The 72,089-nt window shown below is 40.4% G+C and overlaps 2 protein-coding genes and 1 long non-coding RNA gene across 3 annotated transcripts; 2 read left to right on the top strand and 1 right to left on the bottom strand.

Annotated features, from left to right (window-relative positions):
• Window positions 1–2,479: 2,479 nt before the first annotated feature.
• On the top strand, window positions 2,480–3,969 carry LOC133023032 (uncharacterized). The gene is made up of 3 exons (XR_009683035.1): window positions 2,480–3,414; window positions 3,534–3,627; window positions 3,719–3,969. It is a non-coding gene; the product is annotated as an uncharacterized LOC133023032 (long non-coding RNA).
• A 25,782-nt stretch (window positions 3,970–29,751) lies between these two features.
• Window positions 29,752–62,200, top strand: LOC133023812 (protein TANC2-like). The gene is made up of 27 exons (XM_061090882.1): window positions 29,752–29,809; window positions 29,944–30,051; window positions 38,326–38,465; window positions 39,110–39,278; window positions 39,386–39,703; window positions 41,273–41,398; window positions 41,491–41,757; window positions 42,601–42,740; window positions 44,495–44,726; window positions 44,819–44,991; window positions 45,741–45,821; window positions 45,904–46,104; window positions 46,304–46,438; window positions 46,959–47,264; window positions 48,746–48,868; window positions 49,504–49,641; window positions 49,785–49,883; window positions 50,515–50,706; window positions 51,104–51,197; window positions 53,046–53,179; window positions 53,271–53,394; window positions 53,633–53,808; window positions 53,953–54,085; window positions 54,980–55,071; window positions 55,225–55,359; window positions 55,660–55,760; window positions 57,272–62,200. Exons 1-27 carry the CDS (start codon window positions 29,752–29,754, stop codon window positions 59,145–59,147), a joined length of 5,871 nt encoding a protein of 1,956 aa, XP_060946865.1. The 3' UTR covers window positions 59,148–62,200.
• Window positions 62,201–64,622: 2,422 nt separating this feature from the next.
• On the bottom strand, window positions 64,623–70,802 carry LOC133023813 (transmembrane ascorbate-dependent reductase CYB561). The gene is made up of 5 exons (XM_061090883.1): window positions 70,598–70,802; window positions 65,766–65,864; window positions 65,565–65,668; window positions 64,982–65,139; window positions 64,623–64,851 (listed from the first exon to the last, which is right to left on the bottom strand). The coding sequence occupies exons 1-5, from the start codon at window positions 70,800–70,802 to the stop codon at window positions 64,659–64,661; spliced, it is 759 nt and encodes a 252-aa protein (XP_060946866.1). The 3' UTR covers window positions 64,623–64,658.
• Window positions 70,803–72,089: the final 1,287 nt, after the last annotated feature.

Raw genomic sequence — 72,089 nt, 5'->3', positions numbered from 1 at the left:
TTATCGCGTAATCCTGCCAACCATAAACAAACAAAAACGGTGACGAAAACCTAAACTCCTTGGCTGAGGTTATAATAATAATAATAATAATAATAATAATAATAATAATAAACATATGTGTTGTTAAAATAGCATTATAACAACACAGTACTTTGTGTTGCATAACATTTAGAATATAGGACAGGTGGTAAATATCCCTTGTATGTTTGAAGGTCTTCTGCACAAATTAAGTGACCAACTACCAGTAGATGTTAGCAGGTGTTAGCGGCCCCCAGCAACAGGATGTAAGGATCTATCCTCAGTTGTGCAGCGTAGCGTCATCATGTGTTTTGGCCTTGTGATCAAAAATACAGGCTGAACCTGATGGTACGCTGAGGCTAAAGGTAAATCTGACAGATTACTGGCTTGTACGGCAGCACTTTGAAAGCCATGCGGCCAGCGCAGTAGATCAGTCAACATTACCTCTTTGCCAGATAACCCTAGTATACTATAGGAGTTCCATCTGGTTTCTGAAGCACAAGGTAATTAAATATTTCACATACATTAGTAGGAATCGAGAGACTCAGAGCCACATAGTTGTTTAGTAATAATAGCAAAAAATTTACTCTGAAACTCATTGCGAACCAGTGAAGAAAGCTATATAAATAGCTATAACTCTAAGGCACAGTATTTATAATTAGGCATACAGATAAACATGTTTAATTTACAACTTACAAATACACTGTATATCTGTGACAAACAATACAATAAAGAAGTTAAACTCATAATTGAACCTTTCTACCATGTTGCCTCATGATTGCATCGTTACTGAGCTCTGAAGACGACAAAAAAGGGCCTAAGAGGACCAAGGACTTTCCTGTTAGGATCTCTAAGGAAACAAACTCTCTGACAAGATCACAGTGCCTTGCTCCTTATCCTCTTGTGAATTGCTTTAAAAAACGTTTTTATACACTTTTATTGGACTTGAGGTCTTAAATTACTTTCATACGTTAATCACCTATGTAGCAGATCCCCCGAAAGATTGATGAGACTTAACTGATGTTCAGGTCGTTTATTGAACCGTCCTTGTCACCGTACACCTTAATAAAAACTTTAAACAACTTAGAAACACCGTAAGAAATTGTGCCTCTTCGAAGGTCGCTGAATAACAAAGCTTGTTATTATTCAGGCAAATGATTTGGCTTTTTGAGGGCTTTAACATGCTCAAATTCTTACCAAAATTTGCAGAAAGTTAGAAACTGGTAAAAATTTACGTATTCTGGAGGAATTTTCAATGGGCGATCTTCACAAAAATCGATACACAGGTGTATCATGACCAGACAAACAAAAAAGTACCAGGTGCAATTGGAAAAACGCCACAGGAAGCCTTCTATTTTGCATTTTTGGCCATTTTGGCCATATTCCACATTTAGTTTGATGTACTTGTACCAGGGCTTTCATCGGATCAACTTCAAATTGGAATGAGTGTCATCACAACAAGATGAAGATAATAACTGATTGAGGGATTGATTTTTCGTCACACGGTGTGACTGTGGCGTGGCGTCAAGTTTGATTAAACGCCATTAAAACACGATGTTCTGTAGCACGGACATAAATGGAAAATTAATCCTTTGATGCTGAGCCGCAAACAAACAACTCCACTCCTGCAGTGTCAGTCTTCCTAGATCAAACTTTAGGAGACGGTCCTGGCGCTTGCTGGACTTCCTCACTGCATGAAAAGAAGCGTTTGTGTCAATCTGTGTCGCAGAGAAGTGTTGGCACATCCTTCGGTTAACGACTTTCACACGTATCTGCAGGCAGCAAAGGAAACGCTCAGGGTTCCTGCAGTTGTCAAGCCTGTGAGCTGTTGAGATTTGACCCCCCCTGCTCCAACTCCTAGAGGACGCTTTCATATGCAAATGACAATGCTCTGAGCTTCACAAATGCAAATCAGTTTCCCTGAGAGCAGATAACACCAATGTGTAAGAGGCACCAACAAACTATCTGGCTGAGTAAACCAGGCTTAAAATAAATATTAAACCTGAAATTTTAAATTGTTCTTAAGTAAGTAAGTGTGCTATAATGAATTATATTGTATACCACGAACAAAGGTCAATGCAGTCAAAAGAAATGAAACAATGCACTTTATTTCAAATTTTTATTGTCATCCAAAACAATCCTAAATCTCAACAACTGTATAGAGTGGCATGATTACAGTCACTTTTTCAATTGTGCTGGTTAAATGCACAGAGGAAGTGTAAACCACACCTCTACCAGCAAATAAATGATGCTGGGTATGATCATCTGTGTCCTGTAAGCTCCAAACTTCTACTGGCTTTCCATAAAAATATCTGTCCTCCCAAAATACTGGCATCAAATTCACATGTCAATGGCAAACTAAGCTGTTCCATGAATTATAAATGGTACCTTTTCACCACTACTTTCAAAATTGCTATGAAACATTCATTGATTTAATGATTTATTTTTTCAGTGTAATATTTAATCCCCCATGGACTGCACAGTGACAAAACACAGCAGCCGGCTGTTTGGATACAACATACATCTCCACTCAGTTTGATTATTATTTTAAATATAAAGGAGACACAATATAGAGCTTAAATTCCTTCATAATTTGAACTTCAATTGTCTAATTGTTGTTATTAAACTTTCTCAGTATTCCATTAAAACAGTCAACACTTTTATCCAAAGCGACTTACAATAAGTGCATTCAACTATAAGGTTACGAACACAGAACAGCATGAGTGAATCATGTGTGTAAATTTACTAAACACCACAAAAAATAAACCTGGCCTCAGTCAAATACTTATCCCATGAAGTAACCGCTGCTCACGTCACCCGCTCGCGTCATCAGCTGATGGACTCGTCCAATCAGAGCCTCGTAAACGCCGTGCAGCAGCGTCGAGTGTCCCGCAGACAGGAAGCGGGTCGTGTTTAGCTTGTCCCGTACGAGTGACTCTGTCTTCGGGGTAAATAACTTGCTGAAGTCGACACGACGCTGTTCCCTGGAGGAGAAGATGAGTGCGTGTGGAGGCAGAGCCGCGGGCCCGGTGTGGACGAGTCGAGGCGGAGAAGACGGAAGCACAGTCCCTGAGTTACGGTGAGCTAGAGACGCCATGCTAACCACTAAGCTAACTGGTACATCTGAAAGCATGTCCGCCACTCTTTGGGATAGCGAGAAAGTTGCTAAAATACGAATACAGCATCGAGTGCTGGAGCAGATCTAGTGCATGTGTAAATATGTATGAATTACTTAGATGTAACAGTTTGTTCTCGTTAAGTTTTTTCATCAACGTGACTTTTTTCTGTATGTTTTCACAGCCTCAGCCCCCCCCCCCACACACAAACAAACAAAGAGGCGTTAGGCTGAGACGCTGAAAGTCCGGATTTAAAGTGCAGAAAATTAAGCCATTGAATGTAAGTAACTGTTTATGAATTGTTTTGGTGTTTTTTTGCTGTGGATCTTCCAACGGTGATGCAGCGCGGCTATTTCCGTTTATTAATAATAAAGTCATGTTACATGTGTTGTTTTCCAGCTGCCTGTCCATGACGTACAAAGACACACTATGAGCCAGTATGATCCGACCAGACCTTACATCAGCATTGAGGAGTTGTCGGAGAAGAAAGAGGGTAAGGTTATATTCATTAAATAATTTTCCAGTTACATGTAAAGGTGTATGTTGTCATTGAACTGTGCTAATTTTACTGAATGTGTTTACAGCTGATTGAAGCGGGACAGATGACATGGATCCATCCTTCCACAGCCAGGAGTGCACCGACCTGTGTCCCACACTTCATATAAGACTGGAAGCTACACTGGATCTCACAGCTACACACCACAGACGTCTACACACTGGAGAAGAGTCCCACAAAGAAGTCATGACCCAGAGGCTGCAGAGAAACATTTCAAGCCTCACCTGAGATTTTGTACAATATTTTTGCTGTATGTAAATAAAGCTTTCACTCCACATATACCTTGTTCACATTTGTTCCCTGTACAATATGTTCACCTATAGCATCAAGCATCACATGAATGTTTAGTTTTAATTAACTGCAGTGCTTTTGGTAAAGGCTTACTTATAAATAATAATAAATATTAATATATACATTTTTATTATAAATATTGTGTGGGAGGGGCTTACCCCACGTGCGGAATGCTGTGACCCCACGTGTGCACTGCAATGACCCATAAGGTGACCAATAGCAACACTTCTACCAGCCAATCACGAGTGACATTAGTTTCAAGGGTCTGTGGTTTCCTCCAATGGTGAGTAGAGAGAGGTTCTAGCCAGCGGCTGGACTCCGATTCATATGCTAATTAGATCACACGTCGCGATCGGTCCGCGCAGCGGCGCGAGCCCCCCCGCGGCTCTCTCCTTTGTTCTCCAAATCCCCCTTAAGGTCCGCAAACGCCGATAGACCCACCTTGTCTTCACTGGCGAACGCCGAGGTAACATCATGGAAACAGTTGGTTACAGCAGGGGATTAGGCCTGTCCGTAGAGGTTCACTGTGACAATAATACTGCTTTTCGTCTAGTGCCTTGGGCGCCCTGAAGCCTTTTTCACAACAATTTAACCTCTCTCCATGAAGTTCTTGATGATCCGATAAATGGTCAATTTAGCTGCAATCTTACTGGCAGCAATATCCTGGCCTCTGAAGCCCTTTTTGTGCAAACCAATGATGACTGCATGTGTTTCCTGGCAGGTAACCATGGTTAACAGAGGAAGAACAATGATTTCAAGCACCACCCTCCTTTTAAAGCTTCTAGTCTGCTATTCTGTCTAAATCAGCATGACAGAGTGATCTCCAGTCTTGTCCCTGTCAACACTCTCCCCTTTGTTAACAAGAGAATAACTGACATGATGTCAGCTGGTCCTTCTTTGGCAGGGCTTAAATGCAGTGGAAATGTTTTTTTGGGGATATAGTTAATTTTCGTGGCTATGAGGGACTTTGCAATTAATTGCAATTCATCTGATCACTCTTCATAACATTCTTGAGTATATACCATTATAAAAACTGAGGCAGCAGACTTTGTGAAAATGTATATTTGTGTCATTCTCAAAACTTTTGGCCACGGCTGTACATGTGCACCAATAATCACAAGATACAGATAATTGAATTACAAAAGGATTTATTAAAAGGGGAAATAAGGTTAATGTTATTCAATGATTCTTCATTTAACAAACTCCAATATTTCAAAGATAACAACAGCAGCAGCACTTTATTATTATTATTACTGTTATTATCAATAATATATATATATATTTTTCTACAGCCTTTCTGAAGCCCAAGATCTCCATGAATCCTCCTGGTGTAGTGACCTGGGGTCAGGACATCGGCATCACCTGTTTGATCGCAGCTAACCATAAAGGGGGAAGGTTCCTCTTCACACACACACTCAGTCGGATCGCAAAATTCAACTCAATATCAAATTCTTCCTCTGCTACCTTTAATATGGCTAAAGTGACCTTCGGTGACGAGGGAGTGTACCAGTGCCAATTTCAAAAAGAGGCTTCGGGTCAACTCTTCAAGTCCCTCTTCAGTGATCGTGTCAATCTCTCTGTCACTGGTAAAGAAAATTATAGTTTTTGATCTCTTTAATTTTGTTGAAATTATCATTTTAAGTTCAAATGTAGAGATTTACATTAAGTTCATCTCAATGGTACTATCTACTGTTCTTTTGCAGTGAGCCTCCCAAAACCCAGCATCTTCATGCATCCCCCTCTTGAGGTCACCTGGGGTCAGGATGTTGTCATCACCTGTTCGATCACAACTCAGCATTTAGGTGGAACGTTCACTCTGCAGCAGACGTCAGGCTCAGGCAGTCCCCAGAGAAAAAGCTCAAGTCCTAACTCCGCTACCTTCAGCCTCCATCAAGTGAGCTTTGATGAAGCGGGATTATACCAATGTCAGTATCAGACAAGGGTATCAAGTCGACATGTCAACTCTCCCCCAAGTGATTCTGTCAACCTCTCTGTTACCGGTAATTAAATCTACTGATCCTAGTTTTTAATTTAATATAAATGTTCAAAGTAAACATTTTACAAAGAGAGTACAAATACAAATATGCTAGAAAGAATGCAAAAAGTGAATATTTTTGCTTTTGGTTTATTTATATATTTGTTATATGGGGAAGAAAAAATCCCATCAAAATCTGAAAGCTTATTGTCTGGCGGTGGCTGAGGTTTGCCACTCTAGTCTATCAAGCAATTCAAAAGATCAATTTGATGTTTTTGATATCTGATCCACTGTTTTAAGCCAAAAACAGACCACTACATATCCACATGATATTGTATTCTTTCAAAACCGAGGCAGATAATATTAGGGGGAAAACGTATCTGACTCCTCTCGCTCCACCTTCAGCTTTTACTGCAATTTAGAAGAACCCAAAACTCTCATTTCTAATCCACCAATCAGTACCAAAAGATTGAGTGTCACTCATCGCTCGTACACAGCAATGTTTTATTTGAAAGTTGTGAAGTGGGTCGATGTTGTCCTGACGTCTGTGTAAGTCTGTGCTTGCACAGTGACAGCTATGTGTCGCAGTGTTGGTTTCGCATTACCACAAGTTGGCTTCGCAGGCCCAGCTTGCAGCATTCATATTATTGTAGTGAAGTGGGCTATGCTTTAGCTTCATGAAAGTCTCTCTGTTTTTTTTCTGGTTGCTTTGGTTACTATCCTGTGAAGGTACTGCAGCAGGGAGGGGCTTTGCAGACAGTTTTAGAGTCTCGCCTCTAATTTAAAATACTACTGACTGCAGCAATAACTCAGATGGAAAGTTTTGCGCTGTGTTCCTATTTTCAGTCTTTTTCAGAAAATAGAAAAAAGATTTATACACATTTGTGCTGTATGCATCGTTAGCATTACTGATTTATAAATTGAAGAAAAATTAATTGTGACATTGTGTTGTTCCTTTTGTAACTAGTGCCACTGCTGCAGCCCACCATCTACCTGATATCTGCTGATCGGGGACTGCACTTGAGTCCTGAAGCTGCAGAGGTCACAAAGGGTTACAGCTTTGTCATCAGCTGCTCGATATCCTCCCACCTCCCTGAAGGTGTTTTCTCTCTCTTCTTCTGTGGCTCAAACACCACTGACATCAAGCCTGCAGTCAACCACTCATCCTCCTTTGAGTTCCCTGTAGCTAAGTATGAACACCAGGGCAACTACAGCTGTGTGTATGAGGTCACACTGTCCTCCAGGACATTTTCTGCAGAGACCACATCGATTAGCGTCATCGTTAAATGTAAGTCGGCTCAAATAAAGCAAACAATTGATGCATCTATTTTCTGCAGGTTTTTTGCACAGGTTTGTGTCTTCCTCTTGGATTTAAAAGAATCCAGTTTAATATATGATTTATTTATACTGCATGTAAAATGTATTTAACAAACATTGCAGCTAATCAATAGTTAACTTTACATTTTACTCATATTCAACTAATAGTTCAAAATAAAATATAAACGATACCATATTTACTAGCCATAATTCATGGCTACTAAACTTTATTGAACAAAACTCCTGAACACTGTGTAGTGATGTATTTAACTGCATCATTTTGGTGCTAGATCTTCTTCAGGCATATCTTCTACCAAACAACCATGTGTTAAAGGATACTAAAATGATCATAGTCCATTGTAACAATACACTACCAATTATTGTTATTAATAAAAATAATGGTAGTATATTAATAATAATTAATAATATCAATATAAATATTATTGTTGTTGTTATTACCAATAAACATCAAATTCAAAAGTCAGGTAAGAATTCCAATGCAAGTGTCATGATCACAACCAACAAGACATTTAATTTGTTGTCCCATGCTCTCTGGTCAGGAAGCAAGTATTTGTATGTGTGTGTGTGTGTGTGTGTGTATCATCAGTTCCTGATGGGACCCATGCCATCGCGAGGCCACTCCAAAGACACACTTGTAAACTTGAAATTCCCTGTTGGTTTCTTTTCAAATCACATTGCTCACAGCACAGACATCCCTTTAGACACATTGCTGCCGAGGTCACTCTCTGAACCCCAGGAAGAGGCTACTGTAAAATGCATCCAAAGCTTGTTAGCAGCTTGCACCAAAGAAGCCAACACTCTTGAGCCTTTAGAGAACTTTCTTACATTCAAGTGAAAAACAGGTTCTATTGTCAACTCGTCTTTGCTTTTGAGTATCTTGAAAATGCTATAATTGTGCCATGCCTTTTGGTTTATCTCATGGTCTAATTGTCTTCCTGCCTCTTTTGAATTAAATCTTTCTAGATATCTTTTACAATTTTGATTTAGTGTCACTGCATGAGACTGATCAGGTGCTATGCTTGTTCCTCATGAACCAACTGTCTGTAAAAGCACACACTCTTACACCCATTATCATCCTTCCAGATCCTACTGAGCAGTTTGTTGTCAAGGTTGATGCTTCTTATGAAGAGCTAGGGACAATGTTCCCCCCAGTGCTCTGCAATCCACCAAAAGTCCACACATGTACATTCTTCCCTGCAACATACAATATCTCTAACAGCATGCAGCTATTGCATTTGCAACCAGGTACTGCTTGCTAGTTGGCAGTGCTTGAGTGCACTTTATTTGTAATAGACTATACGTACAATGACAAAGTCACTTCTGTCTGCCTTCGATTCAACCAAGGTTTCCTGTCTAAAACAACATTTCACCTTCTAAGAAAGGATGTTTTAAATGAATATGTAGGAAAAATTTAACCATCTACTACTTGCAGGTAACAAAAAAAGAAATGATTTTATATTAAAACAGATAAGCAAAAAACAGGACTGTTGTCACTTTTGAGTGTCCCCTAGAAAAACTAACATTGTGTTGTGAGTATTTGCAGTGCAGCTTCCTTTTTCCGAGCACTTGTTGTCAAATTGATGAAAATGTTTTCTCCGTTGGCATGTGTTGTGTCTATTTGCATGTGCAGTACATCAAAAAAAAGCTTGCAGGACTGAATCTTCAATAGGGAAAATAAATATACAGAAAAAGATACGTCACAGTCAATATTTTCTCTCCTAGTGTCTTTGTTGCTGCTGGTCTCCTCAGTAGCTGCTGGGAGCCTGGTGCTGCTCCTGCTGGTCCAGGTGGTGATCTGTCTGGTCTGCAAAAGAAGATCGCAAGCGATGCCGCCTGGAGTCCCTCAATGTATGTGCTCACCAGGATACACTTCACATTATGTGAAACTGTGTAATTTATTTAGCCTACTTTCAAGTCACACTTAAATATCTCAGTATCTGTGTTCCTGACTGTACAAATAACTATGTGATTTCTAGTTGGCGCTCATATTCATAGCAGATCCTCTTTCCCTGCTCATGTTCCAGTGGCTGTCAGGAATCACTTTGAAGACTCTGAGGATGAGGTGGAGCAGCTCTATGAGAACTTTGAACGAGTGGAGTTCAAGAAGAAGCAGTTGAAGCAAGCCAGCGGAGGCAGTTTGAGCAAGCCAGTGGATGCAGAGAGTGAATATCTTTGCTTTCGGTTGATTTATGTATTTGTTATATGGGGAAGACAAATTCCAAGAGAGCAGATCAAAATCGGGAAGAACGGGAGATTGGGCACAAGAAATGTGTCCAAGCAGAAAATATCTGAGTGCAATTGCACAGTTTGAGCACAAGCAGGGGCTATTTGAGGGCAACTTTAGGGTTTTGTGTGTAAGCATTATTAAATCTAAATCAATAAGTCCTGCTCTCAAATTAATCGGACACTCGTGAATAAGTAAAGGAATTATTTTTCTCATTTTTATGAGGCTGAGTTGAAAGAAGGCGCGATTTGGATTTCAAGGTTGTTTTGACAAGGTTGCCTGTCTGTTTGTTGGTTTAATGTCATATGCCAAAACTACTACACCTATTTCCACCAAACTTGCAGGATGGATGGGACCCCGGAAGAGCCAATGACATCCAGTTTATGATTATTCTTTTATATTTCTTCTATAAGAACTAAACAATCATGGTATTGTTTTGTTGTGGCAGAGGTATGCGCTCTACCGTGTGTCATTCTAGTCTATCAAGCAATTCAAAAGATCAATTTGCTGTTTTTGATACCTGATCCAGTGTTTTTAGCCAAAATCAGACCACTACTAATCCACATCATATTTTATTATTTGGATCTGCCAACACACATATTGGACACACTTAAATATATATTTATCTGTGTTCTTGACTGTGCAAATAACTATGTGATATCTAGTAGGCTCTCATATTCATGGCAGATCCTCTTTCCCTGCTCATCTTCCAGTCGCTGTCAGGAATCACTATGAAGACTCTGAGGATGAGGTGGAGCAACTCTATGAGAACTTTGAACAAGTGGAGTACAAGAAGAAGCAGTTGGAGCAAGCCAGCGGACTGGTGGATGAAGATCATGATGACTATGAGAGAGAGAAGAACAATACAGGCCGTGGTTGTGTACAAAGCCAGGTGACCAGTGCTACTGACCACTATAATACTGTTAATCAGCCCATTGTTGAAGACTGGCTGGACATTTATGGAGAAGCAGAAGTGGAGGTAGAAGATGTTTATCAAAACTTTTAGTTTTCTACTGCTAAACCAATGCACAGGTATTAATCGACCCATTATGTATTTCAAAATAATGCAATGTGCTAGTCCTGAGCAGGTTTAAGTAAGATTTTTGAAAAACAAGGATAGAATGTTTACATAAGCATTTCTTTTTTCATTTCTCTTTGTAAGGTTTAATCGGTAACTGTGGATTATCCAGCATTGCATTGCGTGTGTTTTTGTTTGTGTGTGTGTTTTCTCAGCTACTCTCAAATTTGTTCAGAGTATTTATACAAGAAGGTTATGTAGTGGAAATTTATCTCGAGATGTGAAATAAAGAGTCTCTCAGAACGGAGTTGTCTTTGAGTTTGAAATTATTAGATCTGCGGAGGGTTACACAGTCAACAACAAGGCTTCAGAGTGCAGTTTTGAGTGTGCCGTTCTCTCTCGTTCCACAGTTGCACCACCGGCTGGATGATATGCAGTGTGTTCGCACATCCATACCTAGATGAGAATCAAGTTGTTTGACGTCATCGTCAACCGTTGTCACTGGATATTTTGCTAGGAATTCCCCATAGTGGAATAATGTCACTTAACCATACTTTGGTGACCACACTTTCAGTTTGTTTTGAGGCAGGAAAGGCTTCAACCCATTTTGACCACATGTAGACCATCACTAAACATTGAGATTTACCTTCTGATGGTGATAGCTCTATGAAGTCCATTTTCAGATGTTCAAAAGGTCGTAAAGGCGGTGGGTGTGCTGCATAGCTGGTTACAGCCTCTGGCTACATTGTGTGTGGGGCAGATTACGCATGCCTGACAGTATTATTGAGCATAGGTGGAGAAACCTTTCGTAAACCAATGTTCTGTGATCATAGATAACATCCACATTTTAGATGTATGATCTTTGCCGTAAGCTGACTTTGCATAATGAGGAAAGAAATGTTTTGGCAAACTGTGTTTGTTGTCAGGAGCATACCACACACCAGTTCGGAACATAGCACCAGAGGTCTTCCATTGGGAGATCTCAGGAGGAGTGACAGTAGACTGTACTGCAGATAGAGAGGAGGACATATCAGAAATTATAAATACTGTTTGTTTATGAAAAAAAGGAAGTGACATGTCAGTTATGAGTGTGAAAGCCTGTTATTTGAAAGAGGAAGTGGTAGGTGAGGCGCAGCTTTAGCAGTAGCATCAGCCTTGGCATTACCCTGAGACACCACATCGGTAGCACGTGTATGTGCAGTACATGTGCATACAGCAACAGTCTTTGGGAGCAAAATGGCAGACAGAAGATCTGTGATGAGACTGTGATGTGCTATCTTTTTACTAGAAGACGTGAGGAAGTTTCTGTGTTGCCAAAGAGCGCCAAAATCACGAGTTACACCGAATGCATATCTGGAGTCAGTGTAGACTGTGAGTGTTTTACCAGTAGTCAATTTGCATGCTTCCGTGAGTGCAATAAGCTCTGCTGCCTTGGCTGAGAAGTTGAGAGGATAATATCATCATCTGAACCATCAGAGAAACTAACACAGTTAGTACCAGGCACAGGGTCACGTGAGAAGGACCAATCTAAATACAGAGTAAAGTCAGAGTTAGAAAGAGGTCCGACAGAAAGGTCAGGTCGTGGAGAACACTGGACTTGAAGTTCAGCAATACAGTTGTTTTCTTCCCCCTCGTCCGGAAGCGAAAAAAAAACATTGGAAAAGTCTACAGCCAAAAACCAAGATGTGACAAGCGAAATTTGGGAAAGCAGCGTACGGGTTGGCAACAATAAGCGATCGAGCAATAACAGGGTCAGTCACAGCCTTCAAGCACAAATCCCCCCTCAGTAGGTTGACCTTTGTCTCTGATTTTCTTAACTGGAAACAGTGGAGTGCGGACAGGCGAATCTGAAAGTAAACGAGAAACATCAGAAGGGCTGGACAACATGGCATAAGAATTAGCGTGTGGCTAGAGAACAGAATGTTGGAGAAACTTTTTGATCAAATGCACTCAGACTGGGGGAATACACTACATCAGGCATGGTTGTGGGTTGCCAATCAACGGCAGCCTGGCATGATCTGACAAATGGGCCTAAGTCGCGCCACTGGTCATCAAGAGACTTGGAAAGCAAGATGTGAGGGCTGGAAATCGAGACGCGAAACAGTGCCATCTGCTGGTCAGTGAGTGAACCCACAGCAGCACTTCTGGAAACAGACCAACAAATATTGGTCACATTCAGAGAATCATCGGGAAAAGGCAAAAACAGAGATTCATAAACGATATCTGAATGAGTGTGCATAAAATCAGAAAAAGGGATGACAGGAGAGTGTGACATGGAGAGCAGATCAGTTGAGGTATTTATAGGAAGATGCTACTGATATACAAACAGCTGCTCATGTGTTGTTTGTGACATGAGGAAAGGAGGTGAAGAGGACTCATGCATAACCGTCATGAGGGGAGGACACCAAATTGAGGCCTAACGCAATCATCAAATCTCTTCCTAATAGATTAATTTGGCAACAGGGAGACAACAGAAAATCATGTTCAAACCTTATGGGATGTTTTTCAAATTGAACCGTGCACGGGAGAGGTTTTGTGAAAATTTCCTTTGCTTTTGCGCCACTTGCACCTTGAGAGAAAATAAAGCGACCACTCATTTCAGGAGATGTGGGAAAATATTATTCTGCTCCTCTGTGGGAAGGCAAGTCATCTTCTCTCCGCCTGCTCCTCCCTTACTTCCTGTATTTCAGTAAGCAGTGAAATTTCTTGCGACTGACTCTTCGTTGGTTGGTGGAGTCTGCTCTTGTCACTGCATCATGTTGAGGGGGGGTTTTGTCGTTGGGGAGGAGGAAAGCTGAAACGCTGTTTAACCCTGATACTCCTAAAGTGTTTGTAAACTCAAACACTTCAGCCACCCCTCCATCGGCATAGTGGTGAGAAGATAGTGAGGGAATTTTATTTTTAGTGAACTATCCCCTTAACCAACCTTTCTCCCAGTGTATGACTTCACTCTTACCATGAGTCAATGTGATTTGATTTCTTTAATCTTCAGTGGGTTCACTTGTGGCCTCTGAGCTGTGACCCTGGCTGTGGAGAGCACCGGTGCACGTTAGCCTTTGACCACTAGATGTCCTCCTCCTCATCATGACAGCTGCTGGCTCAACTGTAGCCGGGGATCCTGTTGTTGTCTGTCGCGCGCGCACACACGTACAAGCACACTGCGCTTCCTGGCCACGCCCCTCTCGTGAATAATTCATCAGCTACCGGAGGAGGAGGCTCGTGCCCCCGGAGCTGCTCAGCTCGTGTGACGGTTAATAATGGTCACAACATCAGCAGAGACACAGACCCACAGAGACACGGGTGAACGGTACTGAATGGAGAATCCGCCTCACGAACAACGACCCCGCTGGTTTGCACCGGAGATTTACAGAGGAGCGACCGAGGGTTTGATATTAACCCGACCCCAACCTATTATCTGCCGGCCTCACATTATCCTCACCGCCGCGGGTCTGCGGGGAAACAAACGCTCACGGTAAGCTCAGTGCGTGTCCGTGGTTTGTGTGCGTGTGTCCATGTGTCCCTGTGAGCGAAGGAAGTGCAGATATATATTGTAGTAAAATGGCTGGTGTGTGCGTGTGCGTGCGTGTGTGTGTGTGTGCGTTTGCGTGTGTGTGTGTGTGTGTCCTCACATTTCCCACCAGTGCAGCCATTATTAAAAAAATCAACAACCTAATATTAATAATGATTTAATTATGATAAATAATAACAATTTCACTCATTATCATTGTTGTTGTTTAGTAGTGGTTGTAGCATGGCCCCTGGTAATGGATGAAATCATGTAATAATCTACTGGACTCTGAGGTACTGCAGAGATGTTGTAATAACAGTGTAAATCCTGCTTCACTAGCACAGAAGCACATTTACATTGTGCTATGATGATGTTACAACCTCTACAATGTAAAACACAAACTCTGGCTTACCAGTTAGACACCAGGACAATGCTGTGGCTGTAATGGAGGAGCAGAGAAACGTCCAAAGGAACAATTTTAAGATGGGAAAGTCCCGGGACATATCAACTGTGTGAATGTGTGCGTTAATTATTTTACATTGTCCCGTTGTCATTTCTCCTCCATGTTCGACATGATTCAATTTCCAGTTGGTTGTACTGTGATTGGTGTGTGTTTGAGCCAGCTGGTAGAGAACAGTAGTTGAAACAGAAATGATTTAATTAACATAGTTTTTTTTCTGGCCGATAAATCTTTGGTGATGGTATTACCTACTTACCTATACCTACTTACCCCCGTACCTACATACCTACCTACCTATACCTACTTACCTACCTACCTATACCTACTAACCTACCTACCTATACCTACTTACCTACCTACCTGCATCCTTACATCCATCTATCCAACTGGATCTTGTGGGTCTAGGAGACGAGGAGGTGGAGCTTGGCGTTAAGTGAACATTTGAGGAGGTCTGCTGAGGGTGGGAGTTTGAATAATGAGACACTGTTTGGACATTTGTTCGGTTTAGGTGTTTTAGATAATGCCCCCAAAATGCTAAATGTTGCTCCTTTTAGAGTTTGTTCAAAGCATTTGCATATAAAGGGAGGCAATGTGGTTCAGGACCCTTAAGGCCATAGGCTGCTGCTGATGTTGAAGGCTCATGATATGATATATCGAGAATTTTGAGAATTAAATCAATTCAGATAAAAATTATGCTTTACCATCCTGTAGCTAACAGAGGATGGAATAAGTAGTTGATAGCCTTGATCGGACAGGCTTTTCAGGAATGGTATGCGACCAGGGGTAGGCAGTCGAGGCTAGGAGCACTTGTTTTTTGTGAATGGGATGGAGGGTGCCAGAAAAGATCGAGCAGCAATAGGAAGTAGATGGGCAGAAGGTCTCAGGGTGAGGGGTAACAGTGGATAGAACCCAGATGGCATGACCCCATTTATTATCCTAGATTCTCACAGGCGACCTCCAATATGTTCTCATATAATTGTAGGGCTTAAGCACCACAGCAAAAATACAGACGCACTATTCAGCAATGGAAGCATCCCTCAAACACAATGTAAGCATACCTTCTCATATCGAAGTCACTTTAATATCGCAACTAGTTCAGATGTATTTAAGTCCTCTCAAATACATCTGAAATTATAAATGAAATCCACTTAACTGGTGCCTATAACCAAAAACACACTTTCTGTGAAATTACAGGAAGTCACATCAGATTGGATGAAAGCAACTCTGCACATTAGCAGCCAATAGTAGCAGACTCAGAAAGCATCTACATAGCTACATAGCTCTTTAGTTGTTGAGCTATAATATATTATTGTATCTAGCAAGCTACTTCTGTATCTTGCTATAGCAGCTATTCTGTATAATAAGATGATCAAAATGACACCACAAAAGTTAAGCCAAAATACACAACTCTGCAGACTGTGGCTCCAAACAATGTCTTCAGAGGACAATAGTAGCACCCATATTCAGCGTTCATTTTATTTAGAAACTGATGAAGTGGAGACACGTCATCCTTACATACAGTCATGGCTTTCCATTGCTTCATAAAGGCCTAGACTATATGATTGCAGTTGAAGTAATCTCCTACTTTTTAAATCAAATCTCTGGACATGTTTATACCGAATGCAGAAACATTGCTCTGACCAAGATGCATCTCTCTGGCTTCTTTTTCTAGACAGTGGTGGTGCAATTGGGTGTAATCTCATGTTAATCTGCCTAACCCTGTAGTTCGTAGTCTGGGTTTAACACTGCCCACCATGTCAGTCATTAGTTTAATGTGATCACTCATACTGCATCATTAGTGCTAATTAAAAGTGTACAAAGCGTTGCCAGGAACTGTAATGTGCATTTTCCCTGTAGTTTTTTTAATGTTTTATCAATTCCATAATGACTCCAGCACATTCTTGCCAAAATCTTCTAAATATTTTCTGAAACCTGCCTGGCAGACTTCCTCTGGTCTCATCTTAAACCCACTACACAAAATTTGAGTTTATAAGCAGGATATCTATTGAAAACTAGTGATAACTATTAGAAAATTATCCATGATACCAGTGTGCAGTGCCTTTGTATGTGCACAATTTATCACTTGGGCTTCCCGTGGTCTTGGAAATGGAAAGCACATGATTTAGTGTACTGGTATCATATTCCATATGGCAAGGACGAGTGAGTGTGGACAACCTGGCCGGTGTCCTTGATGTTCTTTTGATCTTTCAATAGTGTGAATAATTTGTGTGTGAATAATTTTTGAACCTGTCCTTTAGCAGTTTGCACTCCCAAGCAGTTTAGTTGCTCTCTTTGTGGTAGTGAAGGTTACAAACACAAGTGGAAATATATATACTATAATCTGTAAGCATCAGTCAGATGCTAACTTTGTTGGACTTTCAAGTTTAAAAAAACTAGGTTTTGATGTTTTTGATGATTATTTTTGTGACTGTATAATCTGCTAATTGCCAATTACATTGATAATGTCAAGCAATAAACAATAAAAAACAATAGTTGGATTTGCTGAGATGTATTTTTGATAAGAATCTTAGGACAATCAGAGGTAAGAAGCAGATAGTCCAGTAAATACGTTCAATTACATGAGGATTATATGAGGTTTGTCATATGTAAATTTTACATTAGTAAAGACGGTGGACAATCTGTCATTGTCAGCTCAGGTATAAACACAGACAAGGTACCAGTAGCTGGATGCCAGGCTGGTCACATAAGACAAGCTTTAAATGACTTCAAAAAGTGTATAAGTGATAATCGTTTACAGAAAGAGGAAAGGGGAAAAGGTAAGCATGTCAGTTAGCCCTTTGTTTGTTTATCTCCAGGAAGTTCTTTTTTGTTTTTGAGGCTACGAACACACACACAAGCTTGGGCACACACTCACACACTCCCTTCCTGTATGAAGGCAAACTGAGGGAGACCTGAGCGATTGCAGGAAGTCAGGATTGACTTCTCTGGGGAAGAAAGATTAGAGTGTGTGTGTGTGTGTGTGTGTGTGTGTGTGTGTGTGTGTGTGTGTGTGTGCGTGTGCGTGTGTGTGTGTTTGTGTGTGTGTGTGTCCACTATTGCTAACACACAACCAAACCTAGCGTAGCAAAATGATTCTGGGCAATTGCTCTGTGTTTAGTGTGTGCGTAGGTGAGGTGTGCTTCAGAATAAATTGTGTGAATGAGGCTGTTGATTTCCTCGACTTAGCGGAAGCTGCACTCACCTGTGTGGTTGTTTAAAACGGAAATCCCTCTGAGGTGTTGAAGAAGGGGGCAAACAGTCAGTGCAAATGCTAGGTTGACCCAAAGTAGAGGCAGCATGAAGGGCGAAGCATGCCTTGGATCATCAGAAGAAACTAATGAAGTTGTTTGAGAAATGAAAAAAAACACACATAGACAAACATAAAATATTACCAGGGAACAGGTAGAACAGGTTGGATCATTTTAATTGATTTTGCATCAGCATAGGTCACTTGCATTCTTGAAGAACGTGTATGCGGATGTTCGTTCTGAACCGTTTTCCTAATCCTCTGCTGGAGTAAACTCAGTTAACAACCAAATCAACTTGGAGCAATCCCCTTGTGCACCATGAACATCACTAAATTACATTTGAATCCATTCAAGGGTTGTTGAGACATTTTACAAAAAGTCCAAACTGTCAACCTGATTACGCAATCCATATATTAGTGATGTTAATCAACTATTTTCTTCCTTAGTTTTGGCCTATATTGAGGCAAATTGTTTTGTGCCACAAATCTGATAAATATGTAATGGGCTGGTACAAATTTCCTTTACACAACACATAACTACTACAGTGTATGACAAATATATTTACAGTGTAAAAATGTTCTCATCAATAGTCTCTGGTAGCCAAGCTATCGAATGGTGACACACACATCTGTGGCATTTCTGTGATTCAGTTTCTTTTAATATTTCATCTGGAATATAAGCAGATATGAATATGCTGCATCTGCAATAATATATGTATATATATCAGCTTGGTTGATTTAGCGCTAGGTCTTGACACTGCAGGGGTCAAACTGTTCTTGCAAAACAAAATAAAAATGTTTTATAGTAAACTTAAAAATATGTTGATTAGTTTGTTTTTTGCAATAATTGCAATAGTGAAAATATGTTTTTTAATGTAACATTAGCGGTGAAGTGTAGGAGGAGAATTTGGAAATGTAACTGAATACATTCAAAACAAGTTAAATTTGTATATGTTTGTAGCCTGATTGGTTAGAATGTCAGTAAGTAATACTTAAATAGTGTGTGGATTTACAATTGGGCTACTTTTCTCTCTGTAGATATGCTAGCATGATCATGACCTCCAATTGGCAACACTTCTTAATAATGACTGCACTGTATGGGGTTTAACCATTTTACTTTGTCAATGCCACACAAGTATAGGGATACAGAATTATTCCCTGGTTGATTTGTCTGTCTGGAATTAACAACCAGTTAAGGTCATCAAATCCAGTTTTCAACATGACTGTTGTAAACTTGATGTTCTACTGGGCAGATGTGTGAACTGTTTGGTAGTAGGTGCTTTTAGAATTGGTGACTGGAAAAGAAACAGCATGTTATTTTTTAATATGAGGAATTTGTTTTTAGCATTCAGTTGCTCTGCTAACACTAGCATCAAGCTAAGCGCTACATTTATGGTTATACAAACTTGTTGTTCTGTGTTACTTGTGTCAGTATCAAACAAAACGTTTGTGTGCTTGAGACAGGAAAAGTTGGAGGAGGTCAGATGGAGACATAACTGACAACAGATGGTGTTTGTGTGTGTGTGTGTGTGTGTGTGAGAGAGAGAGAGAGGGAGAGAGACATGCAAACACCACACTTATCTCTTGTTCTCTTTCACACATATGGACACACACTCAAATGAATGAGCTTCTCACCACGTCGCCCCTGAGTTACATTTACTGGCATCAGAGTGACTCAGATCACATTTCCACATCTCCCTTTCTTTTTCTATGTATTTTTCCTTTTTTTTGTACAAGAACACATAACTTAAATAGCTAAACTGTACCTTTGACATACAGTATTACAATTACAGTATTATATATACATATATATGTGTGTGTGTGTGTGTGTGTGTGTGTGTGTGTGTGTGTGTGTGTGTGTGTGTGTGTGCGAGCCTCCATGCAAAATACACTTTGGGAATAACAATTAAGTTGATATGGTTTATCTTTTAAAAGTATCACATTATTGTGAAGATTAACTAGGCAAAGTTATCTTAATCTACCAACTCTGAACTCTCCAAAATATAATCCAACGTCACTTATAGATGTCACATGTCACCAGCAAACATCACACAAATGTTTTGGTCTTGTCCTCGCTTACAGGATTACTGGTCACCCATTTTCAAACACTTCACCGAAGCTTTCAACATAGTGCTAACACCATGTGCTGAAATTTACATCTTTTTTTAAACATGACCAGGTTATCATTTAATCGGGAGGACAACAAAGAATATTATAGCATTTGTATCTTTGCTAGCACACCAAATAATACTGTTGGAGAGGAAGTATTTTTGCCCTTTAAGCATCTCTACCGTTTAAGAACCTCATGATGTTCCGAAATGTAGGGACTGTTAAGTACAACTTGAGGGGATCACCTGAAAAATGTAGTCTATTTGTGGACCCATGATTAGTAACATAGTTAAATTAAAGACTACAGGACAAATTAACACCCATTACTGATATACACTGATCATTTTAATTCAGAATTTTGCCTGTTCTTTTGCTTTATTACTGACTCAGTTATCATGTTAAAATTCAACCTATTTATTTATTATGTATTCTATTTTGATCTCAAACCTTGTACTGTAACCTGTACTGGGTCCTAAATGTTCATTGTATTTCTTTGTACCTGTTCAATGAATAATCACAATTATGGTGAAAACAATTAAGTAACATTACACACAATAATGCAAAAATTTGCTACATTATTATGGAAAAGAAAAGACAAAACAAAGTAATGGATACTACAATAACATCAGTAATGAAGTATGTCATTCATGAAATAACTACATGTTAGGTATATGCCATAAGATATAATACATTCAGTCTGTTATAGTTTTATTAACCATTTTACCAATGCATCAATCAAAAAGTTGTAATATGATTATGCATCAATGCAGTTAGACAGAAAAAAAGATTCATGAATGAAGTGTCCCACAACCGGTCAGTGGTCTATACCGTCTCTACTATCTTTAATTGGATTTATACTAAACACTTTAATATTTTGTTTATCTTCATATAACAATTGATTTAAGGTGCATATTTAACCAATTGAACAACATACTATTTATTTCTATTAAATGTGTATTGTTTAATTTTGGGCATTTTAATTTTATATTATTCTGCTTTATTTTGTATTTAATGTAATTGTTTTGCGTATTAATATAGATTTTCAACAACATTTCTCTCTCTCTCTCTCTCCTCTATTTTTCTCCTTTCTTTTCACAGACAGATTTATACTTAATTTTTTCAGCCACTGTCAAATGTGTCCAGTGCATTTAAAAAAAAAAACTGTCACTATTTATAGTGAGTGTGTGTGTATGTGTGCGTGTGTGTGACTGGATGCTTGTCATCAAAGATTAGCACATTGACACACATTACACACATGCAAATCTAAGCTATCTACTGCTGTGTGTACATAACATCTACGAAATAACACGACATCTGGCTGCTGCAGCCAGAAGCTTTTGTGTGGCTCTTTCTCAGACAAGGATTATGCTTATTCCTGACTAGCCATGCAGATACTTCAAGTCATTCTTACTCTGAGTTAGAGACATCTGCTGCTGAGTCTGGTTGAAGTATGAAATTATTGTTGTTTTTTTTTAATGGAAAATTATTCTATGTTTTTCTACGAGAAGTAGTTTAAACACTTAATGAAGTGTTGTTTACTGTCAACAGTGGCTTATCTGACACACAAACACACACACACACACACACACAAACACACACAGGAAATGTAGGGAACAATGATGATTATTAAAATGGATAAACCTACATTGAGGAAAGAGGATAAAGTAAGAAAATAAAAACACTGCTATAAAATATTAATTATAAAAAACATACAAAGGCAAATGTAAACTAAGTAAAAAGTAATGTATGAGTTAGGACTTCAGAAAATTACAGGCAAAACACAAAAACACACATTTAACACTGACCACTTGTGTGATCTAATACCAGGTTTGAAAAAGACCACAGTGAGTCTGAGTCTCTTTCTTCCCAACAGGGACTCTGTTGGCTATCAAACACTGAGGAGAGTGGGAGATGTTCATAATGGAGAGTTGAAAACATCTTCCTCTTCTGTGACTACATGCAGAGTTAAGCTAAGATGAGATAAGACTTTATAAATCCAGAGGGAAAGTCTTGGGCCAGCTTGCTCCAAGATTACAGTACAGAACAAGATAAAGTAGAGTGTATTGTAAATAAAATAAAAAAACTAGGTGTATACAGAGAAATGCATAACCAGTGCCTATTTGTAGATATCAATAGAAATGAGAATAATATAAGCATGAGCAAAATTCCATTAGAAAGAGAAACTATTCCTTAATTAAAGTGGCAGTAAGTAGAAATTATATAAGAGTTGTTGGAAGAATAGAATTAAATGTCTTAGAGACGTGACCGCCTATCATTTAATAAATTCTATTCACATGAGCAAAGAGGTCTGTCATATGATAAATGGGTCAGGTTCTGAGACCAACCTACTATATAAAAGAAAGGTGACAAAGCAATAACATTGTTGCATATAATTTTATTCTTTCAACATCCTCTTTTGCAACTAGTGAATTTTGTTCTGTTAAGATGAAAACAATTGCATTATCCTCAACAGACTATGGGATATTGTACATTATATTGAAATATATAAATATAAAATATAATTGAAATATATTCAGTCATAACATAGTCTTTTAAATCTGTGTAGGTGCTGGCGTAGAAAATGGTAACTTCAGATTCATAAAAAGTGGCCTTTCCTGTAGGGAGCTTTACAGTTCCTGGTCCAGTCCAGTTTACTATAGACACCCAGGTATTTATACTCCCACACAATCTCCACCAGCTCGCCTGTGATGGAGAGAGACAAAAGGAGAAGTCCTGGTTCCCGAGGAGTCCTGCACCAGCTCATTTGTTTTCTGATCAGTTTATACTCGTCCACAAACTGTCTATCACCCTCTGTCCTCCCCACAAATATAGAAATACCAATATTTGTGTCTGTGTTGGTGTACGAGGAAACCAAAGTCTCTGTGAGATTGAGGGGGAGTGAGTGTACTTCATACCGGCCTGGATGTCCTTAGCAACCAGTCTGATTGCTGCTCTCACTGAATCTGGCTCATGATGTGCTGATATTCTCTGCACAGTCTGTAGCCTGCGTTCCTCCACCTTAACAGAGAGTGTCCTGCGTGATGGGCATCTCCGAGAGTGTTCATGCTTTGTTCTTGCAATGGTTAGAGTATGGAGTGTCTAAGGAAGGAGAACCAGAGCTCTGTAAAGTTTGAGAAAAGAAATGCGATCCCTCTGGTCAGGATGCTCTCAGCCTCAAGTCCTCTGTAGGCCTGTCGAGGGGCTGACAGCTCAGTACCACCTTTTTTCAACTGTCCTGATGAAATGAAGCTGCTGCTGAGCTCTTTTGTCCGTGATCATGGTGTTAGGTGACCAGCTCAGATTCAAGGATATATGTAAGGCCACAGACCTAAGGTCATCCACTAGGGCTGGATGAAAACAAAAAGAATCAGCAGCAATATAACAAATTCAATAGGTTAATAATTGCTTTTCTAGTCTCGATGACCACTCAAGGTGCTTTTTTACCATTCACACACACACCCCCACACCCCCCCACACACACACACACATTCATAAAGTGCAACTGTGCAGCCATCAGGGGCAATTTGAGGATCAGGATCTTACCCAAGATGTGGAATGGGGAAGACTGGGATCGAACCACCAACCTTCTCGTTAGAGGACGAGCTGGTCTACCCCCTAAGCTACAACTTCCCCAATATATTTATTTAATGCCCAAGAATTGTGTAAAGCACTGCAAGCACATGATCAGCTTCAGATCTGTAAAGTGTTTTGCTGTTTATCCAGTCTTGGTCTTTCTCAGCCCATATAAAATAGTTTATAACAACAACCTTGAATTAGGACCAAAGTTTAGTCTTTAAATTTGAAAAAAGTAATAATGTGACCTTTATTTAGATAATTATCAATATCAATTGATATGAATAATCATATATCAATATCTTGATACATTTTTTGGCCGTATCGTCCAGCCATACTATCCACCCACAACACCTTACTCCTATTGATGGTTATGGGCTGAAAACAGGGAGCCCATTTCCTTGAGTGTAGACGAGCTGCTTAAGGCCGGCGCTTGCTTCTGCGTTGTCAGGGGCCCGCTTGCACGCAGCTGTAACGCAGGACTCGTTGTCATTCATGGTTTTCCAACCGTTGCGCGGGTTGCCATGCAATTCCCCGCCAGAACACTAGGCGGAGTAATGTTTTTTGTCGAATCTTCTTTGCGTGTGGCACGAAGAAGAGCGATATATTTACATCGCCACGGCGGCTCCTCAGAGTCTTTTTCTCGCGGAAAAATCCGCCGGTTAGTGACGGGTTATACTAGTGGTCCTAGTTTCGGATCTCTTCTGCCAAGTGCTCTTCTATTTGGTCCATATTTGTTCTTCTAAATCTTCCGTGGTTTCCGGGCATGAACCGGAAATGCGACTCCGGAAATGATGTAGTTAGCAGACCAATCACAGCCCTTGCAGGCGGGTGACGCTTGCGGGGCTTTGCCGTCTAGTTAGAAAAATTTGCTGACACACGTAAGGACGTAGGAAGGGGCATGAGGGGCCCGGCGGGGCTCTTGCGTCTCCGGGCCCGTGAAAACGCAGAAGCATGCGCCGGCCTTTAGTTTTATCAGTTACATCATTCTTCACACAGACTGAGCTGTCTGTGTGAAGAATGATGTAGCTGTCGGTATGTGATAATGATCTCGCTGTCGGTATGTGGCCTCATTATAGTTGTCAATAAGTCTCAGGATGTTGTGTCATTTGCAAACTGGAATATGAGCTTGTGGTTAGGGATGGGTATCGTTTGGTTTTTATCCGATACCGGTTCCTAACCGATACTTTTAAAACGATACCGGTGCCTAAACGGTGCCTGAACCGATACTTTTTTCAAAAAAGTGCACAAAACGATACTTGACTAAGAAAGGCTTTTTTATTGCCAAATATATTAACTGTATAAAGTAGATTATAAATATGAATAAATACAAAACCCTTTTGAACTTAAAACTATGAATAACATACGAACTGTTAACAAAAGTTTACACTATACTTAAATAAATAAAAATAAATACAAAACACACACACTCTGACTCGTGACTCTGACTTCGGTGCCTGAGCCAAATGAAGACTGAGGGTCCCGGAGCCGGTCCCGGAGCCGGTCCCGGAGCCGGTCCCGGAGCCGGTCCCGGAGCCGGTCCCGGAGCCGGTCCCGGAGCCGGTCCCGGAGCACCTCCAAGAAGGAAATGCGCCGGGGGCTCGGCTGCCGGTGGACAGACTCCTGACAGGACAGGCTCCCGTGCAGGTGGGGGGGGGGGGATTTCCTCGTGAGACCTCTCCCCGGCGCTGGCTGCCCCCCACCTGCACGGGAGCCTGTCCTGTCAGGAGTCTGTCCACCGGCAGCCGTGGCTGCGGGGGCCCGGCCGCCGCTTCCCGTGAAGGAAGGAGCGGAAGCGTGAGGAGGCGGGACGAGCGGAGACCTCAGTCTTCCATTGGCCCAGGCACCGAAATGAGGCACCAAAATCTCCGTTGCATTTCGGTCCGGGTAGGTACCGGTTGTATTGGAACCGGTTCCATATTGGAACCGGTTCTCAGTACCCAACCCTACTTGTGGTCCAGGGTAGATGTGTAGTAATGTCTGTACAGTTTAGTTATCAGACACCAATGTTGGGGGCTCCTGTGCTTGGCATGTGTTCAGCTGACATCCTGTTACCCAGCCTCACCACCTGTGGTCTGTCTGTTAGAAAGCCTATAGTATCCAGTCACAGATCGATGTGGGAATATAGAGGTCGGCCAGTTTCTCATAAAGCTTTGGAGGTTGGATTGTGTTGAAGGCCAAGCTATAGTCCACCAAGAGCATTGCTGTGTCCAAAATCACTCACTCATATCACTAACCACTATATAGTGACTTCTATATAGAGAACTATATAGTGAGCTTATCAGGAAAAGAAGAAAAAAATGCTTTAGGATACTACTCTGTGCATTTTGTCTGCAAGATTTTGACGTATAACAACAACTTCTGATGTTGGAAAATCCCAAAATAATTTTTTAATGTTCATTTTACACATAGAATTGATATTTTTAAGTAATACGCTTGTTAAATTACCATTTTTGAATGCAGAAATAAACTTGTTTGTCTGTTCGTGATGTGCACACTAATCATTCGCACAGCACCTGAAAATGGCAAACTCACTAGTGGTCTATATAATGATGAGTGGGTAATATCAGACACAGCCTATGCCAGGCTGGTGGGTTGTCAGGGGTCTGTGGTCAGTGTAAATGTTACAGTCATTTATCTGAATTCCACAGGGTGGAAGTAATTCATGCAGGTGTTTAGCTTTTTGGGAACTGGGATAGTGTTTCCCCTTATTTGCTCTACATCCACACATGTTTTTTGCTTTAATACCGCAGAGGTGCTGTGGAGGGCATGTGCAGACTCATACAGAAATAATAACCATGATGCTGTAATTAGCAATGGTCGACAGAGGGCGACAGAGGTCAGGGTTTGCTTGGGCAGCTTTAAATGCGAACACCTGGTGGGATTTAATTGGCAGTGCAATTACATATTACATATTTTGGAATTTGGTTCTCAGATTCGAATGAGGAAAAATTTTGTTCGATGTTCAATTTTTAATTTCTTCAATTATTTGCATTTATGTTTCTTTTAAGGTATAATATGTAATGATTCTTCATTGAAATTTCTCAAATCAACTAGATCTATATTATATTTTGTGTTGATTTGTGTACTTACATAAAAATATTTCCAATGTTCAAACCCAGTGAAATCACCAATTTTATTCAAGAAAACAGGATGTTTTATATCCACTTTGCTTTTGGTAATAGGTGCGTTCGAGGTGGACTTGGTCTGACTATGTCTAACCTGATCTGCCGATGTGATTCGCCCGTGGCTGCAGGGGGGGGGGCTAAAAAAATTCTGGCAGACACTTTTGACTTTTCATAGCGTCAGTGAACCAACGGCGATCTCAAGTCATTTCACATATTAGTTAAATCAAAATAATGTTTCATGAATACATACATGATGATGAGTTCAGGGATAAAAACACCACCCACAAGAACATCACTTATTTTACATATAATCTCATCCTCTTTTGAGACAAATAAACAGCAGATAATGAATCTCAATTTCTTAGAATAAAAAAAAAAAGATACGTCATATATGTCATTGAAGCCTTTAGCAAATCAATTTTATTCGTCACAGAGGTTTCAAGGTGCTGCAGCTGAAGTACAACAACTGCACGGTCTGACTGCAATCACCTCACTACAGCAATGTTTTAAGGTCAAGTGACATGATAAAGTTTAGCAGGGCTGGCAAAAGTCAAACAAAATTTCTTACCAGCATAATTATACCATGATTATACATTTGTGACACATTATTTGCAGTCCACCATTTCCTAAAACTTTATTTTAACTTAGTATTTATTATCTTGTACAGCTGAGTGTAGATTTCACACTTAACACACTCCTAGAAACATTATTTTAGCTGTTGTATGGAATTTGTCCTTTACTGTTGGTTTTATTTATGTCAATTATAGAAAAATGGAAACCTCACAATGTGAAATTTTAGCTGGTTAAATAAAGCTCCAAGAAAAAAAGGCAGGTGATGGAAGTGACACTGCTTTTTGCTCCTGGACCAGAGTCTGAGCTCTTGGCTGTGAGGGCAGGTAAGGTAGGAGTAAGATTTTGCTTGTCTGCAGCTCAAATATTTGGGTCAAAGCTACTCAAGTTGAATTTGACTCAAAACAGAGAGAGAGTCCATTCAAATTAATCCGTTTTCCTGTGAGATTTACCTGTTTTACAGTTTAAATGTTATTGTGTCCAGGCCTTTACAGTTGTATAAGCAGAGGGGTCATTAGGGCCCGAGCACCTCCGGTGGGAGGCCCTATTGAAATTGAAATGATTCTTATTATTATTCTCCGCCAAGTTAAATTGGCTTTTTGAGGGCTTTCCCATGCTCAAAAAGTTTCTAAACTTTGCAGTAAATTAGAAATGTGTGAAAATGGCCATATTCTGTAGTATTTGGAAATAGGCGTGGCAAAATAGCTCAATAGCGCCACCTACGGATAAGCCCCTCATTTAGCATTCACCGATCCTCACAAAAAAAATACCCAGTTGTGTATCGTGACCAGACGCACAAAAAAGTCTCTCGGTGCGTTATGAAAAAAGCAACAGGAAGTCCGCCATTTTGGATTTAGTGGCCATTTTGGCCATATTCAACGTTTTTACTTTGATGTACTTGTCGTTGGGCTTTCCTCGGATCAACGTAAAATTTAGACGAGTGTCATCACAACAATATGGAGATCTAAAGTTATCAAAAAAATCAACTTTTCGTCAGAGCCTGTGACCGTGGCGTGGCGTCAAAGTTTGATTAAACGCCATCAAAACACGGGCGGCTGTATCTCGGACATATTTGTTCCAATCAAGTCCAAACTAGACACATAAGACAAGAGTCGCGACCCGAAGACAACAACACAGAAATCGTGACTTAAAATCACAGCGCCCCCTGGTGGCAGCAGGAAATGTCTTGTTTTTGGTACGTCTCACACTTGGAAGTATTTCTCCTCATCCCCTTTGCACAACCATGTGAAACTATGTCAAATGGGTCTCAAGACATTGATAATGAAGATATAAGATTACTGTGACTTTTCGTCAAACGCCATATTAATGGCGTGGCATCAAAGTTCATCAATTCGCCATGACACACGAAATTGCTATAACTTCGGTGTTCAAGGTTCAATCTCCCTCAAACTACATGTGTGTGTCAACAGCCCCCCCCCTGAAAGCTGTCAGACGGGTTTAAGGAATGGGCGTGGCAAAATAACTGACTAGCGCCCCCTAAAGGGCAGCCCCGGCACTACGATTGGCCTACAGCTACGAAAATCGACGGGGACATGTGTCTTTTCATGACAAAGAAATAAGTCTCTTGGATAGATATGCTAGAGTAAACAGGAAGCCCGCCATTTTGGATTTGGTGGCCATTTTGGCCATATTCTGCATATTTACTTTGATATACTTGTCGTAGGGCTTTCATCAGATCAACTGAAAATTTATATGAGTCTAATCACAACAAGATGGAGATTCAAAGTTATCAAAATTTTATTTTTTCGTCAGAGCCTCTGACCATGGCGTGGCGTCAAAATGGTGGCTACAGGAAGTGAAGCGTTTATCCTTGCCGCAGTGCCGAACGCATGCAACGCGGAGACGAGCGCTTGCTCATCCAACGTTCTCTCTTCCCCGACCGCAACAGACTTGGAACGCGCGTGTGCTCGGGCCCGTTAGTGCTACAACGTAGCCCTAGTTTGAATTTGTTATTGGTTATGCTTGCACTCTTCACAAATGTTGTGACTTTTGATCTGAAAGTCTCCATATCCCACCCTCACAAGCTCTCAGTTTCTAACAGAGAAAAATGAATGCCGTTAAAATAATTCTTCATATAAAATCCAACCTCTAAAGCTCACTGATCAATAAGTTATATCTATTTTGGTTCGTCAAGTTTGAGAATTTGTGTCATCCCTTGTGTCACCAGTTAACATAGTACTTTGGGGGCCCCAGACAAAAGGGACATGTGGGGCATACACCAAACCAGTCTCTGGTACATAACCTATCATAACATTTCAGGGGTTTCTTTCAAAAATGTATGTTGGTTTGTTGGCAGCAGGTTTAGACAAGGAGCAAGAATAATATATACAAGGGTATAAAATCAATTCAGATTTCCAACATTTTATTGTTGATGTTTGAACAATACTAAAACATAGTTGGAACGAGGAAAATGACTAATGTGCTGGAGTGAACTACAGCAGCAAAGAGAATTGGTACTGTTAATCATCGGAGTAATAATTAGGAGAGTCAGGGTTATAATGACTGTATGTGTATGTATGTATATCACTTACCCTCTCCCTCTCTTTTTCCAGGGAGACGTGACAAGAAATCTGTGTGTGACCTGTTGTTGTGAGCAGTCATGTTCCGAAACAGCCTTAAGATGCTGCTGGGAGGCAAAATCCGCAAGAACAACAATGGTCAGTACTTCTACGTCATTGTATATATTGTGTACACTTGCTGCATGTTCTTTTTGATATCTACTCGTTGCTGATATGTTGTTCTAGTGCTTTCCATTATTTGATACAATCTATTTTTCTCTTGTCTTCAACAGGGGCCAGCAGCATTGAGTCAGAGGGGTCAGAGATCAGGATGATTGAGGGGTTCACTCGTTCTCTTCCCTCCTCCCCCCTCCTCAACCTCCGGCTGGGCAAAAGAAGTGGTAGGGAATATTTGTGTACTGTACCTATGAAGATATTCCATGTGATTCAGTCACATACACTATAATGACACCTGTCCTAAGTCAAATACAGGAATATACTGGAAAGTACATTCAAACAACACAAACACAACAAAATATTTAACATTTAAATTCACTAGATCCAGATTTTTAATCTGATCTGCAACAAATTACACACACTCAAAAATATCAGTCCCTTCTTTTTTTCATCAAGGTTATGATGAATTATCATATCACAAAAATTATGGAAAACGCCCTATCTCGGATTGTTAAAGAAAGTGAAAATAAATTCCTGGATCTATCCAGTAGTTTCTGAATATTCCTAACAGACAAACAACGATGAAAATATAACCTCCTTGGCGTAGGTAATCATTTTTAATGTCATTTCCTGAATTAAAGATGCTTATTAATATTGTTATTTGCACAATAATGTGATAAGTTTTATTGTCTGAACATCATAAATGTATTAAGAAAGTAGCAAGTAATTAACAAGTAGCAACTTCTTCGTGCTTGCCATCAGTTTTTTTCTAATTCTCCTATTCTAGTTATTTATTTGACAAATTGCCTTGTTGACAAACACTCCTGTCATCATATTTGTGTGTTCGGTATACTTATATCTGTATCCCATAGCACTTTTCTTGTCTTAATTACAATTATAAGTGCATCGCAGTACAGGTTTTTGCCATTCACACACACATTCAATATACACAGGGTCTGAATTATTTCATGAAACTTGCTTTTACCAATACCCTGGGATACCTAATTATCTTATTTTTACTTATATTATCTTACATTAAGATGTAGCACTGATAACACAGCATGAAGTGAAAACTGTGCAATCAATGGGTTTCTTTTCGGTCTGTGCAGGGTCATGTTAAAATATCTTATTAACTTTTGAAAAATCTGAGTGGACATAAGCGTATAATTGTTTCCCTTTGTTCAGACACCTTAAACCAAACAGAGAAAAGGGTATATGGCTTTATTTGTATGGTTCTTTTCTCTTCCTGTCAACCACTCAAAGCACTTCAAGCCACATTCACCCATTCACACACACATATACAGCAGCATTATATGCTGCGCTTTTTACTTCCACACACCATTCATACATTGCCAGCATAGCTGTAGGATTTTTGCAACAACCCACACAGCCTTAAAAGTGCTCCACAGTCACTATGCTACGTTTCACGAATGAAATAGAACTAACTGTGGAGTAAACAGACCTCAAACACACTTGTACAGATGTGTAACAGTTTGAACCTCAAAGAATATATTTATTTGATATAGTGGTCACAATAAGAAAAGTTTAAGAGATACAGTCTGTAAAGATTCTTTGTTGGTTGTGGCGTCATTGTTTAATGTGCTAGTTGTGCCAAAAGCCTCACAAGAATATCCACCCAATGGAGTCTAGGTTCTGGTTGAAAGGGAGGACAGAACCAAGAAGAAACCATAACAAACATTCAAATAGTTTCTCATTTTCTCTCTCCCTTTACCACACACACAAACACACACACACACAGCTGTGACCTGTTACACTGTGTCTGGCACCAGTGAGGGGGTTGACCTATGACCCTACATTTGATCATCCCTAGGTGCCTTAGTGAGAGAGAAAATGCAGAAATGTAACCCAACCTCCTGCAAAGCTCTCTTCTCCTGCTCCTCCTTTTTCTCCTCCTCTTCCTCTTCCTCGGGGCTGATTTGACACACTTTGTCTAAACATTACCATGTGGAGCCTCCTGACTCTTTTTTATTTTCTGTGCTTTCTGTCAAAACAACAAAACAAAAAAAAACAAGGCAGCTTATTAAAGTCAGTATTACAACATTTTTATTACACAAGCTCTAATTTCAATTCCAAACACATATTTGAGCAAAATTGATTGATGACATCTGGTTCATGTAAACTATTATGTCATAGTAATGTATATTTATTTTAAAACAGCTTTCACATGTACTCACTGAAAAATAAGCTATAACTGTAAAAGTGCAGTAACTGCAGGCCACTCAGTACTAATCGGTAAAGCTGGTGAGATAGCTTTAGCTACACTAAAGCTAAATCTACTAGATCCACCATTACCTGTGATTTAAAAATATCTACTTTTAATGAACTGACTTCATGATGAAGAAAAACAACCTGAACTCCTTTTCAAGGTAAGACTAGCATATCTTAGCTTATGGGGATTTTGCTAGTAAAGGCATTTACGGAGGTTCATTAGCAAAACATTAATCTCACTCAAACTTTTAGCTTTGTGTTTGGTCTCCACCAATCCTGGGTATCTGGCCGTGTAACTGCATTGTTCTTCAGCTATAGCAGCAAAATTGTGCCTATGATTGTACATTGTTGCATTTTCATGGTAATTTGAAGTTTTTATATTGATATAAATATTAATATCAATAGTGGTTTGACAAACAGCGGAGTCATGTTAGCTCGCTTCTAGCTGCTGTTACATCCAGAGGTGCAAAACAGAGATATATTAATTCCTCAGACTTAGGAAAGGAATGTAAGAAAGATATTTGGTTATCTTCAAATCAATTGGAGGATAGCCCTCTCTACATTTAATAATCATCTAAACATCTAAAAATGTACTGATGTTCAATTCAAAATCTTCTATCTATGATCTCTTTCTACATTTTTCACATTTCTGGGGCTAAAGTGGATTATGATAGTCCATGACTGTGTTCAGACACTGTTTTGTTCTTCCAAAACTGCAGTCTCACTTTGGCTGCAGTGTTTCTTTCTTATCTGAATCTTCCCTCAGTCTTTCTCTTTTTGGCCGTGCTTTTTTTCTGTTACAAGACAGAAGATCGAGTTGTGTTTTTTAACTTAGCCCACATTTCTTGACATGGACTCTCTCCACTCGGCTCCTCCTGCAGTCCCTCTATTTCACTCTGAGTGTGTGTGTGTGTGTGTGTTGGTTGGAGGAGGGAGGAGGTTCAGACGGGGGAGGTCGCCTTTCCGAGCAGATATGGAGGCTCCGCAGTTGAAAGAAAAACACTTCTAACGAATGGAAACCTTACTTGTTGCTTTCCTTACCGAAGAGGACGTCCTCTCTTCTTCTTTCTACTTCATGCTTCAATTGTTCTTCTGGTTCTTAGCTCTAGTTTGGAGGAGGCGCTACCTGTGAATGAAAAGGAATGCTTTTTTGGGGGCTGAAAAGGATAGCAGCCAGTGAAATACATTGTCCAGATCTGCTGTGTGAGTTGCTGTAAAGTTGAAGAGCATGTGCTTTCCAGTTTTACTGGAAGTTACATCAGCACATTCACTGTTGATATGAAGAGTTTGGCTTTTACCACTTTTCATATGTTTTACGCTTCTGTTTTTTTAAAAACCACAGTCATTCTGCTTCAGAAGTTGGCGTTAGAGTGGACTTGAGTGTTTTTTCTTTTCCTGGAGAGTCTCTCCCCCCTCTTATCTCTCCATACCTACCTCCCTCATCTTTCTGTCCCTCTCTCTTTTGTGTACTCTGGAGAAGGAGGAGCTCAGGACCAAAGGGAAGAGGACTAGGCAGTGATGTTTCAATGTGCATCCAGTACAAGCAGTGCCACGGAAATTAACTCAGTTGACTCTGCCCTCTCCATGGAAGCACTGTGAACCAATCAAACCCTGCTGCCAGCTAGCTATGGACTGCACAGCTGCTATTTTGAAACCATGTGCCTGCTCTAGAACAAAGTGGTGTCGGCATGAGCGGTCCTCCAACCACCGTCGCCCATGGAGGCTGCTGCATGGCTGCATTTGTGGCAGAGGTGTCATGGAAGCGGATGTCGTCTACCACGCCTCCTCCCTCCTGCGGCGTTTGCTGTTATATGTTTGCTGTTGTCTGTCCAGTGAGGACAGCCCTGAGCTGCGACAAGATTGGGTGGCTCCTCCCATCAATGGAGCACAGAGGGGAGGACGAAGAGAGGAGGAAGGTGAGAGTGAAGTTATCAGCAGGCAAAACAGAGTTCTACCTGGAGAAGAATTAACTGTCTTTGTGTCTGTATAAGGGGGCTGGTGTGTTTCAGTAAAACGAATTAGCTCTGGCCTACACATTTTCCAGATTCAATGACTTAGTTTTTTTTTCTCATTTTTATAAAGTGAGGGGACTTAAAAATTGCATATTTTAAAAGGATTGTCAAAACCAATGCAGCAGATTCCAAAATATCCTGAATCAAAATTCCCAATTCCCTTAATAATATTTTAATTGGGCTCCACCCCTTTATTGGCCCCTCCTATCAAGGGTCACACCTAAAGTTTGTGAGGACTACATTTAGCTAAAATACTGAAGTTGATAAAGAACTGTTAAGGTTTGATGGAGTGCCACTTTGAGAACATAAAGCCATTATAATTAAATTAGCCATTGTAATCAGGAACACAATATTGCAATTCTTCTGCTGTTGGTGAATTATGCCAGATTTTAGCGACTGCACAACTGACACAGACCCAGCTGGGAGGTGTAGAATCAATAATATTATTTATGAGCTTTCAGCAGTAATTTTAAGTGTTATATAAATTATCACACACCCCAGGCCTGTCCTTTTTTAACTAAATAGTGAATCTAATGTTCTCAACTATAGACCTACCATAGCATTTTTCTAATAAGTAATTTGTCTGATGTTATCAGTAGTAGATTTGATTTCAGGTTAAGCATCCAGCCTGTGCCGTACAGTATCGCAGATAAAGCAGTATTCTTCAGATAGAGGAACACTGAAAGAAAAGTTTTCAGAAACAACAAAATAAGTAAGGAAGAAAACAATTAAATGAGACTGGGCGCAGGAGAATAAAGAAGTTGTAAAGTCAGAAAGAAGGAATGAATTGAAATAGGAAGGAATAAAGACAGGAACAAGGGACTGACAGAAGCTTTAGTAGTTAATGATAGAAATGGAAAAAGTCTGTTTTATGTATCTGATCTTTCCATTTCTTTTCTTCTAAAAACAACTCACAAACCCTGTCATTGACTGACCACACACATATGCATGTATGAGCGTGAGCGTATGCTCACATACAGACACATCCACACACACAGTGTATTTCCAGTTAGCTTTGTGTTTGCTTGGTTTTATTTTCAGTCTGCGATGCTCCTCTAGTATTTAGTCCACAATTTATAGCCATAATTACAGACTGTCAGAGAAAGACACAGAGTATGAGCTTTCAGGCTGTGGCTTACATTCTTGTGTGTGTGTGTGTGTGTGTGTGTGTGTGTGTGTGTGTGTGTGTGTGTGTGTGTGTGTGTGTGTGTGTGTGTGTGTGTGTGTGTGTATGCTTGTTTTGATCCCTCTTTAGGACATTTTATATATTGTCAGGACCTCATGGGGACCAGTCCGTCTGAAGCAAAACTTAATTTCTGAGCTTCTGGTTAATGTAAGGGGTAAGATGTGAATTGTGGTTAGGTTAGAGTTGGGCATGAATTCATCGTTGCAAAGTCCTCTTGGCATATTTAGGTCACGCTAGTGAATATATTATATATAAATATATATATATTAATATACTGTTTTACACACTTGCACATGCTTGTGCACACACACATACACAGTGAGTCTTTCAAGTGTGCTTTGTGTTGTAGCTACTAGGGTTGCAAAATTCCGGGAATATTCAAAGTTGGAAACTTTCCATGGGAATTAACGGGAATTAACGGGAATATACGAGAATTAACGGGAATAAACGGGAATATACGGGAATTAACGGGAATAAACTGGAATAAACTGGAAATGTTGTGGGTAATTTATACTAACTGTATATACAGACATAAATATAAACATTTTGTTTTTTCATAGGCTGATTTGAGCCCTGAGGAAACTTTGGGCAATTGACTATACGCTTCTGCATCGTTGTGTCATTCTTAACATAGGTCTTTGCACAGTATTTGCAAATGTACACAGCCTTTCCTTCTACATTGGATGGGGTGAAATGTCTCCACACATGAGATAGTGCACGTGGCATTGTTCTGAAAAATAAGATGAGAAAAAGTTTGTAAAAAAACGCTAATGCAATGCCAGAGATATAAATAGTTAGCCAAACAATTGGAATCGTCTGTAAACATATTTTACAATTGATGGATAAATGAATGGAAATAGGCTAGATGAACAGATGAACAATCCTCAATCAGCATGCTAATATATTTTCCCCAGTAATATCATCGAAACTTACCTGACTAGTCCTGCACACTACAGCAGGCCTCAATAGCCCTGCTGTAGAGTGAAGGATGCTGGGAATTATCTGTGCATGTGATGGAAGAATGCACAGTGGAGGGTTGAAATGCAACGTGCAGTGTGTGCTGCATTGCATACATCTTTAAAATAGAGTTTTGAATTATGTTTTTATTGCTCACAGTTTAATTTCCGTTTTTTTTTTTTTTTTTCAAAATAACCGAGCTAAACTTCCCATGGAAAGTTTCCGGAAATTTACCGGAAACTTTCCGCCCCTTTGCAACCCTAGTAGCTACTAGCTCATGATCTTTATATGAATGCATTTTTACTTCTCTTGTGATGTGTTTGTTCTTTTTTCCATAATCTGCTCTGATAGGACAGCTTTATTTCCCATTTCCTGACTGGACTAATCCAGTTTCATGGTGTGTGTGTGGAGGAGGGGCTCCAGGTCACCAGGACAATGTAACGTAGACCGAGACAGCAGTAACTGCTGGATGACTTGGATTACTTCCTAGGTTGGTCAATAGGTAATTTATGTGGCTCAGTTTGTGTTTGACCTTACTGTAACTTGACTGCGAGGCTTTACTGGAGAGTCATATACTGGCAAAGATCATATTAAAGGGATATTTAGCTTATTTGCTTTTGCTGGTCAGTGGGCCACCAGCACTTCTTACGGTTACAGATGTTAAGTTTTGTCAGTCTCATGGAAGTTAAAAACCACAGATTGTCGTTTAATGTCCCGTACACCATGGTTTTATGATATTACGTGTTGTGCTGGTGTCTGTGACTTTTCCAACACATCCATGTGAACACAGTGGGAGACGCTGTCAACTTGCACCAGAGGAACCTTATGAAATCCGATACAATTTTGATGTGCCTCGCTGCACAAACCTGAAACCTCTGTTAGCATTCCTGATAACAAACCACTGGCACTGTGAGTATGTGTGCTCTGGTGTCATGGAGATCATATGGTAATCCTTTTGTTACACTTCAGACTTTTAAACAAGTCAATACTAACATGCTGATATATGTACTCGACTGAGGCGGATATAAGTGTCTTTAGTAAAGTGATCACCAAACACTACCGGGCACCAAACAGCAGCCAGACACAGTTAGTGAAGAGCTGATGAACATAGTGGAGCATTCAGCAGCTACAGAGACAGATCTTTCCCTCAGGAGTTGTGGAGTGGATATTAAGATCAAATCAAGTGGACAACAAAACTAGTGAAGGCAATTGTTGTTCTTCATCTCCTTGCAATCTTTTACACTTAAAAGGGGCTTTTGTCATTGTTGTAATCACAGTTTGTTTCTGTTTCACTGAGTGGTTGGTGGATACACAATTATTATTGTAAGTTTAAGAGACCAAATTTGTAGTTGCTATCAACAACAGACATTGCTGTATAGACAAGTAAAAAATATGTTTAAGGTATGTAATAAATAGTGTCTGTTTTGCACAGTATGAGGAGTGTTTCATTTAAAACTTTATTCAGGAAAAAAAGTGGCATTTGATATTTTTGGCTTCTTGTGCACATGAATACCATGGAAAATTTGATAATGCACAGTCACGATGGAAGTGTTTGTGACTTTCAATAACAACTATTGCTTTTGTATTGACTGTGTGTGCAAAATGTCTCTTTTGGTCCAATGTCTGTCGCATGACCTGCAGCCACCATATAAGAATCACCTCATGGGATCGCCCACTGCTCCTGGGCTGTTTCTTTGTGCAAGCACAAAACAGAATGAAACAGTTTTTGGTTCAGACAAGCGGCACGATGGTGGAGCACTGTCGCCCTCACAGCAAGAACCCTGGTCCGACCAGGGACTTTTCCGTGTGGAGTTTCTGTTCTCCATGTGTCTGTGTGCTTTCTTAGGGCACTCAGGTCTCCTCCCTCAGTCTTGCAGATTGGGGTTAGGTTATTTGGAGACGTTGTTTTAAATGTAAGTGTGAATAGTTGTTTATCTCTGTATGTGTGCCCAGTGATACACTGGTGACCTGTCCAGGGTGTGCTCCGCTTCTCGCTCAATGGCAGCTGGGATTAGATCCAGCCCCTCCGTGACCCTCAAGGATAAATTGTAAGGTGCGATTATTGGATTGATGAATACAAAATGTTATCTTTTGGCTTTTGTTTCACTATCCAGGTGAGGACGAGGAGTTGGGACCTCCTCCCTCAGTGGACGAGGCGGCTGACGCTCTGATGACCAGGTTGGGCTTCCTGCTGGGGGACAAGATAATCAGTGGAGAGCCGGGGTCCCCTTACCATGCCCAGGACGATGCACAGGTGAACTCACTCACAAACTCACACAGGCAGACTTTCATAGATATAGATTTTTCAGTATAGTTACTAGTATATGTTGTACTATTTTGTACAAGTAAACTATTTCTGATATTTGTTTCTCCCCTAACATATTGTGTACTTTTTATAAATATACAGCGCAACATTCTTGGATAACACAAAGAACAATAAAGTGTCTTTTATTATTTGTAAATACAAATCTAATTGTTGGGGTGACAGAGATACTTTAGTCAATACGCATTTTTTAGTTTTGCCCACTCCCACATTTTCCCGTCAGTCAGTTAAACAAACGTCATCAAAGCACCTACTCACTTGCGGTGAATCCTGCAGAGGATATATTGCTGTGTTCTCACATCAGCTCCTCCGGATATTCTACAAACTTTTTCCCGGGGGCTGGCCAGAGAAAGTCAGGAGAAAATAGCATCTACACCTACTGCCCCTCTGGATAATGTCTGCAGGATCTCTGGGGTTTAGTGCATGTCTGAAAGCAGCTGAACACCTACCTTTAAACTTTTACTATATTTTTTGAATAAATGTTTTGTATATTTGATATGTTTTTTATTGTCGCTTTCCATTTTCATTTCATAAACATGAGAAATTTAGGATACATTCTGGTGTCTCTCCCACAGAGGACCTCTCCTTCCTCCAGTCTGGCCAGTAGCAGCACCTCCCCCTGCTCTACACTGCAGCCCCCTGCTGGAGGAGAAGGCAACAGCGACAACAAGCATGTCTCCTCCAACAATGCCTCTGTCACCTCCCCCACCTCAACACTGGAAAGCAGGGACAGTGGCATCATAGGTGAGACACTGTGTACACACTTTTTATTTTTTAAGTTAGATAGAGTTAGTAGTTTATACTTTTAAACGATTCACTTTTTTCTGTCTTCCCCTACCTCTTTCTTACAGCCACGCTAACCAGCTATTCTGCAGAGTCAGCAGCAGAGCAGTACAACAGCACAAAATACCCGGGAGATGGTTACCATGGGAGCAGCCTCCACCTCTGGCCGGCAGGTGGCCGGCCGGTGGTCTCCACCTCCTCGTCCTGTATGGTGGCAGTGGGAAGCGTTAACGACCGCTTTCTATACAGGGTGGACGACAACATTGCCGCCTCCACTTACAGCCTCAACAAACTCCACCCAGACCATGGCTCTGTCGCTGCACGGTCTTTGGGCTCCACCCACTCCATACCTGTCTACCTCATGCCCCGCCCCAATTCAGTTGCTGGTAAAATGTTAAATTTGATAATGGGTTTTAGCATGTTTTGATGTGTGCTATGATATCTTCCATAAAAATTATGTTTCCGCTCTGGGTTTAAAACAGGACGGTTCACACATTAGTTACACAATATGTGTGCTCAACTTTCATTCAATCTTCTTCCTAATTATTATTGTGTCTGTCTTGATGGCTTACATTCTTTTTCCACCACTGCAGTTCAGGATAACACCATAACAACTTTATGACCATATAAATACCATACATTGTGATAATACATAATTTGTGTTCAAAGCTAGTTTCTGCCATCATTTCAGTGTAGGTTAATCAGAGTCATCAGACAATAAGATTTATCCTTAACTTAAATTCATAATGTGGTTAGCGTGGGGCGAAATAAAACACAAAATTCTACCAACAGCACTAAAGCTCACTAAGTAGCAGGTGTTTAATCTGTATACAAACCCTCTCTCCATATCTGCTGTTTGACATGAGTAGATACAACGCAGCTATTCGCATCACATCCTCCCTTCTTTCCTTCCCTTTCCTCTGTGCCTCATAAAATTGAAAATCATGGGCACTTTTGTAAAGGAAGGATGTGACGTTTCTCAAAACACACGCATACAGCACATACACACAGGATATGAGGCACAGCCAACACTGACATGTTCTGTGGTGTTAGAGGTCGGTAAATGGATTGACTGGATCAGGCTCTCGGTAGGTTTCCATCTTGTTTTGTGTGAAGTCGAGACAGCTCCATTCATCGTTGCTTTGTTTGCTTTCAAATCCGCTTTGTAGCAGTGGGAGTGATAGTTAGACACTGCAGTAACCTGGAAGAAAGGGACATCATTATTTATCGTCTTTAATAATTTGAACTTAACCACGAGTCTTAATTATGTATTTATTTCAGTGTTGTTTTAAATACTGGGTTTTGTTTGTGGTTGTATTCTTATTGTGTTGTTTTTTTGTACATGCAGTGGTTCGTACAGGTTTCCCTTAAAGCACTAAGATAAGATAAACTCCCCTGACTTCACAAGATGTACATGCAGGGACCATGTCACTACGAGGTTGCCCAGTGAGCAGCAGCAAAAACAGGAAGTCATCGCTCCCACTCAGGAAACTGTCCGGCTAATAATTTAGCTTCTACTCAGCGTTTGCAGCACAGGGAACAGACTTATAAGAACTCTGATTGGATAATTCTTACCAAAATTCAGTGGTGAGAACTGAGATCCCAGGATTTCCCAGAAGATCTCTCCTGCTTTAATTTTACTGGAAAAACTATGTATGTTTATACATTGAAATAATCTGTAATAATGTCTCATGATCATCTTGATTCAGTTTTCCTATAGCGCCATCAGTGAGATCAGACGATTGGCAGTGTGTTTTCCAACCTCAGAGACAGTGTATCATATGGAATTAAACATTACACAAGTATAATCAACATAATTTTATCTAACAATTATATGGTTAAAATCACATTTCATATATGATGAGAAATCAGTAAAGAGATATTCCAGGGAAACAATTATTTTTAAATCCTTTAACCTTTTCTTAACTTTATTTTTCATCATTTTCTATCTGCAGCCACTAGTTCTGCCCACCTTGAGGATCTGGCTTATCTGGATGAGCAACAGAATCAAATCCCTTCAAGGACATCCCTCAGAATGCCCAGACAGAATTGTGGGAGTCGTAGTCAACAGGACCACAGAGGTAAACACAAGCACATGCTCTCCAACACAAACATATACACCCATTTCAACAAGCAGTATAACAATACTTGTTCATACTCTCTTCCCCTGCAGTTCGTTTTACTCCCTCACTCAGCCTGAAGCCCCTGCACTTTGAGGTTCCCGGTCTCTCATCTGATTGGCTGTTCACTGGCAGGGAGTGGCTCTTTCAGGAAGTACATGCGCGTCTCTGCAGCGATGACCCGTCAACCAGTCGGGGCGTGGTGATCTTCGGCAGCATGGGCTTCGGTAAAACAGCCATCATTGCCCGACTGGTGGCGCTCAGTTGTCATGGAAACCGAATGTGGCCTACTGCTGCTCAGAGCCAGAGCACTCCAAAACGTAAGCAGAGACATCCATAATATTAGCGAGACAATGATTCAAAATCAAATACAAGCATATACACAACCTCCAGCAATTCTCATTGAATTTTACCTATGAAATTCTCCTTCTCTTTTGCAATCACTTATCAGTAGTTAACCTTTTTTTACAGTTATAATTTGTTTTATTTTCACATAGTTGAATCATGCTTTATTATTTGATCAATTTTATATCAATGCTTTTCCGTCAATAAAGCAACATCTCATGAACTTCAAGGGGATTTTGTGGAATTTTGGCTGGAGTCCAAATGTTATGCTTTCAAGCAGTGACGTGGATTTAGTTTTTTAAGTCTGCTCTCAATCAAGCAGAATCAGAGGGAAATAAGATTAATAAGAAGTGCATATTCGTCTACATAATAGATAAATAGAGATCAAATCAGAGCGGCTGTGGCAGAGGGGTTGAGTGGTCGCCCTCCAACCTGAAGGTCGGCGGTTCGATCCCCAGTCTGAACCATCTGCATGCCGAAGTGTCCTTGGGCAAGATGCTGAACCCTGAATGGCCCCTCATAGAATAACAAAGTGCTGCAAGTAGATGCACTGTATGAATGTGTGTGTGAATGGGTGAATGAGAAACTGTACTGTAAATCGCTTTGAGTGGTCATCATCTGACTAGAAAAGCGCTATATAAATACAAATCCATTTATTCTAGTCATGAGGAGAATCCTATTCACCTTGTAAGAACCAGCTGAGTCATCATGCAGAACCCAACAATCCAGAAAACATCTGCCAGAGAGAAAGAAGGTTTTGTTTATATCTTTATTGACATTTAAAATGAAGAACATTTTTCCATGCACCCTCCATCCAGATGTAGCACCTGTTTCTCTCTCCAACGATTCCCTGGGAAGAGGAGGAGGAAGAGCAGATGAAGGAGGAGGAGGAAGCTGTCCAGGAACTCCAGAGATGAAGAGGAGACAGGAGGAAGCCCTGAGGAAAATTGCAGGACAGGTCATATTTCCACTTTACTCACTGTTGGTCAACTTTATAACGTAGAAAGCTGTCATGGAATAATAATAAGAGAATTCAGTCCCTCAACTTAGCTGCACAATACCCTTATGTTATCATAATACTTTTGTGTTGTCTTAATGTAATTGTGATCAGATATAATAGAAAAGGCTAAAGGGCATTAGGTCATGCAGGTCAAAGATCAAAGTCATGTGACCTCTCAAAGCATATTTTTGTCTTTTGGAAAATGATGCTTTCCCTTTGGGAATCAATTCACATTTGGCAAACTCACTTTCACTCAGATTTGATTTTGGTAGCCAAATGTAAAAGGTCACGTTCACAGTGGCCTCACAAAGTATGTAAATGTTTTTCTTAAACTCAATATCTTAAGATCAGCTTGAGACAATGTCTTCAAATCTGGTAAAAACTTTAATTTTGACCATATATGAATGTTGAAAAAACTATGTCGCAATATGTAGAGAGAAACTGCACTGGTTGGCGGAGTAATTCTAGTTTTATGATGTTGTCTCAAAAACAGCTCCTCACGGAATATTTTTCAAGTTTTGTAATTGTTGGTAGTGGTCTTGGATTTATTCCTTTAGAGTACACTGAGATTCATATCAATCTGACTTATTATGGCTTGAATGCAGACAAAATGTATTCATGCAGCTGTCGCCCTGTTCAGTTTGAGCTTCTTTCTCAGTTCCATGATACATTTTTCTGGTTTTAATTAGTAAATATATGCAATTTAAAGGGGTGAAATGTAAATGTAACAATTTACCTCACAACAGTGCCTCTTTCCCCAGATAACAATAATAATATTGAGTCCCATGCACGCTTGACATGTGGCATTAGAGAAAAAAGTAAAAAGAAAAGAAAATAATCCACACAAAACAGGACAGAAATAATCAGCACTAGTGGAATGTCAGAGCATTAACTGAGGCCTTTGGCCTCGGGGAACACATTGTGTTTAAGGAGTTTTTTGAAGATATCCAGAGATGCAGGGTGCAACCTGTGACACAGAATTCTCCAAATGATACTTGGAATACCTAGGCTTCGTTTCTGGATAGTGGGAGGGACTGGGGTAGGGCTGCATTATTGTCATCGCGATAGCAACGTGCACGATACACTTATCGCAATAGACGGCAAAAACTGCGATATACGGTGTTCCTTGTGCCACGCAGTCAATATATTTGGCCAATCAGATGGAGCCCTGCTGATGGCCTAGATGAATAAATTAAGATATTCAGATCATTGATAGGTATTTCTGACAGGAGGCAGCTCCGTCAAATCTTGTCCCGAGTTAAATTGACCACTATGAGCGGTTGATTGTATAAAATAATTGAGTGGCTTATTTATGATCCAGAACCTGAGGGGAAAGTAACAGTGTTCACGCACAAACACACACACACACACACCACTCTGCTGCTCTCTCTCTCTCTCTCTCTCTCTCTCTCTCTCTCTGTGTCTCTCTCTCTCTCAGCTGACGTCTCTGACCTGTACAGTTTGAATGTTGATTTATTTGTCACCACAATTTCAACACTGATCATCACATAATGATCAGGACTTTTCTTCACGAGTAAAATCTTTCTTGAGAGAAGTGCGCGCATTTATCAGTTTATCAGCCGTACCGCTCGCTTTTTTTCTCGCAGTTTTTCTCTAACTGAAACTTCAGTGGCCAGGAAAGATCTCTAAACAAACTGGTCATCCAAAAACCCTACCTTCATTCAAACATTCATTCTGCTCTGTATTTGCAGGTAGTCTCATATCATTTCTGTCAGGCTGACAACAGTTACACTTGTCTGGTTCCGGAGTTCGTCCACAACATGGCGGCAATGCTAAGTCATGCACCTCAACTGCTGGCCTATCAGGAGCTACTGCACCAGTCGCCGCAGCTACAGAGCACGCTCAGTCTACGCTCCTGCATCCAGGATCCAAGCTCTGCCCTCCAGAGGGGAATACTGGAACCGCTCGAAGCTCTCCACAGAGGTGCACACAGATTCTACTGTATTCTGCAAACTTCTGTCCTGTTAAACCAGGGACTGTATTTAATCTGTCCTGGTCCACATTGTTTTCTTCAGAGAGGAAGTTGCACGTGGAAGGGGCAGGGCTTATTGTATTGATTGATGGGTTAAATGAGGCAGAATTCCACCGGCCAGACTACGGCAACACACTGACTTCCTTCCTGTCCCAAAACGTCCCAAAATTTCCTCCCTGGTTGAAGATCATCACCACTGTCAGGACCAGTCAACAGGTATTCACAGAAACACACACACACACACTCACAGAGCTGTTCAACCTTTTTGATTCAGCTGTATTTTTTTCACAATAGAATGTTTATCCCAACAGCCTTCATAATCACCAAAGTCCCTTCTGAAACCTTCTAAATTTAGTTTGACAAACAACCTTTTTGAAAGAAGATCAACCAAACAACAATCAAAATCAAGACCCTTGTCAAGCTTTGTATGTCTCCATGGAATTAAGTGGTGTATAAATGGCTGTGGAAAGAGTGATACATGGTTTCTTATGAGTTTGCAGGGTGTTTCTTTAACCTCTTCCCAAACTAAAGCATGACACGAGCAAAAAACTACACACAAATCAACTAGCAAAAGTGTAAGAAATTGATTCAACTATTTGTTTACTCTAATAGAGTTACAAATGTTAGCTTTACTTGCTCACAACGTATGGTAGCAAAATGTAGGAGGCCAAAAAGCTCATATGTTCAGAAATAGTACAATTATTATTTTACCACAGTGTGAGGCTGGATCTAGATGCTGAACTACACGTTACACTACATCAACCACAGAACAAAGGTGCGGGGGTACTTTTACATTCAAACTTTAACAGCTATTAATGATAACGTTTGTTATGTAGCAATAGTAAAACCTTTCATAAAGCACATTAAAGCTTGAAATAACATCTGTCTGACGCACCAATATACCAACACCATTAGAGAGTGACTTTGCTGACAATATCAATATGTTTGTCTCTTTATTCCTTCAGGACATCACTTGTTCTCTACCTTTTCATCGCATCTCTCTGGACAATATGGAGGAGAGCAGTGCTATAGATCAAGACCTGCAGGTAAAGTGCACATAAACTGTCTGCGTGTCTGTCTGTCTTTCTACCCATCTATCTGGTCCTCATTACGTCGTTTTTTTGTTAGGGTTACCTGATGCAGCGTATCCACAGCAGCAGCGAGATCCAGAGCAACGTGTCGCTGAGTAATGGCCGTTTTGACAACGCGGCACTCACCAAACTGATCAGCCACCTTAAGAGCCTGAGCAAAGGCTCATACCTCTACTTGAAACTGACACTGGACCTGATAGAGGGTGGATACCTGGTCCTGAAGAGCTCCAGCTTCAAAGTGAGTAAGAGGTTGGGAGGGAGGGGGAAACCGGAACAAAGTCAAGGTAAATGACGATAAAGATGATTTACTACTCATTTGATACTTCAGTTAGTCATGTAGTGATACAGGATTATAGTGACTGAATTATTTGTGTGATGAGTTTGATATATTCAATTGGAAAAATAATTTCTGAACACATGTGCCTGTGTGTTGGTAGGTGGTTCCTGTCAATCTAGCAGAGGTCTACCTGCTGCAGCTCAACATGCGGTTTCCCACCCAATCGTCTTTTCAGAGAGTTCTGCCGTTGCTTAACATCGCTGTGGCATCTCTGCACCCACTGACCGACCAGCAGGTAAACACCATCAATGTGCGTGTGCGCATATGTGCCTGCGCGTGTGCGTGTGTGTTTGTGCTAGATTGTCTGCAAATGGTCTGTATTTACATAGCTCTTTTCCAGCCTTGATGACCACTCAACGCTCTTTAAATTACAGTTTTGCTATTCTCCCATTCCCAGACACATTCATATTGTGCATCTATCATTTTGATAACCTGTTTCTTTTTTATTTCACCACAGCGTACTGAGACTCTGACATCATGTCAAGTTTTCATGCTGCAGGACAGGCACCAGCTAGTTCAATCTTATTAAAGTGAATATTCAAGGGCAGGTTCTAGCCAATCAAATCAGGTTGCAAATACAGGTCCTGTCTGACAAATGTCAAAATGACTGTGGAGAGAGGAGGCGAAGGCAGTGTGTCCAAAGCCGGAAACTGTGATATGTACTGGGTTTTGTATTATTGTTGTTATTTATTTAACATACTGATAATGAAACAATAAACTTGAAATATGACTGTTCCTCCCCTGTTCTCCTTCAGCTGTTTGAGGTAGTGAACGCTGCCGCTCTGACTGGAGGAACGCTGCAGTGGGACGAGTTTTCACAGCGCCTGGAGCAGCTCTCGCCGTTTCTCCTGAGGCGGAGCGACGGAAGCTGGATGCTGAACCACGCCTCCTTTAGAGAGTGGCTGGTTTGGAGGGAGGAGGGGCAGGATGACAGGTTCCTCTGTGACCCCAGGAGTGGTCACACTCTTTTGGCCTTCTGGCTCTGCAGACAAGAAGGGAAGTTGAATCGACAGCAAACTCTGGAGCTGGGACATCACATCCTGAAGGCTCATATCTACAAGGTTAGTGCACACAAACGCACGTTGAATCATCGAAAAGACACTTCTTCAGCAGAGCTGTACAGTGAGACAAAAAATGTAATCTCCCTGTAGAGATTATTTTTATATCCAGATAATAGTAGTCATTGCTTGTTACTTCTTTCTCTTCTTGACAGTGTAAATCTGGTCCACGTCTTTGCAAATGTTAAGTTCTAACAGCAGCTGTTTTGTTGTGGGTTAGTCAAAATCCTCTTACATCTGCGTATGAGGTACCACTGTGCTGTGGCTTTCATTTGTAGACTCTCTACACTGTTGGTCATCATTCTTGTGTTGGTGGTTAAAAAAGGTTTGTGGTGTTTTGAGTCTGTGTTTCTGTGATTTTCTGATTGTCTCAGACTTTTCATACATACCCTTGCAACAGAAAATCTGCTTTTTTTAAGTAGAAGATTTGTCTTAACTTATCAAACTTCCAATCCTGTCCAGAAGTACCCTGTTCGGTGTCGCGCTCATTGTTGTCCGTGTTTGTTTGTGTTGTTTTTACAAAAAATCCCTGTCTGTGCCGTGTGGAAGACATGCTTTATCCAAATGATAAAAGTTATTGGTGTAATGAGAGATTTGCAGCACAGCGACAACAAAATAGAGAGTAATGTGAAATGAGAATGGCAACCGGTAGCCTGCATACCTCCACCTCTGCCCAACAGTCCTGTTATGAAACCAGATTTAAATTCACTAAATCTGGATTTTCATTTGGATCTGCACCAAATTGCACTGACTCATCAATACCTTAGTTTCTATTATCAAGACCTATGAATTAGTGTCTGAGAAAATCAATGGAGATGTTGAAATTTGCCCTATCTCGAATTGGTCTGCAATCGTATTTAATGGTGTCTTTCCTAACCCACACTGCATCCTTACACCAGGTTTTCTGGTAACCCGTCATAATTGTGTGTTACCCTGCTAACGAACACAGAAAAACGCAGATAACAACAGAACCTCCTTGGCAAAGATAAATATCGAATAGCCTTATTCTGAAGAGGAACATGTTTCTGGATGGTGTAGAGGCAACTCAACCTTAATACAACACACTTAAAATGTAAAGCCAGAGACAAATATATATTGAAGAAAGAATGTATATGGCGCAATATGATCTACAGCTGGAATAAAATGCCAACAAAGGCTATGAAATGGTCACTAATTAGCAAACAAGCAGACACGGATGTGAGCAATGCATAGTTAAAAATACCATAAAAGTTGATCTCGTCGTCTAGAAAAAGGAAATGTTTTATCACACATTTGGTAAACCTCATGCTCGCATACAGGAAGTAAACTCTGGAAACATAATTTCGGTTTGTTTACAACAGCGGCTCAAATGGATGTGGACAACTGTGGACAACCTCATTTAAATTTTAAACATTGTTACTGTGAATTTTTTGTGTAAGTATTTAATTTGCTCTTGATACCAGAATCACCAAATTGACGGTGACACCAATCTATTCACTCTCTAGGGTCTGAGTAAGAAGCTTGGGATTTCCTCCTCAGTTCTACAGGGGCTGTGGCTGTCCTACAGCACAGACAACCTGAGCCCTACTCTGTCATCTCTTCGCAACCTCTACACCCCTAACATCAAGGTAACACACACACACACACACACAGATACACACACACACACACACACACACACACACACACACACACACACACACACACAGACAGTCGTTTCTTGATTTCCTTTGACTGTAGGACTGTAAAGCAATTCAAAATATCTTTTTTGAGTACCTCACACCACAGAGCAATATTTTATTAACCAGCAAGGTATATTTGATTGCTTCAAAAAATCGCCAGTATATAAAAGTAGAAGCAGAAGCCACTTTTCAGACTCTCCTAAAAATCAGGACCAAAGGAATGCTGTAAAAACAATCAAACCTCACATTCAGTCCTACATAGTTCCCATATTTTTCACATGTTTTCGATAATCACTGACAGACATGTATAGCATGTTGAGAGACAAATGACTGTCTTTGCTTTACACTGTCTTAGGATAGACTTACTCTAACCTTAACCAAAGTTACTACTTGCCTCAAATATTCCTCACCTTAAAATGTCATTATTTATGTTATGGGGACTTTCTTTTTGTCCCCATAAAGAAGACAAATTCCCATAATGTGACTGTGTTAACGTATTTAGGTCCTCAAAACGTAAGGAAACCCACTAACACATACAGATACACAAAAGCAGGTTGTCACTGCCCTCTCTACCTGTCCAGGTGAGCCGGTTGCTGATCATGGGAGGAGCTGATGTGGATTCCCTTAGTGGCGTCCTTAACAACGCCCCTCTATTGTGTGTGCACTCCCATCTGGGCCACAAGGATGCCGTGGCACTGCTGCTCGATCATGGAGCTCAGGTATACAAATTTTGTTTTTCAGATTCTGTTAAGTTTTATGGTTTCTTGAGACGAAATAGAACGATAACCCTAACCCTTAAGAAACATGATAGAACTTTTCAATATTGTAGTGCAAACTTGTAGCCTCTGTGATGTATTTCTAGGTGGATTCTCAGTCACATGATGGTTTGACTGCACTGGGATTTGCTGCTGCTGCTGGACATATGGACATTGTCATCATGCTGAGTCAGCACAGAGCTAAGGTATACTCTACCATTGGGCCTACTACATTTATTTTGTAACATCACAGTCTGACTGTTTGAGTGCATTTGTATCAGACTGGCATTTGTTTACAGGTGTATTGAGGTGGAAATATTCAGCCATTGACAACTTATTCATCATGTATCATGTATTTGAGCATATAAAAGGCGCAAGAGAGAGCTTTTAACATGTTGAAAAACATTGTATTAAACCTACAATGTGCAAATGTACTTTTGTTTCACTCAGTGGTGATATTAAGAATGACACCACAAATAACACATTGGATCTGGGGACATGGCATTTGGCAAGCATATAGACCATACCAATAAACTCCAGGATTGCATTATATTTCTATTAAAAAATATATATTCCATCAGACTTCTAAGATACTGTTATCAAATTGAAAGTTCTCCAAATAGATCTATGCTTTAGCCAAAATTCTTGCTAGTCGCATCTGACCATCCTCAACTTTTCAACTTTGATTCTCGAGAGCTGGCTCCAGTCACATTTGATGCTCCGAAAAGCTCTACTTCATCCCTGTCTGTCTTCATGCCGGCTCATTTCTCTCAGTTGGAAACTTTCCTTAGCAAAAAATAATATTCTACACAAGCCTTTGTCTTTCTGTGTATTCAGGTGGGTCATGTGGACAACTCTGGTCAGTGTGTGTTGGTGCACGCAGCTCAGCGAGGCCACCTCAAGGTGCTGGACTTCCTGTTGAATCGTGCGGACTGGAGCTGCACTTCCTGCTGTGGCCAGCGGGGAGCAAGCAAGACCCATGCAGTGCAGCAAGCTCTGATTGCAGCAGCCAGCATGGGCCACACAGAGGTCAACACACATTTACAAACACACACCCTTATACAGCCCTAGGAACGTGTGTCAGTCACTGTGCCACACAGAAGTCAAACCCATGCACGCACACAAACACGCCCTTAAACAGCCCTTTGTGTGATTAACTGAGGACCACCCTAAATGTCCTCACTCCACAAGGCCTTATAGTCACTAAAACTGGTCCTCAGAAAGATAGTATTGATGTGTGTGACTCATATATTCATGTAAATCTATAGATGTATTTGTAAAATATTAACATATTATTCAAACTTAAACAGAGAGAGACAGACACTCAAAAATTCTACAACAAGAATCCATAAAAACCTATTAATTATTTATCTGTGTCTGCGTATGTGGTGTGTGTATGTGTGTGTGTGTGTGTGTGTGTGTGTAGATGGTGTCGTATCTACTAGATCTTCCAGAGGAAGATGAGGAAGAGGAGGAGAGACCTGAGATTAACACATCTGACACTCTGTGGGGAGAGACAGGTACTACAAAACCTGATGCAACTGTACAAAATATACTTTAAAACTGCACACTTCATTTGTGTTTTTGTTTTTTATTATTCAATATTTCTGCATAAAATAATTTTGAATAGAGGGACTTAGGCCTGTCGCGATATGCAATAAATCAATTAATTGCGCGATAAATTAAAATGAGCGATAATTTTTTGCCGGCTGCAATAAATTCAGGGATTAAAGTTTTCCGTCTCTATGACGGATTTCCGTCAACTCCGCTCGCATAAGGCTAAAAATGAGATCGATGCAGATCCCATCCGGCAGTCGGCCGCGGCTGCCGGTGGACAGACTCTTGTCTCCGCGCTGCCCGCGCCCCGCGTGCGTCAGGGCTCCCGTGCAGGTGTGGGAGGATCTCCTCGCGAGCCCTCTCCCAAGCGCTGGCTGGCCCCCGCCGGGCGCATTTCCTCCGTGGTGCGCCGGGACGGCTCCGGGTCGGCTTGGAAAGGCTCGGGGCGGGAGGAACGGAGACCACGGCGAGAAAGGTTTCACAAAAGCGTTCGGGGGGACGAAGGCGGGCAGAAGCCTGCCTGCGACAGCCCAGCCGCGGAGACACGGCGGTCTCCGAGCGGTCTGACACAGGGGTCTCCGCGGAGACACGGGGTCAGAGTCACGAGTCAGAGTGTGTCTGTTTTGTATTTATTTTTATTTATTTAAGTATAGTGTAAACTTTTGTTAACATTTCATATATTATTCATAGTTTTAAGTTAAAAAGTTTTTGTATTTATTTTTATTTATAATCTACTTTAAACAGTTAATATATTTGGCAATAAAAAAGTCTTTCTTAAATGTCTTCCAGATGTCCAGTTCCAGTGTTCTTTAAAAATAAAAGTTTATTGATCTTCGAAAGGGTGTACTTGCATTAATATGCCATTATCATTATATAAGTTGAAAATGGTGTTAAAACGGCAATATTATCGCTTATCGCAATAATTTCTGGGGCAATTAATCGCACAGAAAAATGTGTTATCGTGACAGGCCTAGAGGGACTATGGCTTTCTCTTGTCTTTCTCTTATTGCTGACATATGCACTGTCATTGCATGGCAGAACTATTTGTTGAACCATATTAAGGCCATAATGAAAATAGAGATCGGGGAATAAAGCAAAAACGTTTTTAGGAAATTTAAGAAATAAACAGCAGGTAGAACCTGTGTTGGCCAGAGTTCCACTTCCTCTGGTTCCATAATCTGAAACCAATCTCATTGTTTTGTGAGAAACTACTCAAAACTACAAAACTCCTTTAAAAGGGAAAGTTCATTATGTACTCGCCACTATGCCGATGGGGGGGACGTGTTTGAGTCCACAAAACACCTTTGGAGTCTCAAGAGTAAACAGCGTTGCAGCCGAATCCAATACAAGTGACGTAAAGGGAACCCCTTCTTCAGATGTATAATAACAGCAGAAAAAAACAGAACATGCCTCCATATTGCTTGTGTGGTGTCATTCAAGTGTCTGCAAGCCCCGACATTCATATTTGATTTGAAACAGCGTCATTTACACCATGCTCTTAGCCTAAACACCCTCTGATAGCCTCCTCGAAGGCGCGTTCCCGCTTTTGCAGACACACCAGAAGACCACACACACCCTCACCCAAGGGAACGTGCGGGGTGCCGGTTCGCATTGCTACGTCCACTAGCATAGCCACTTCCGGTAGTGGACTTTTAGGCTTAAAACTTTCCTCCAAATCTGTTTGGTTCTTTCTCCAGAAGAGACAATTTCTTCCACAATCTTTTTAAAGTCCTGATACTTGATAGTGTTGCTGAAGAGCCAAAAGAAACAATTTAGAAACACACGTCTTCTGTCCAATCCTCTGTTTTCAGCTCTAACAGCAGCAGCAGGAAGTGGCAGGCTGCCTGTGTGCAGGCAGTTGTTGGATCAGGGTGCTGCTGCCGAGCAAGGCAACAGGCGAGGTGTGGCTCCGCTCTTCAGTGCCGTGAGATATGGCCACTGGAAGGTATGCCCCCCCACGCACACACAGAATAAGGTCTATTTTGATTCATGCTGTTGAAATGTTGAGTGCCTTTCTCCCTCTGTCTCGTGGTCAGGTGGTGGAGTTGCTACTGAATCATGGGGTGGATGTGAACATGATTGATCAACAGGGTCGAACAGCTCTAATGACGGCAGCCTCCGAGGGACATATGCCCTCCGCACAGCTGCTGCTTGAACATGGTAACCAACCGCACCATACCATAATAACAACAATGGCTGCAAATGGAAAATATTTTTTTTATTTTCACCCCAAGAACTCAAAAGCCTCTACGCCTGTGCTATAGTGGCTGAATAACTGGATTAATTCACACAGTTTAATCAGTTAGGGGTTGAATCCTGCTGCAGTCATCTGACCTCAACATTATCTCTAAGCTTGATGTTCACTGAGATGAATCTCTCTATCTCTGTCTGTTTCTAGGAGCCTCTCTGGACCAGAGCGACAGGGAGGGGTTAACAGCGCTGAGCTGGGCATGTCTCAAAGGCCAGATACCCTTGGTCAGAGAGCTGGTGGAGAGAGGTGCAGCCACAACTCATGTTGACCGCAGTGGACGAACACCTCTGGATCTCGCTGCCTTCCGTGGTGACCCAGAAGTGGTGTGTGAACCAGAAGCAGTTGACATTACATATACAGTATACCTGCCAAACTAAAGTGTGGCAGTCCCTGCTTTACCTTTCCTGCAGAGTCTGCAAAAGACAATATAACTGAGCGAAACCTGTTTGCTACCTCTCCTGTGTTAGGTGCAGTACCTGGTAGATCATGGCGCACTGGTGGAACACGTGGATTGCAGTGGGATGCGTCCTCTTGACCGAGCGGTCGGCTGCAGAAACACTTCGGCTGTCATCGCTCTACTCAGAAAGGGAGCCAAGATAGGTAGGAATATGACTCAGTCATCACGAGGTATATGAAACTTAAAAATATGAACAATAAGCTTATTAAGTGCTACTGTAATGTTTTAAATAATTAACCTCACTCCTTTTTTATTATAAGTGCACCTTATTTTAACATGAATTTAAAAAACCCTTATAAAGTTGTCTTTTACCACCAAAACATGATTTACTCGCACAGTGACATAAAGCCACTAAAACATTAAATATGACTGTTAATTCAAAAGGAGAAAGTTCCCCCTAAAATGTGGATAGTCTGCAACTCTACTCTTTTGGAAGACAAAGGTGTTAATTTGTGGTTATTTTTCTTCAACGATCGATTTTCTTGTAACATGCACTGTTTTCGTGGGTTTCGAATCTCTTGGTGACTACATTGAGTGGTGACCGTTAGTGGTTGTATGCAGAAATGACAGTTGTTGAAACCAGGAAGTGAAAATAATAGATGTGCATCAGATTATTGGAATATACATATCAGAATCTTTTTGGGATTCTTATTTTCTTAATGTGTCACATTCAAGAACATTTTGATTTGTATAGGTCACGTTTCAGTAGCTACAGTTGAAATCAGGAAGGGACTAAGTAGGTTAATATCTATTTATTTATTTTCTTTACTATTTATTTAATGTCAAACATTTGTGGTTGGTCAAAACATTTTCAGCTGCATTTTAAATATTAAATATAATTTAGAAACAAATTGACAGGGCAATGACAGGCTTGTCACTGCTCCACTGTCACAAAATAAAAGCTTGACAAGTTACAAACCACAGATACCTGAATTGTGTTTTCAATAAAAGGTTTTTGAAAATGAAGATAAAATGAAAGGTACTTGCTAGCATTCATGTCTGTGTGTGCGTGTGTGTCTGTGTGTTTGTGTGTGTAGGACCAGCAACCTGGGCCATGGCAACATCTAAACCGGACATCCTAATGGTTCTGCTCACTAAACTGATTCAGGAAGGAGACAAACTGTACAAGGTAAAATACACAAGCACAAGCAAACTTAAACACAAACCAAATACTCAAAAGTTTATTTGATACTGTGTGTAAAACATACTGCAATTATAATTTCATGATTCAGAAGTACACTTTGTATGTGTGTGTGTCTTGTGTGTCTGTGTACATATGTAGCAAGGTAAAGTGCGAGAAGCTGCTCAGTCCTATCAGTCAGCACTTCAGAAGTTTCCAGGGGACGAGCTGAAGACATTCAGACAGCTGAGAGTGTGTGTGCTGCTCAACCTGTCACGGTGCCGTCGTAAGATGAATGTGGGTCCCTTTCTATCTCTCTGCAACACTAATGTGTTTCCTAGCATTGTAGGAAACACATTCCATTGACTCCATTGACTCAATATTACTCATAATGTCATTGTAACCCATGACATGTTTTAGTTTAATGATTGTTAAACACTTGTTACACTTATTTGTTTCCTAGCATTGTAGGAAACACATCACATTCCATTGACATAATATAACTCATAAGTTAATTGTAATTGTTTTAGTTAAATGATTGTTTTGTTTTTAAAAAACGCATCGCTCTCAATCTTCTGCCCTCCATTCTTATTTCAGGATTTTGACCTTGCTGAGGAGTTTGCTACCAAAGCACTAGAACTAAAAGCTCAATCCTATGAGGCCTTTTATGCCAGAGCCCGGGCCAAACGCAGCCGCAGGTAATTATAGCAGCAAAAGAACAAGTTGCTGAATGCAGTGACCTGACCCTAACCAAATCATGAACTGTTAAATGTATTAGTTTTTTTTGTAAAAAAGTATATAATTGGTTCAAAGACAAAACAACACATAAAAACAAATGATTTACACCATGTTTTAAAGCCTAAATGTCTGTTGATATTATCATACGAGGTGCATTAAGGGACCGTTGGAAATGCTAACGTATGCTAGCTTGGCCACTTCTGGTGGACTTTTAGGCTTTAAACAAGGTGTAAATGACATCGTTTCGAGTCGAATATGAATGTCGGGGCTTGCCGACACTTGGATGACACCATAGGAGTGGTATGGTGGCAGGTTATGTTTTTTAGAAAGCTCACTAATATCCTCAGTTGTATTGGATTCGGCTGCCACTACTCTGATTACCTCTAAAACTCTCAAACATTCAAATAATTCACCCATCCCTCCATCGGCATAGGGCTGAGTTGATAAAAGGTGTATTAGCATTTTTGGGTGAACTATTCCTTTAAGTAAGGAGACTGAAATATGTACTGTCAAATAGTCTTTATATAATTTCAGACTTCCGTGGATGTGTGGCCACTTGTTTCACAACTCCTGTCCTCACATCCAGAGAAAGAAAAAGTTGTCCTTGCTGGCTCATAATGTTTAATGGAATAGTAAATGGACTCTATTTATGAAGCGGTTTTCTAGTGTCAGTAATTGCTCAAAGTACAACTCACATCCACCCATTCATGCACATGAATGGACATAAATACAGCACTTCTTTTTGACCAATAACTTTGGGTTGGACCACTGGCACAAGTACGTGTCTAGATCCTAACTGGCCACAAATACCAAGTATCTCACATACAAGTACCAAACCAATTCTAAATTGCTGTATGTAAGCTCGACTTACATAGCTTAGCATAGCCAGTTTCAAGGTGTTGCCATAGCAAGGCACTACAGGAGCTGACACATTTGCAGAGAGGCTATATGCTCACATATTTAGCTTTCGTCTTTGTAATACTTAAACTTAGTCTAGGTGGCAGGTTAGGCTTCGGCAATTCAATTAGTACCAAGACGTATACCTAACAAGCTACTTACTGGCTAGAACATACAATAGAAACTCTGTCATACTTCTGAGAACACCCATGATCAGAGGTGGGTGTGGTCTGTTTTGATCATTCCCAAGTGTTATGAATCATTTTAGTACACTTTGAATACTGCACAAAGTAACAGATCAAGAAGGATTTAGTTCTCTTACTCTTTTGGATTCAGCACAAATTGAATGAACCATTTAGTTGAAGGACTGTGGGACTGAATATTGAGTTGGAACAGGATCAGATCTTAAATCAGAAATGTGATGAATTCCTTCATTACCTTTTGTTACCAATGACTACAACAAAAAGTTTGGGCTCCCAAAATTCTCTGCATTAATAATGAAAGCACACTCTCTTTTTGTTAATCTTCTTGAATAACTTTTCTGACTCCGCTTTTGCTCTCTGTCATCATTCAGACAATTTCATGCAGCCCTGGAGGACCTAATTGAGGCCAGCCATCTGTGTCCATCTAATCGGGAGATCCAGCGTTTGCTGTCCCGGGTCAAGGAAGAGTGTCGGCAGGATTCTCAACAACAAGAGTCTCCCCGTCCTTCATCACACCATGCTTATGAACATAATGTGTCCATCAACGAGGCCAGGTGCAGAGATTCAGGTTGTCTGCAGGTGCATGACAAGGAGGGGCTTCCAGAGGAAGAGGAGGAAGAAGAGACGGTAGACGAAAGGGTTGACAGTGAAGGAGATCCCCCTCCACGCTCCTCCTTCCACCCTCCTCCTGTGGTTGAAAGTATTGACACTCACTGTCGGCCTGCGATGTCATCACCCTCCTCCCTCTCCCCTACTCAACTGTATCATCACCTCTCAAGTCCCATCCACTCTCCTTCCACTTCAGCCTGTCATTCTGCTCCTCATCCTCCTTCATCCTCCTTTCACAATTTCAGTCCTCCTTCCTCCCCAAAACAGCATCAAGCCAGCCCAATGTCAGAAAGTATCACTGCATTGTCAGGGATTGGTGTGCAACACTATCCACACTCTTACTTAGCTCTCCACCACTCAGACCAGAAACAGGGAGTGCAGCAATACCACTTTTTGTCTGATCAGAGATCACTTCAGAAGCAGAACCCTGCACAAGGTCAATGGCTTCAACCAGCCAAAGCCCAGGTTGTTAGAACCAGTCAGCCTAGTTCTTCAACCCACTCCAGCATGGTTTTGGGAAGTTCAGCTTACTCACAGTTTGCCTATCTGCCCCGAGAATTGGATGAACTGGGAGACGGAATTTGTTCCAGTCTCCTAAATGTCAGGCCTAGCCTGCAGGTCCAGGCTGGTCTTAATTCTGTAGCTTCATATCCACTTGATGATTTAGATGTTGGCTTGACTTGCCAGTTGAGACCTGCATCTGGCTTTGGGAGAGGAGCAGGAGGGGAAATGGTGGGGAACAACCGGTTCGCCCAGGCCCGTCAGTTCAGTCGCAACCAATCGAAAGCAGCTTCCTACCCCATGGAAGTTACAGAGGCAACAATGGGACCGCCTGAAAGCCTTCCATCATTGCATGATTATCAGTACCATGATCAGGGTGGGCTGCGACGTCCACTTAGCACCCATCCAACCTCATCCACTGTCTCCTCCACCAGGCCTCTCAATCAGAGTGTCAGTATCTGTTTCCCCACCACCAGCAGCAGCCTCGCTGGTGGGCAGCCAGCTAATCATGGATCAGGCTTCAGGACCTCGGCCTCAACACAGCACATGGATTTACCTTCAGAGCTTGCCTCTGTTGGAGGGGTTACTGGTTATCATGATGATCTCTTTCTGATCTCTTCCCAGTCAGAAATATGTATGACAGGAGGTGGGACTTATCCTGGGGAGGGAGGTCGGTCGTCAAGGAGCACTCCTTTTATGGGCGTTATTGACAGGACAGTGAGGGTGCAGCAGCAGTATCAGCAACAAGCTCCTTCTAATTTGTCATCCTGTCTCAGCCCCTCACGCTCCTGGGCTGTGTCTTCAGTGGACACAGTGGTTACCACACCTGGTAAAACCCCACCCAACCAAGGAGGCTTCAGCCAACCACAGCCTTCCTCCATTGCCTACCACAACCGCAGCAACAACAATGCCCACAATGGTCACAACCACCTTGACTACTATGAGGTGCTGCCAAGTAGTGGTTCCAAAGGTGAGAGCTCGATGCAGGTTGCTAGTCACAATCCCTCTTACCTGGACGTGAAGCTGGCCCGAACACTGCCAGTGATTCATAGCTGCTCAGACAGACCAACTGAGAGAAAGACAGGACCTACCTCTCCTGTCAAACCAAAAAGACCCTTTGTTGAGTCCAATGTATAGAGAAAAGTTTAAGTGTTAAGTCAGACACAAGGGAAGAGGGTCAATCGAGATTGTACAGAATACACTCCAAGATTCACAGAAGATATGGAATATGTAAGGTTTGGCTATGCTTGCCACTAATTTAGAAGTTTGGTTTGTTTTTCATGTGCTGTTGGTACTAAATTAAGAGGGAATACAGTTATAGTTGTGGGCCATACACACCCAGGCCCGCTGCTGCAAGAAGTATGTATACTTGTCAGATTGTTTCAGAAAGATGAGCACTTCATGTGAAGCATGATAAGTTAAATATATGAGTACAACATGTAAAGCATTTCTTCTTCTGTTCAGCTTTTTTGCAGGTGGTTAACATACAAACCTGATCTGTTGCATTGTTAACCAGTCAAAGACAAGAACGAGTACAAAGGGAGGGAGGAAAACATCAAAGTTCGAAGAAAATCAAAGCACGATGAGGAAAAGCAAGATTATGGAAATTGTAAACACAAAAAAGACGGTTATCTCTGATTAACTTATGTCTCTGGAAGTCCATATTACACTGCTCTGGAGTTTCTCTGCCAAGTTCATGTTTGAAACACCAGGTGGTTAAAGTCAGACGCCACTTTGCTATTGACGCCATTAATGAAGATTTGCATTTCAAGTTTGAAGCGCTTAAATGACACAATGACTGGAAACCTGGACACATCCTTGCTCTAGAACTTGTGCCAGACAGAAGCTGGTCAGTTGAACTAGGATTATGCTGTCATTGTATGAGCACTGACTTACTGTTTATAAAACAAAAGTAAGTGATATTTATCTTTTTTAAGTTATGTCTGTGTTAACCTATATGAATAGTGTTTCAATTTGGATTTGTTGTTTTATCTTTTGGAGTAATTTTCCCTCAGAACAAAGGAATGTTTCCAGGAGACAAAAAAAACAATAGCAACATTATAGTACAGTTTTGTACATTCTGGGTTAAGAACTCTTCTTGATTGAGTAGGATATAATTCATTTACAAAGATGAACCTGAAACAATGCCTTTGAGATTTTTGTATGCTATTAATTCATGTAGGATTTTGTTATTTTGTTTTTATCATGAAGGTTTTTTGTATCCTGTGGTCACATCATTCCCAAACTGATTTACCAGGGCCTTGATGCGCATTGCCATGAAAAAAGTGCTTACAAGTCCCATGAGGTGCCAAATGGCTCCTCTTACTCTCAGTAATTCCTTGAACAGTGATTGTCCAGTCATAGCTCATCTTACTTGGCAAAACATGTCCTATCTATGTCTGGATTTCTCTTTACACATTGAAACAGGTGCGAATGGAGCGGTAGAAAAATCAATCCTCTACATTTGAAGTCTTGTGATGTTTCTTTGTTTTAGCCTTTTAAAAAAAACAAAAAGCAAGGAATGGCTTGATGTGCAATGCATTTATCTGCTGTAATGTTAGCTGTAATCCAAGGACATCATTTTTTTTCTCACTCATAGAGTCCAGTAAAGCTAAAAGTTAACATTTTGCTTGAAACAATTAAAATCTATAAACTAAGCAACATATCTAAGCATAACAGTGTTATGTTAGAATCAAATAACTGATCATACTTTGTGTTCCCATCATACTTAGATTAACTAGTTCTATACTGCCATACAAAAACAATTATATTGAATTTTAATGCCTCTATCCCAGCGACAGCCTGTGACAACGGGCCTTGAGGGAATTTCTTCAAATTTGATACAAACATTCACTTTGTCTCAAGGATGAGCTGATTTGATTTTGGTTCCCAATGGTCAAGCTCTCAGGTCAAGTTTACGAATTTCTTGAATGGGATATCTGAAGATCGTCTTGAGAACATTTCTTCAAATTTGGCACAATATTTCACTTGGACTCATGGATAAACTGATTACATTTTGGTCAAAGATCACTCTGGCCTCGAAAAACATGTTTTTGGCCTCTTGAATGGATTGAAATATGAACTAATTAAATGTCAGAAGTCAAAGGTCACTTTATCATGTATGTAGCCATCAGTTGCATTTTAAGTCCCATATACATTAATCAAATTCCAAAACAATTTTCATATTTTCAGCTTCACATTTCACATCGCATAATTAACAGTTGATGACAAAAACTAGCCTGCATTAGTTTACCTTTGTCTAAAATCAAGAAACCATTGTTTCAAAAATTATTCAAAGACAACTGATTGATTATCTGCTGTGAGAGAATGGAAAGCTTGGCATTTGTTGAAACAGTAACAAGAGGAAGAAGTGAGCAGTCAATCAGCGCTAGTTTTCAAGAGGGTATGACCGATAAATTATATTCAGAAAATGGGACTAAACTTTGAAGTTTTTATGTATTTTATGCACACGAATGCCTGTTTTTTTTTTGTAAATTGAACTTTACGTTTCTAATATATCAGCAATTCTCTACCAGTGTTGCTAGTGCCGATGTAACCTATGACCTCTAACCTCTGTCAGTCTCTATGACCACTGCCCTTTTCTCTTTCTCTGCTCAGGAGTCTCCAGCTATGAGATGTTTTAATACTTAATCGTGCTGGTTCACAAGGCATTTTTACAGTCTGGCTGCTGGACAATGTATAATTGTAATTCTGGACAGTTGGATTAATGAAGGATTATTAGCAAATTGATTGGAAGTCCAAGACTATCAACAGCATTGCTTGAAATCATTGACGAGCCACCTGGCAGATGTGTAGTCTGTCATTAAAACAGTGTGTTGTGCTTTATATGTAGGATTTCATCCCCAACTTAAGGGGTATCAAGTTTCAAACACCACGTTGGAACAGAGCAGGGTCAGTGGTCCCTGTTACTCGTGTTACATGTGTGCTTTGTCACTGTGTGTAAGGTCATATTTTAAACCCAGGACTGTTACATCACCATGTAAATAAATATTAAGCATTTAAAATGTGTTTATCGTTTCATGTGAAAAGATTGACTCCTAGAATTATAGAGGAAGAATGCTGAATGAAAGGCAGATGTGTAATTGTATCTCTCGTGGGATTGAAAGGGGGAATAATTGAGCTTGACTTGATTGTTACATGTGGTTACCCCAGATACATTCACATTTCACTATGCTCAGCATATAAATGTCTTTATATGTATGCTCTACATTAGATTAATTAATATTTAATATGAATATTAAAAAGCACACCGCATTTATTAATGTCAACCCTTGAACCTGCTCATTGATGCCTTCTCTGTTTTATGCATTTTCATTAAAATATGTAGGTTTTGTCACCATCATGCAGTGGCCCACTGGTTAGTATCTAATTTCTTTTAAGGTTTTGAATTTGAACTGAATATATTTCTCAATGTCAACCATTGTGCAACATTAAGGTTACTATTTTATAATTGAACACATCACTAGCAAAGTCATGACATGGAACAGAATTAGAATTAGGGGCCAGACAAGAGGAGACTGATTAGTAATGAAGACTTTCTATTCAGCATGAGTGACATGTCTGTCTAACCAATTTAGTGTTATTTGTTCAATTCCCCCACGTTAACAGACATGAACAGAAGTGTGCTTTATTGTTGAGTTTTGTAAATAGTTCACTTTGTGTTTCAATTTCAATGTGCCTCAGGCAAGGCTTTGTAAATAGTTATGTTTCATGTAAAGTTCTGTCAGGGTAAGTTTCCTTTCAGTGGTTAGTTTTACTTTGTAAATAGTTTGTCTGTAACACCTTGGTATAGTGGTGCACCAGGGATATTAAAACATTGCTTCTAATGACCCACTGGAAAGAACCTTGTATTTTGGAGGAAGAACTTAAAGGAATTAATGGAGCCTTTCTCCAAACCAGCGGTGCAATATCCACCTAAACCTGACCACACCATCAGGACAGCCAGTAAATATATATAATTATTGTTATTGTAGGGGAGAGTTCATATTTGGTTTACACAGTGCAGAATCTCCTGACAGTGTTATTGTCACTATTAAAAAAGTTGAACTCCTAGAAGATTACAAAGAAGTTTGCACATAAAAATGTGGCACATGTAACAATGTCAGGATGCTGCTCTTGACTTTCCATTATCCCCTGTAGGTAGTCTAGGCAGTAACCACTGGATGGTGCTACACATCTAATTTGACCATATGACCCATGTTCCCCTGCTCTGCTGCAGCAGCCTGTGGAGTCACCCAGCAGGAGAGACACACAGTATCAGAGAATGTTTAGGAACAAGACTAGACTTCATTTATGCACTGTTTCACGAACACATACACTTTATTTCAGAGATTTTACAATGACAATATGACAATTCTACAGGTTATGATGGAGTGTATATGAGAGTATATCCCAGGAGACATGCTCTGAAGGCCAGAGTCAGTTGCCCTGGACATTTAACTGTAGAAGGCTAGCAGAAAATGCTAAAAATGCTGTGAAGCCCCCAGTAAAGCTTTAATATACATAAAGCAAGAGTAAAGTATTTCCCATTGGGATGTAGCTGTATAGAATGAAATGCAAAAATGGAAATACTTCAATGTTCAATTAAGCAAAAATTAAGGTTGTGTAGAACCGATTCTAGTCATATTTGAGTAGTTATCGTCTGCTGCTAAATACAGTGATTCTCAACAATTGCACACTTCTGAAGGCACATAATCAATTTACTGTTTAATACAATGTATTATAAATGTAAAATAAATAGACATTTCTAATGTAATTTCCTATAAAAAAATGACAATATTAAGACTTACATAAAGGCAACATCCACTATTGGAGACTGGCCAACGCTCTATAAAAGCTTTGCTCTAGGCACAAGGGCTGATCCTGAAGTCAAGTCAAAAAGCCATAAACAGCTACACTTTTAGAATTTGCTTCAACACATTGAGGGGAATGAATTTTATATCTTTCACGAGCAGCCAAACACATCAATGCAGGACTATTAGAATGGTGGTAGACTCAGGTAGCAGAGAGTTCTGCTAGCTCCAGACAGTATATCAGCTTCGGTTTATGTTGTAACCCTTTCTTTGGTCCCTATTCAGGTAAGAGTGATAATGTTTTCAAGCATAATTGACTGAGAAATGTTCTCTCTTAATGCCTTTAGGGGGAGATAAATATACAGAGTGTAGCCACTGCTTGCAAAACAGTTATATGGCAGCACCAGGCGCACTCAGTCAAGAAAATTGTTAAAAAAAATAGTGTGGGCTGGGTTTGGGCCTCAGCTTTACAACAGCATAGAACTGTGTGGGTAGCCATTGATATTGTAGGAGTTTAATTACCTTTGCCTTAGGCAGTTAACCACTGCAGGGAAAAAGGGACATCGCCCCTTGTGTCCACATGTTGAGATGACAGAAGCTATGGAGATGCCAAGTGAAGACAACAGGAACCGTGATTAGACTGCCTGCTACATGTACTATGGGTTTTTACTATACTAATCCTAATAAAAGCAAAAAATACTTTTTGGATGAAAGTTGATGGATTCGTTAAGTAATACGCAAGATCAGGAGAGACCATTATTAAAGCTTCCTGTCCATATTTTTATTGACTTCACATAAACTATATGCTGGAGGTGTCGGAAGTCAGACCCAGAGATCAGGGTGTGGTGGGTGACCCCCCCTCTGTCAGGGTCTTGAAGTGCACAGATAGGGACTCTTCCTCTGGGTTAGGTGGGCGTCTGAACTCTTCCTTGGAGACCAGGTAGCAGAGCAGCACCCCAAAACACACCAGCATGATCCCCAAACTGTTGGCCAGCATCCCCTCTGGGGAAAACAGAGGGTAAGTTGGCCTGGGCAGAGAAAGAGAGAAAAGGGATTCAGAAGATAGAGTCAGAGACAGATGTACAAAATAGATACAAAATATAAACAGATAAATTAGTTTAATGTAAAATACAGTAGTACAGTCAAAAGCCCACATACATGATGCTGAAGAGGAGTTTCTCTGTGATGCCAAGCAGACTGCTCCCTATGGCCATAACTACCAGAACCAGACCACAGAACATGTGGATGGGGAGGTACGCGGCACGTAACCATAACGACGCAACCGGAAACAGGAAGAACAGCAAACCCATCACCCACTAGGAAAAAACATGAGTTTTAAAGTTATAATCCTCATTACAAATTCAGAGAGAACTTTATAGGACTCATACAGCATCAGTACAATGCAGAAAATCCAGCAGGTCAGCAGCTTTAATTTTCATATTAAACATTAGAATGGGGAACAACTGTGATCTCAGTGACTATGATTGTGGCATGATTGTTGTTATGTTTCTGGATTGTTGTTATGCTGAACTTATTCAGATCTTATTTATTTAGAATGTTGCTTAAATTAAAAACCATCCGATGAGTTCTGCCAATGGATCCAGACGGATTGGAGCAGACACAAAGGCTATGGTAAGTAAGTGGCTGTTTGCTTTGTAGTCTTTGTAGAGTTAGACATTAATTTATGATGCTTAGGGTAAGGCTAAGAATTCAGTTAATCTGTGTGTGTATGTGTGTATACCTGCAAGCAGAACAGGACTAAGGTGGCCATGCCACACCAGCTGTGAAGAGAGTACATGTCTGGAATCTTTGCTGCTCTGTGGAAATCAAACACAGCTGCAAAACCTAAACACACACACACATACACAAGAAGTTACACAATGGTATAGGGACATATTTTCTGGTGTTAGAAAAAGGCTTATAATTTGGTTATATATCTCACCTATGATGCTGATGATAAGAGCAAGCAGGTGAATGATGCCATGAAGAACCTTTACATTTCTCTTCGACTCATTGCGAAATACTCTGTAGACCAGAATGGCTAGAGAGAGATATAGAGAGAACATATTTACAATATACAATAAATATACTAATGAAATTTACAAAATTAATTATATACTACTGAATATACACAAAATATCTGTCTGAAGATGTCTCCCACAGCATCCCCATACATCTTCCTCTACTTGCGTCACCCATTCTAACAGTACATCCATGAATGGTAACAATTGCTGTCACTCTCTATGTTACATGTAGGTGTTCGCATCCTATTGGATAGTTAAGTCTAAATATGCATTCCTAAATCACATCGTGTCCTTACGTCTTGCTACTGGTGAAATACGCAAAAGAGTTCAAGTCAATGAGGGTTAAGGTTGGTGTATCTCTGTCTGGCCCATCTGAGTTAGATATAAAAGTCCTTAAGCGTAGACGCTAAAATGTTCTGTTGGTTTGGGCCTTTACCAATAACCTGACCTTGGTACTGCTTAGAGAGAGAAGGGAGTATCTGTGAAATTTAGACAGGCACTATTATCCTGTACAGATATAGTGTAATATACATTATATACATGATATATAAAGTCACATATACAGTAATTTTTAAGGATGGTCAAAACTCCTCAACAGTAAGCAGTTGTTTAAAGAAATATGATAATGCTGGTATGATTATATACTGTTTACTGTAATATAAAATATGAGAGTATGAGGACAAACATTTTAAATCTTATAACCTCTTGAAACATTGTTGCAACACACAAAATTCAGTTCTTATTTCAAATTGTTAAAATTTAAAAGCAAATGTCTATGAACTTGTTAGTTAAAGTGTGAGACGCATCAAAATGTGTGATTACTGCACAGGGGTTGTAATGCTAATACTTCTTTACTGTGAGCATCTGCACATGCATAATTTACTAAAGGTCTCCCAATGTATTTTTCTTCTACTGGATCAAAACATTTAACTCTACATAATTGCTAATTGTGCACGTTTGAGCATTTTATTTTGGCTACCAGAGCAGATTAATTTGTAACATTATCACTAAGCTGTTTTGCACAGTTACCATTTGCTGTTTACACAGTGAGTAGAAGCATGACTCATACATTTGAGCCTTTAAAAGTTCTGTTCTAAAGTGTGAAGGTTGAGCAAAGACAAACCGGAAGCACTGCTGAATGTGTCAACAATTTCTGTGGAGACAACAAAAGAAGATATCACAGTGAATTAACAGTGAGGGATGTGTCTCTGACTGAAGACTCTGTCCCCGGGGTGTTTCCCTCTCTTATTTACCGTTTTCCCCACTCTCCTTTTAATGTCCAGCTGACCTTTGCTTTTATTGCTCTAATGTAATCTTGTGCTGTAACAGACAGCTGCTCCATTGAACCAGTTGAACTAATGTGGTTACTCTCATTAGCAAAAGTACAGCGGGCCGCAGGCACAAAACCAAAGAGGGGGGGGAAAACTGTTATCTCACTCTGTCTGTATTACAGAGACTTACGACATCATCAGGGTTTGGTTTCCGTTTCTGCAATCTATTCAACTATATATTCTCACTGTATATAAAACATGTTTTTACACTGTATATTAGACTTTACTCCATTTATATATATATAAACTATTTATAAATAAAAACTATTTATAAATATATATATATACACTATATATATATATATATATATTTTTGTATAGGTCCCTATAAGTATTGCATGTTTATTTACAATTACTTAGTTACATCTATTTTTGCCTGCCCTCTTACTGCTGTAACATTGCAAATTTCCCTGTAGTGGGACGAATGTAGGATGATCTTATCTTATCAAAGACAGCATCCTATTGCAGCAAACCGGACACATTTACCATCTGGATTTTTTTGTTGCTGTTGAAATACTGAAATGTAAATTCATTTACACCTGGTATTTTTTCGTTATGCCCATTGAGATTGGATTCCCATTCTCCAGAGGAAAACCTGTGCCCCATTTCATAATAACTGGGTTTTACCTTGAAAAGGATTAAATGTTCAAATGTTCAGAAAACAAATCGCTTTCCTGCCGTGTCACAGGGGGACATTAGGCAAAGGTGAGGCAATATGTCACATGACTTCACTACTCCCTGGAACTATCAGCTGCTTCAAGAGCAGTGGTTTCTGTGGTGGAGGGGAGCTTCCTTTATAGTTGATTTGACCAGACCTTATACATAGATACAAAAACATATATTACACACTAGGGCAGTGGTCACCAACCAGTCGATTGCGATCTACCGGTTGATCTCCTAGTCTTCACTGTCGCTCCCCCAACTCTCTGGACTCACTGGCTGTTGTCGCGCCGCAGATCAGCTGTGTGTCGGTTGTCTGTTTTTCACACGCGCTGCATTTCCTTCAAGAACAAGTTGGTTTATGTACTAAACTAAATGTCAGGATTCTAGGGTATGAAGATGCGCATCTTTTGGTCTGTTGATAAAAAAATCCCTTTTTGAGTACAAGGGACTTCTTTCATACAAGTCAATAATCATATTTGTGGCTATAGTAAAATCAAAGCCTATATGTAAAAACATTGTGCTGCAGTAGCAGCTCCTCTGTAGATGTGGAACTGAGAAGCTACATATTGTGCATTGTAAATATGAATTGATATTAATTTGAATATTGTGCATTGAATAGAAAAAGATGCACAACTGCCCTTCTTTGTGTGTATTTATTTCTTGTACATTCAGCCTTTGACAGAAATTGCAAAAAATTATAAATATGACCCTCCTAAGTGGGTTTTTTGGAAGATATCAGGGTGGTAGATCTCGGCTTACGTTTGGAATTAAAAAGTGATCTTGGGCTTAAAAAAGGTTGGTGACCACTGCACTAGAGGAAAGAGAAAAAACTGAAAAGCATGTCTTCTTTAAATTAAAGTTAGTCTGACCAGGCATTTAATAAAAAAAGCCAAATGTCTCCATTTGACCCCTTCTGACCCCTTCATTCCTGTTTGCAGCATGTTCTTACCTTTAATAGCTCTAGTTATTTTTACAAATATGATCAGATTGACCACAAAACTGGTCAAAAGCTTTCATCATTATGAGGATGGGAATTTCTCCATCTGTTAAGTAGCATATGTCTAATGGCTTAGCTAAATTAAATACTTATAACTACTCCTTACACTTTGTATTTTAATTGTAGACACGACTATCGTGTAACTTCGAGAATTGCATGAGGCCACCCTTGTTAAACGCTGCTCAGTTTTCTGACAGTAGTTTTCTGAGCTTGTGAATCAATTCCCAGAACAGGGTCTTGCTGTCAAAGCTTGACTGGAAATGTCAGCAAACACAGAACGTTTCGTGATCACAACCATTCTTCTTTCTGTGTAAATCAGACTTTATCTGGGTGGGGTTGATGGCTGTCTGGGCAGTGTTAGCCTAATACATCAGGTCAGTAACACAATGCCTGAGGCGCACAGAACACACAGAACACAAACACACACACACACACACACTTTCAGGCTGACTAAAATAGCATCCACATTTTGCTGGCATACTTCCTGTTTCACCCAGGATATTATCTAAAAATTACTTTTCAAAACCAGGATTACGAACTTTATTCAAGGCCATGTGGGTGTGCAAGGTAGATGGAAAGGCTCCTCACCTGCAAGGATTTATTTTAATGTATTTAGCTATGCCAGTGGTATAGCTCTGGGAATGAAAGTATAGTTCAGCATTGGTACATAATTAAGATTTAATAATCTTAACATGGATGGATTACCATGAGATATGCTACTTACATTCAAAGTCTGTAGAGGACTATTTCTAATGTCTTTAGTAATCATTACAGGTTAAACGCCACAACCAAGCAAAAGAGATAAGCCTATTTGGATTCACCCCTTTTATAGAGTAAAAAACTCATTAAAACCAGACTTATCAGAGGAAATAGCATTTGATCAATGTGATAAGAACTACTTAAAAGGGAATTTTGTATTAAATGTGTAATTTGAATTCTTAGTTTGGTCCATAGACTATAGATGGATACCAACAGATTCGACTTCGCCTCCTCCAGTTGACATCACACAGCACCGCTGCAGACAGGTAGGCTCACAGCGCCTCCCCTCATAAGCAGCTGAACATATGAGCGCTCGTTGAAGTTCACAACACTGAGCTGGTGTTGCCACCATAAAACTAACTTAACATGGCGAGTGCTGCTGCTGAAGGGCCTTCCTACCAGTTTTAGGCAAACATTATAAAACCTCAATGGCTGTTTTGAAGTATTTTCCATACGAGGCAAACGACCAGTAGAAGGCTAAGGATGTTGATAAGCAAACAATGCCACAAAGTGGTGACACAACAACAAACGTCGTGAAGCATCTTAAAGACCAACACCCGGGTCTTTATGACAAATTTTGAGAGATCAGTAAAGCTCCTGTTTCGACAACATTGAAGTATTAAACACATGAAGAATCGCATTAGTTCATGCAGGACACAGAGTCATGTGCTCAGCTGTCATAAGCCGTCAGCTACTGATCATATGGATCATAAAAACATTGGTTATTCCCTGACTTTACAAGCAGTGCCATAAACAAGTCGAGAGTTCAACTTGTCCAGAATGATGAAAATCCACTCAAAGCTAACAATTTTTTCACCGCCGCCTCAACCACTTGCTTGTCATTACAGAAATGTCACGTAAGCATGCAAGTAACTTGCTAATGAAAAAACATTTTATTAAAAAAGCAACCTACATCTTACTGAAACTTTTTTTTCAATAAATCACATCCCCACTTCCAGGGTGGAAATCTCAATCTGACGAGTGACGCATGTGGACTCACCGTCGCCCTGCAGGAAGACCAGTCCCAGCACCATGCAAAGAGGGTGCAGGTTGAACTCCTGCGCTGAGCCATCCCAAGCAAAGCCTCCATGGTATTGACCCATCCATACACCGGTCAGCACTACAGAAGCCAGACCCAGAACCTGTGATGCTCCCACCAACCACCCAAACGTAGAGCGACCAGGACATGGAGAAGAATCATCCATGATCTGGGAGAGAAACAGAAAGAGCAGTGCAGCTGATGCCTTGGGCTGTATCATTTGCTGAATCAAATCTAAATTGATTCAATTAGAGAGCAGAGGTAGATAAATCTAGATATGGGGAATGGGTATATTTTCTCTTCAATACTGTGGAAGCAGTTTGATTCATTTCAGTCTTTGAGTGGGCAAAAAGTATATTTAAATTTATTTTACTGAATTAAGAAAGAGAATTTGCCCCTGTAATGTAAATAACTGCACACATGCAGGGACAGTCATAATCCATGCACTTCTTTAACCTTTCACTTTTCACCTCTTTGTGTTAGTCTACATCTATTTTGATGGGTTCATCTTGTTTATAGACTATAGAGACCATAATACCAATCAATTCACATTTTTCGCATTGTGATGTTGTTGGTTAAGGTGGAGCTAATGTTGACTTATTTACATACTGTTGACAGTTTGTAGATGTATACAGAATCACAGACCATATATTTCAACATATAAAGCGTATTTTTGACTTTACTTTATCGTTACATTTCTTGTCTCGAGGAGTATAAACAGTATAAACCTACGAAGACATGGCAGGAAGTGCAGCCACATTGTCGCAGATCTCTATCACTATCATAACCGCACTGAAGAGAATAATCAGCCCAACACGTCAGTGACACACCGCCATAACTACAGGGTTTTCCACAACCTGACGTTGCAATGACAGGTTGATGTGATGTTGTCTCAGCGCCCACACCTGTTCCCTCACGCTGTAAGGACCCGACATTACCCGGTGCTATTACACTCTCACTCCAACAAGCGCACTTCAAATGTGCTCAGACGACAGGGACATTAACATTAAAAACACAATGCGCATGTGGAAAAATCCGCAGGAATAACAAAGAGCGTATGGTGTTAAATACTCACTGCGCTGAGTGCTACGCTCCTCTGAGGAAGTCCTGGAGTCTTGATCCGCCTCCTCCCTCTGACTGTTTGTGGGTGTGGGTGTGTTGTGTGTCTGTGTGTGTTTTGAATGCCCTTCCGAACAAGCCCAACCCATGTGCAGGCAAGGGAAAAAACTAAATCAACAATGACCACCACCTCTACCACCAGCGTCATCATTATAATTGTTATGTTGTTATATTATACTATAACGTTTGAAACAAATACATCTTATATCTTATATACAATATTTTCCCAAACCAAAACAGTATAATATTATAATATTATTTGAATTGTCGTGATGTGGGCAAACGTCACACTAACATCACAATAGGTAGAGTTTTGGGGGGGGGGGGGGGGGGG

Source organism: Limanda limanda, chromosome 17 (assembly GCF_963576545.1).
Source record: "Limanda limanda chromosome 17, fLimLim1.1, whole genome shotgun sequence".
Taxonomy (NCBI): Eukaryota; Metazoa; Chordata; class Actinopteri; order Pleuronectiformes; family Pleuronectidae; genus Limanda; species Limanda limanda.
This window is presented reverse-complemented; position numbering and strand designations above follow the sequence as displayed.

Bases quoted from the DNA above. Each gene is read 5' to 3' on its own strand.
- LOC133023812 (XM_061090882.1), top strand. From the start codon at position 29,752: ATGTTCCGAAACAGCCTTAAGATGCTGCTGGGAGGCAAAATCCGCAAG. The intron at 51,198-53,045 runs GTACTACAAAAC...CTCTGTTTTCAG, and splicing joins CACTCTGTGGGGAGAGACAG to CTCTAACAGCAGCAGCAGGA. The intron at 55,360-55,659 runs GTGGGTCCCTTT...TTCTTATTTCAG, and splicing joins GGTGCCGTCGTAAGATGAAT to GATTTTGACCTTGCTGAGGA.
- LOC133023813 (XM_061090883.1), bottom strand. From the start codon at position 70,802: ATGGATGATTCTTCTCCATGTCCTGGTCGCTCTACGTTTGGGTGGTTG. The intron at 65,865-70,597 runs GTGAGTCCACAT...ATCTCTCTCTAG, and splicing joins GGTCTTCCTGCAGGGCGACG to CCATTCTGGTCTACAGAGTA. The intron at 65,140-65,564 runs GTATACACACAT...GTTTTTTCCTAG, and splicing joins TAGTCCTGTTCTGCTTGCAG to TGGGTGATGGGTTTGCTGTT.